General features: G+C 41.7%; 1 protein-coding gene, 2 long non-coding RNA genes and 1 other non-coding gene across 6 annotated transcripts; 1 reads left to right on the top strand and 3 right to left on the bottom strand.

Moving 5' to 3' along the window:
- Positions 1 to 12820: 12820 nt before the first annotated feature.
- On the bottom strand, positions 12821 to 12913 carry trnai-uau (transfer RNA isoleucine (anticodon UAU)). The gene is given in 2 exon segments: positions 12821 to 12856; positions 12876 to 12913. It is a non-coding gene; the product is annotated as a tRNA-Ile (tRNA).
- A 4644-nt stretch (positions 12914 to 17557) lies between these two features.
- haao (3-hydroxyanthranilate 3,4-dioxygenase) lies at positions 17558 to 45349 on the top strand. 3 transcript variants are annotated; one of them, XM_052013029.1, is made up of 10 exons: positions 17558 to 17743; positions 18257 to 18335; positions 24492 to 24575; positions 28478 to 28584; positions 29784 to 29873; positions 32960 to 33003; positions 33277 to 33425; positions 33574 to 33639; positions 37318 to 37400; positions 44888 to 45349. In XM_052013029.1, the coding sequence occupies exons 1-10, from the start codon at positions 17664 to 17666 to the stop codon at positions 44967 to 44969; spliced, it is 864 nt and encodes a 287-aa protein (XP_051868989.1). In that variant the 5' UTR covers positions 17558 to 17663; the 3' UTR covers positions 44970 to 45349. The 3 variants fall into 3 exon arrangements, with proteins under 3 accessions (XP_051868989.1, XP_051868990.1, XP_051868991.1); XM_052013030.1 differs by lacking the exon at positions 17558 to 17743 and adding an exon at positions 18015 to 18149; XM_052013031.1 differs by lacking the exons at positions 17558 to 17743; positions 18257 to 18335 and adding an exon at positions 22662 to 22771.
- On the bottom strand, positions 41198 to 56885 carry LOC127568831 (uncharacterized). The gene is made up of 3 exons (XR_007956078.1): positions 56645 to 56885; positions 53231 to 53575; positions 41198 to 41665 (listed from the first exon to the last, which is right to left on the bottom strand). It is a non-coding gene; the product is annotated as an uncharacterized LOC127568831 (long non-coding RNA).
- An 845-nt stretch (positions 56886 to 57730) lies between these two features.
- On the bottom strand, positions 57731 to 63500 carry LOC127568830 (uncharacterized). The gene is made up of 3 exons (XR_007956077.1): positions 63323 to 63500; positions 62009 to 62129; positions 57731 to 60152 (listed from the first exon to the last, which is right to left on the bottom strand). It is a non-coding gene; the product is annotated as an uncharacterized LOC127568830 (long non-coding RNA).
- Between the last annotated feature and the right edge of the window lie 8589 nt (positions 63501 to 72089).

The raw sequence follows: 72089 nt of genomic DNA, 5'->3' as shown, positions 1-72089 counted from the left end.
GGGCCTCTGTAATTTATGCAAGTCACTGGAGTCCTGGGACTGGAATAAACTCCGGCTCTCTCCAGGTCCAAAGGCCCAGGTGCAAGGGTCCTGGTAAATACCTAATGTCTCAGGTACTCACATGCCTAGATGAAGCTTGTGGTCCCAAAGTTCCCAGATCAAGCTATTGCATGATATTTTCAGCGAGAAGCAATACTGAGCTGAATGTATGAAGTAACAGCACCCTCTGGTGCTCGGTCCCTGCATTTCAATCTAAATCCAATTATATAATGCTCCTCGTGCACACATCAACACCAGGGCTGGATCCAAGCAGGGAAGGAGGAGACTTAGAGATAGAACACAAAACAATACAGCACAGGAACAGGACCATCAGCCCACAATGTCTGTGCCAACCACCATAGAAATCATCCTATCTGGATGTATCACGGCTTGGTATGGCAACTGCTCTGCCCAAGACCGCAAGAAGCTGCAGAGAGTTGTGGACACAGCCCAGTGCATCACAGACACCAGCCTCCCCTCCTTGGACTCTGTCTTTACCTCTCATTGTCTTGGTGAAGCAGCCAGCATAGTCAAAGGCCCCACCCACCCAGGACATTCCCTTTTCTCTCCTCTTCCAGCGGGTAGAAGATACAGGGGCCTGAGGGCACGTAGCACCAGACTTAAGGGCAGCTTCTACCCCACTGTGATAAGACTATTGAACAGTTCCCTTATACAATGAGATGGACTATGACCTCACGATCTACCTTGTTGTGACCTTGCACCTTATTGCACCGCATTTTCTCTGTAGCTGTGGCACTTTCTCTGTAGCTGTGACACTTTACTCTGTACTGTTATTGTTTTTACCTGTACTACATCAATGCACTCTGTACTAACTCAATGTAACTGCACTGTGTAATGAATTGACCTGTACAATCAGTATGTAAGACAAGCTTTTCACTGTACCTTGGTACAAGTGACAATAATAAACCAATACCAATACCAATGACGCCAAGATGGGGTCCCTATGCTTTCATGGCATGTAGATGGCTGGAGAAGTGGCCTTAGTGAGGGAGAAAATGTCACAGTTGATGGAAGTTCTCAGCCTGATCCATACTGTCACTGGCCTCATTCAACATAGGACACTGCCTTGAGTGTATCTTGTTCTTTGAGCATGCGCAAGGAAAAAAAACAGCACTGCCACTTCACAAGCCAATTTTAAGTAGATAGTGAAAAAGACCAATTCCGCCCCAAAGGTCACGTATAGCCTTTGTTGTGCTTCTATAGATGGTCAGTACTAGGTGCACGCAACATTCAGAAAGCATAGAAAGTTCAACCAAGATTCTATCACTTGCATTCTCCAGATGAGTAGCATTACTTTCTAACTGCACTTACTGCAAAGAGCCTTGTGTTTTTATTTTTCCCTTCCTGTTTGTCAGTATCCTCCATTAGTGGAGAGCATTGATGACAGCTCTGCATTCTTTTGGCAGGCTGAACATCTTGAAATTTTCATTATGTTGCAAAGAGACCGATTGTTTTCTTAGATTACAATTAGCCCCGACTTAATTTCATGCTGGAATCCTGGCATCGTTACACTGACTTTGCCCATACCACATAAGTAGTGGCCAATTCACTGCAAGTCCTTCCTGCACTAGCGGCATCGATAAACAGCACTCTCCTCCCCACAACATCCATTGTGCTCTCTATGAGAACATAATTTTTAATATTCCAAAGATCTTGGCAAATTGGCTCAAGTTGCCCACTTGGACCATCCTGCAGAATATAAATCTTCCTAACAGCTGGGCCCAGCAAATGTGTCAACTCAGTGTGGGATTGTCCTTTCCTACATACGATGCAGGCATTATAGCCCAGCCGCACAAACTCTGCACTTAATAGCGAGTAAAGAATCTCCTGAAGAATGGCCACGTTGGCTGAAGTTAGGTGAGGCAACAAAATAGTATTATAGCTGCCTTACTTGCAAGCAGCCTAGTGCAAGAGCCCCTTATGAAGCAGTCAGCGCTGCTGATTCTGATCATTCAGTGCCATCTGCTGGATGCCATTACAAAGTGCAGGTCTTCTCAGTCAATTGGGACCTGTCTCAGAGAAAAACGATCATCAATACCAGGCAATAGGCTGGTGCCTCTAAAGACAAAGAAATATGAGCCAGCCAGCTGCAAGTTCAGGTTCTGAGTGGGATGTGCGGCCAAACAGGCCTCACATACAGGACACCTTGCTCCGTGTTCTCTGCAAAGGGAATCAGGTGAGTTCAGGAATAGACCCAAGGCAGGGGGTCTCTGGGGAAAAATGGCAGGAGGCAGTGTGAACAAAAGAGTTAGATGGCTTTGAGTCAAAAGATGGATAGAGGGATTAGTCAAAGGCTAGATGTCAGGGAATATTGGGTTTTGGGGGGTGGGGGTAGCTTGGCGAGTAGGTTTTGTATTCAGGACATTGGGAATTATAAGCAGAATGCATTAATAATTGTCAGTGGGTGATATTGGTAGTCAAATGGGACCTCGGCTGATGTGGAGTAATATTGTCACCCAGGATGGGCTTAGTTGTCGGGGAGTAGTGTTGGCACTTGGGAGCACCATTGATAATCAGGGTGGCAATCAGTGTCCATCCAGCAGGAAATACTGAATACCAGGAGGGGAAGTTTGGTGATTAGGCCTGTGGTCAATGGTTGTTGTATTGTGGTTGGTGGTCAAGGAAGGTGCCTGCTATTGGTGACTTGGAGATGAATGGGTCTAGTGGTTTGTCAGTGGGAAAGTCGGTGATCTAAGATGGAGTCAGCACATCTGTCCATGATGATCAATTCAGATGGTGGTTTTGAACCTATGGAGAAGGGGTGGGGTTGGGGGTGAGCTGTGGGAATACAGGGGAGTAGCAGCCCAATAGGGGGCCCAGTAAACCCCTGAGGAGTAGCTGATACATGCTCCCAGAGCCAGCCTATGTCCAACTAGGGAGGTCCCTTTCAGTCCCACTAAAACAGGATGCAGAATTTCTGTGCAAGCCAACTTCTGCAGGCATTGCTGGTGGTGTGGGTTACAAATGCATATTTGTGTCTGTAATCTTCTTTCTATAGTGCTTTGGATACATGGAGAAACCAGAAGAAAAATCACAGGCCTTTTGCAACTCCTCGTCGGTTCCTGATTTGCCTTTATATTTTACTTCACATTGAGATTGAATTGTGAGCACTTATCACCATGGTGATATATTATGCAAACTCAAGGTGAGTTTTTTTTAAGAGGTAACACAAACCGATGTGAATTTAAAAAGACATCACCGAAACTATCACTGTGCATGTCCAGGGCCTTGTTTTTGTTAGTGTATCCCAGAACAAAATTTGGACCCAGAATTAAATTAGTGGGTTTTGTTCAACTTGCGTAAAGTACTCAATTTTAATTGTGCTTCACTTTTTGTTGAAACTAGATTGCGTAACTTCCTAAAACATGGAAAAACATGATACAATCTAATCTCGAGGCATAGAAATTTTTACGTATGTAGTGAGTAACATTTTCTTCCAAGATAAGACAGATTGCATTTGTTGGTTTGTTCTGTGTTTGGTCAAGCAGGGCTGAAGGAAGGAGCTACAGGTGGTCTCAACATGCTTAAATTTGGAACAGAGGAAAATCTTCCAGCGTTGCTACTCCTGATTACAGCCCAATAATCCCTGCTGCCAGTGCATTTGTCACTTAGAGGCAGCGCTGAGATAAAGTGCTCGAACTCCAGGATCTACAGGTGGTTTTAATAAAGTAATGCTTCCTTCAATGTATTTATGAAATGTGCTCAAGCAGGTCAGCAAAATTTCATGAGACTTTCTGTCAATTCATGATAATTGTCTTCAGTGCCACTATAAACCTGCGATGGATTTTCTTTTCCACAAGGACACTTTTTTTTCATTTTTAACACTTGCTTTGTTTTAAATTTTGAGGTGAGAAGTAGCAGGTGAGAAGTGTGTTGGGAGAGAGGTCAAAATTGGGCACTGCCATGTTTCAGGGTATGGAGAATACAGAAGGGAAGGTGAACTCCAAGGTAAGGACAGGGATCTGAGACATTGGGCTACAGGAGGTTGCAGAGAGAGAGTAACTCAGGATACTCACTATCCTGGACCCCTAACTAAAGGCTGACCATGAAGAGTCTCAACCCGAAACGTCGACTGTCCATTTCCCTCCATAGATGCTGCCTGATCCATTGAGTTCCTCCAGCACTTTTAGTGTTGCTCCAGATTCCAGCTTCTGCGGTCTGTCTCTATGGTATATAACAAACAGTTGACCCAATTGCCCATTTTATGCAATTACCAGAAGTTATATCTACTGTCAAAAGAAGAACTCAGTGTTCATGCCGTGTATAAAGCAGCTGATTCTCATTCCCTAAGGTTTATGAACTAAGGGGAACAATTTGCAAATATATCATGCTTATAAAGTATTACACACATCCTAAGATAGTATTTTTGAAAATATATTATGATAATCTGAAAAACTGGCATCATATTTTTGCATCAGTGACAGCTTTTGATATGCAGCACAATTGAGAGTGATGAAAATCATCAGGACTACTCTCCCCGTTACAGTCACTTTACCATGCAAGGAACCTTTATGTAAAGTGAGTCTAACATTCAGATTAAGATCAGACTTCCTGAATGTCTCAGATCATGCAGGGCATCTCTTTTTTGTGAGCCATAGCTGAATGCTTTTACATCCTGTGTGCATGCATATAACTGTAAATATAGTTTAAATTCCTTGTCAATCTAGTTAAAAATAATTAAGGATTTTTTTTTAGTGCAGGTGCTGGTTTGAGAGCAATAACTACTTAAGAGGCTTTTGCAACACAGTTGAGTCACAAGGTACTGAATTCACAAGATGGTGGACATTGACAGATATGAAAATGCTACTCGGCTCCATATGCAAGAGATTCAGAATCAAGTTTATTATCACTGACTTATACGTCATGAAATTTGTTTTTTTGCGGCAGTAGTAAACTGCAAAAACATCAAATTACTATAAATTACAAAATAAATGAATAGTGCAAAAAAAGGAATAATTAAGTAGTATTCATGGACTGTTCAGAAATCTGATGGCGGAGGGAAGGAAGCTGTTCCTAAATCATTGCATGTGGGTCTTCAGGCTCCTGTACCTTCTCCCTGATGGTATTAATGAGTAGAGGCATGTCCCAGATGCTGTGGGTCCTTAGTGATAGATGCCACCTTCCTGAGGCACCACCTCTTGAAGATGTCCTCGATGGTGGGGAGGGTTGTGTCCGTGATGGAGCTGGCTGAGTCTACAACCCTCTGCAGCCTCTTGCGGTCCTGTGCATTGGAGCCTCCATACCAGGCAGTGATGCAACCAGTCAGGATGCTCTCCATTGCACATTTATAGAAATTTGCAAGAGTCTTTGGTGACATACCGTATCTCCTCAAACTTCTAATGAAGTAGAACCACTGGCATGCCTTCTTCGTGATCGCATCAATGAGTTGGGCCCAGGATAGATCCCCTGAGTTGTTGACACCCAGGAACTTGAAGCTGCTCACCCTTTCCACCGCTGACCTCTCAATGAGGACTGGTATGTTTTCCCAACTTCTCCTTCCTGAAGTCCACAATCAATTCCCTGGTCTTGCCGACGTTGAGTGTGAGTTTGTTGTAGTGATACCACTCACCCAGTCGAGCTATCTCACTCCTATACACCTCCTCATCGCCATCTGAGATTCTACCGACAACAGTGGTGTCATCAGTGAATGCTTGCACTACGAACTGAAGCAGCTTTAAGAAGCTTGCTTAGATGTTTCATTGGGTGGGCTCAGTTACAATCTACCCCACTATGCTTCAGGCATTTAAATTGAAGAGGAGAATAAATAATGTCTTGTGCATTAACCTTCCTCTAGGCAGGCTGAAGTGAGTTATAAGTTAAATCAAATCAAGTTTATTATCACATGCACAAGTACAGTGAGGTACAGATCCAATGAAAAACTTGCTTGCAGCAGCATCACAGACATGTAGATTCAGACAACACCCAAAACATAAATTACACAAGATAGTGAAGAAATAAAGGACTGTGCAAAACAAGACAATAGTGGAAAAAAAAGGCACCATCAGAGACAAGTCCACAGTCATGTAAGAGGTGGACCGCATTGTTCTGTTGCTGAGCTAGGATTAGGAAAGTAGTTGTTCCTGAACCTGGCGGTGTGGGACTTCAGGCTTCTGTACCTCCTGCCCAACGGTAGCAGCAAGAAGGCGGCATGACCTGAATGGTTGGGATCCTTGTAGTGCCTCCTGTAGATGCTTTCAATTGGGCGGGGGGAGACAGGGATGCCTGTGATGGATTAGGTTGTGTCCACAACTCTCTGCAGCCTCCTGCATTCCTGTGCACTGGAATTGCCTTACCAAGCCACGATGCACCCACTCAGGATTAATTGGGAGATGTTCACCTGCCAATGAGTCTACCTGGGAGCAGAAAATGGAGAGAATAGCCAAGCACAGTAGAGCAGTCTCACCCTGTCCAATAAATAGTGCTGCCCATGATAAATTACTCCTAATTTTATTCCAATTACTTCAGTGGAGAATTGTAGAATGATTGGCTGTTATATTATCTCTCATTTTACATTGATGAGAAGTATATTAACTGCTGATTTGCCATTCCATGATTTATACTAATGATGGAAATGAGAATGGCAGAATGTTGTTTAATGAAATCTGCTTTGACATCTGCTGATGTACCCAAATGCTAGAATGTAGATTACCCTGAGTATAAGTCATGCAATTGGAAGAGTAAGTTGATTTATAGTAACAGAGCTGCAGAGTTCACCTGGCCAGGTCCTTCTGTGCCTTGACCTCTGATTCATGGTCATGACAGTCACAAAAGTTCAAACAACATCAAAAAGTGGGATCCAGACCTGAATCCACCAGAACTTGCCTGAATGGTTATCAAGATAAACCGTTATGGGGAAAAACTTTATTGTTGGGTCAGATGAAGTTTGAGAGTATCATTATACCAGAATGTTGTAGCAGAAGACCAGGCCACTTGGCCCAACAGAGCCACACCATTAATGACGCTCTGTGCAGGACTTCTTCCACTTTACTTCATTTCTTCTGTCAGCATATCCTCCATTCCTTTTCCCTTCATGTACCCACCTGGTTCCTCTTAAATATAATCTGGCTACTTATTTCAACCACTCCACACTTCTCATCTCCTCATGTGCAAAGTAAAGCCCCTTTTAATGTCCATTTTAGTTAGAGAAGACATTTCCATTGGTTAACAGTGTAATTAAATATGTAATTAGTCATGATTAATATATTTAATTAAGCTAATTATTATGATTAATGTGTTTTAATTGTTTAACAGCTCTGATGATTATCATATTTATTATCAGTCCTGAGCAGAATGGACAGAAATGAGTGGACACTCTGGAGGTTAGAGTGCTAAAGTTAAGGAAAACGTCAGTACTGAATTTGATCAAGATGATGAAAGGTAAATATGTTACTGCACTAAGATAAGAATAGGGAGAACATTGTTTTTTCCATTTGTATGTAATGGGTGTGAAAGCTGGCTTTATGAAAGAGTAGTATCTCTTGATCAAAATGAAAACAAGAGAAACCCAACAACTGTGAGACTAGCAATGAGATGGATAACGAGTGTGGGAGTTTGTAGTCAGATTTTGTATTTCTAAAGTGAGGCTGCTAAGTCTACAACTTAAATAAAGGCATGGCTAAACTAAAGTACAAATCCCTCAATGCTGAATAAAAAGTAGCACAAGAAAGCAGGGTTCAAGGCAAGATGGGATAATGCTCAGTAAATATGACAGAATGCAAAAGGCTTTTAGTAATTACTTGCAATCCAATAACACTTTAGAAGTTACAGGTGAAAATTCTAAAGAACAAAATGCTATAATCCATGAGTATAAGAAAACTATCCTATTAGTAGAAGTGACTTCAGTTTCTTACACAATACCAACTTGTTGGCACCATATAGTGTATTTGGTGTCCTGTTTGACAAAGTGGTCAAAAAAAATTAAAGATGCACTTCAATTCAACACCATCTAAGATATTTCTAAATGACAACATTGGTACATGTAATTAGATGCCAAAGGAAGAAATTGGCAATTAGACTGTGAATTTGAGAGGACTAGCAAGGCACTGCAACAATGGAACCATCCTGGACTGAGGTTTGAGGGACAGCATAGTGTTCAGGTTAGCTAATTAGCACCAACAGGCTCTAAAACAGCCCAGATCTTTCTTTTCAAAAAGTGAGTATGATTACCATTGTGATGGAAAAGATACTGAATAAATGTAAACAAAATTTCAGTCATTCAAGATGCAGATATGATATGGCAGACAGAGATGTTCAACATTACAGGAGTAGTAATAAGACATGCAAATTCATGAAGCGTTCCATATTTTTTAGGGCAGGCACGGTAGTGTAATGGTTAGCGTAACACTAACATAGCACCAGCAACCCAGGTTCAATTCCCACCACTGTATGTAAGAAGTTTGTATGTTCTCCCCGTGTCTGCATGGGTTTCCTCCCACACTCCAAAGATGTACGGGTTAGGAAGTTGTGGGCATGCTATGTTAGCACCAGAAGCGTGGCGACACTTGCGGGCTGACCCAGAACACTCTACGCAAAAAGATGCATTTCACTGTGTGTTTCGATGTACATGTGACTAATAAAGATCTTATGGCATCCAATGGCATCCACTGCGGCTTCTTCATTGGAATCCACTCATGTGGTGGCCAAGGAAAATTAGCAAGTCATATGGATTTGAAAAGTGGGAAATGCAGAGGTCACATGATTACAAAATGTGAAAGATCCTGCCTAAGAAATCACATAGTCTCAGTATATCCATTCCATACAACCTGTTGCTTCAATTGCAAAAGAATAAAATGCCTTTCACTACTTTGTGAAAGCAGGCAGATCTTTTCTTTACAATCATTTTTTCAGGATATGGAGGTGAGGGGGGGCAGTGGAGGCAGAGGGCAAGAACCACCTATAGGCCAGTGTCTTTTGCCTTTTCCTAACTGCCCTTGAGAAGTTGATAGTGAGCCTCCTTTATGAACTGCATCAGTCCAACAATATAGCACATAGAGAGTTAGAGTCCATGTATGCTTTGTCAACAGGGAAGTAAATATGCAGAGCTAACACAAAGGGGACTCTTGAATCCATTAGAGGTATTCAAAATATTGGAAAATTAACCTGATAAATGGTATTTATGCCACAGATGGTGTTGCAGAAGATTACAGTGAATTTCAAATTATCATTAAGGTAAAAGGTAAGAGTTTTGTGATGAATATCTGATATTGCAGCAAATAGCCAAGTGATGGGGCAAGACATCCACAGGCACAACACAGAAAAACAGAAAATAAGGACTGGAGTGGGCCATTTGGCCCTTCAGGCCTGTTCGCTGTCCAATATGACCACCACATCAGTAGCCTCTTCTCATCTTCCCCCCATATTCTTTGATCCATTTAACATCAATACATATACGATGCTAGCCATGTCATTTACCAGGAGCGATACCTTGCTCATGGGGATCACAAGCATCCAAAAACTGATACTGCAGCAGATAGCATTAATCTCTGGCATCTGTTCATGTGTACTGACCACACCTAGACGCCGCCAGCATCAAGCAGAGACTGGATCAGACCACTTGTATCAGATCACATGTTTTGTTTAAGCACCACATCCAGTGTGAAAGAAGACAAGGGCAAACAGATGGGTCTCTTTTCCCTCCAGGATCACATGCTCCACCCCAGATTCAGTGCAGATGTAAGGGAACAGCCACCTATACAAAGGTGCAATGCATTGGAAGGTGTATGTGAGGTTCAAAATAAATGCCATGAGCATGAAACTACTTAAAGAAGGGCTGTGGCTGCTATTGTAGAGTCATTCAGTTTGGAAACACTGAGAAATGCTGTGAGGGAGACAAAACAAACAAACTGAAACTGAAAAATAAATAGCACTGAGCACTCTCAGACACTGGAAACCATAGAATTTGAGGAGCCAGTCAATAATGTCATACAACTTAAAGCAATGATTTCTAAAAGGACACAGTTTCACAAAGCTTATTGGGAAGCTGAACAAAGAAAAAAAATCAAAGATTTAAAAAAAGCATTGAACCTTCTTCTGCACAAATTGAGTCTGACAGAGAGACTGGTGATACATATTTTCAAACTTATGGTTAATTGATGAAAACACTCAGTTTATTGATAGTAGAATACCAGGGCATGCAGCCATGATGACCATCACATCAAAGTGACCTAAAGGCAGGAATACAAAAGCATAGTAAATGCCTTGAAACAAGAGCGGAGTTCGTGTGAGGAAGTCCACATAGACCACAAGGTGATTAGTAACTTTACTATATCTAACATATGGGACAATTTGTCTATTTGTTGATTGAAGCCATGGCTGTCTTGATAGGCCCACCAGGAGCCAGGCGGTTGTCGGACTATACAAAAACTTACAAGTACATTTTTTATTTGGCTGGTTCTTCTTCAAAATATCCACATGGAACCTGTTTGTTTAGGAGACATCAGAGCAAGGGCAAAAATCCACCTGGGGTTTAGTTCATTCTGCCAGGATGAAACAAACACTGCCAGAGCCTGGGGTTGCAGTCTGCAGTAGAGTTAATTGTTCAGTTAACTATTGACCAGTTAGCCTGACATCAGTAGTAGAGCAAATGGTTGAATCTGTTATTAAGAAAGTGGTGACAATGCTTTCAGAAGATAGAGCAGTCAGCATGGAGTTATGAAAGCAAAATCATGTTTGACACATTTGTTCAAGTTTTTTAAGGTTGTAACAAGCAGTCAAGGGAACCCCAGGTCATGTGATGTTTTTGGATTTTCAGATGTCACACAAGAGATCATAAAAGAAAATTAGACCACATGGTATTAGCATAATACCTTACAGCATAGAAGGAGGCCACTTTTGCCCATCAAGTCTATGCTGGCTTGTAGACAATCCCATTTCTCATTAATTTTCCCTGTAGCCTATTCTCCCTACATTCCCATCAACTCCCCATAGATTTTACTAGGGGCTATTTACAGTGGCCAATTAATGTACCAACCCACACGTCTTTGGGATGTGGGAGGAAATCCGAGTGCTCCAAGGAAACCCACACAGTCACAGGGAAAATATGTAAACTCCACACACCAGAGATCAGAAATGAACCTTGGTAAATTCTTGTAACCATGCTTGTGAATTTTATCTAAAATACTTGTATACATTAACATACACATTAACATAAATGCTTCCACATTTTTGTACATGTTGATCATTTCTTTCTTTTAAAAGGTGGAAGGAATGTAGTGTATTTATACTGGGTGGCAGTTCATGCAATTGTTGGATATAACTGTTCCTTTAAGGTTGGTGGTGTTGCTTTATTGTACAGACAGCAGACCACCACTGGTTGATTCATAATAAATCCTGATTTATCAAGGTACCAGGAGCAAATTTTTAGCTTGCTGGTGGCTTACCTAATGAAGGCACGGTAGTGTTGTGGTTGGCGTAACACTATTACAGCTCCAGCGACCCGGGTTCAATGGAGTCTGTACGTTCTCCCTGTGTGCCTGCGTGGGTTTCCTCCAGGTGCTTTGGTTTCCTCCCACATTCCAAAGACGTACAGGTTAGGAGCTGTGGGCATGCTATGTTGGCGCCAGAAGAGTGGCGACGCTTGCGGGCTGCCCCCATTAAAAGCATTTCACTGTGTGTTCCGATGTACATGTGACAAATAAATAAATAATAACTGGTGTCTTTGGTTGCATTGCTCCTTAGCCTCAATGATTTGGTTCTTCATGGTTGTTATCAGCCATATTTTGAGAGAGTTTCCCTTGTCTCCAAGTGGTTGAGGTGTAAAGAGATCACAGAGGGTCCCTAGCTAGGACAAAGTTGCACAGCTGGCAGAGCTGCTGCCTCACAGTTCCAACGACCCAGGTTCAGTCCTGACATTTGTGGAGTTTTCTGTGGCTGTGTGGGTTTCCTCCGGGTGCTCTGATTTTCTCCTACATCCCAAAGACATGTGGGGTGGTACGTTAATCAACCACTGTAAATTGCATCTGGTGTGCAGGTGGCAGAATCTGGGGGCATTGGATGCCCCCACCATCTGACCTGCTGTGTTCCTCCAGCATTTTATGTGTTGCATTTGATGGGAATGTGGGGAAGATAAAATGAGATAGGGTAGGATTAGTGTTAAAATAGCTGCTTGACAGTTAGTATGCACTTAGTGGGCTGAAGGGCCTGTTTCTGTGCTGTATCTCTCTATGACTCCAAAGGTATCATGACAGCATGTCTGGGAATCCTATATGCATCCACATAAGCATTGTTTTCTGAGTGCACATTAGTATTGATATGTTATTTGAGAAAAATATTCTTATTGTTTTGCCTATAGATCTTACAGTCCCAAATGCATTATTTTGCCTTTTAGGATCGTAACTGTACAAAAATAATGCAGGGTTTGTATTATTTAGTATGGTGTCAAAGTTCCAGCTAGAAAAAAACACTTTATTCACATTTAAGCATATTTTGTACTTCTAATTGCTAAGTGCTTTAGGAATAATTTTATCTCATTTGTAAAGGCCTTTTGAGGGTTTAATTTTCAGAAAATTTACAATGGCATTTCATAAATGTACAGGTAAGTTACCATAAAATAATGCTTTTTTTAAAAAAAAACTGGGAACAGGCTGCAATGGCTTATTTATCAGAAGTTTAAAATACTGCGTTGCTCATAAAATGATTTTCCTCAAAACGGAGAAGATATTGGGGGTGGGGAAGGTGGAGGGGTGGGGGGGGATAGTATTTACAGTCAGGGGAATTTGCAGATGACCCCCGCCCCCCCCCTCGGGGGTGCCCGTAAAACATGTGCTCCAGGTGAGGCTCGAACTCACAACCTCGGCATTGCTCACTCTGTACTGCTGTATAAGTACCGCGCGCTAACCGATTGCGCCACTGGAGCTCTGACATCAACGGCTGACAAACCTCCCATATCCCGGCAGCCACTCATAGCAATCGCTTTCTGCTGCTGTTCCCACCCAGCCGCCCATTGCAGCACCGCGCTCGGTCCCAGCCGCAGCAGCCCGGCCGTCAGCCGCGTCCCCGCACTGGCCCCGGGAGCACAATTCCGCTCCGGCCCGCTTGACAGTTCTAGGCCTCCGTGTGTGTGTGTGTGTGTGTGGAAGGAAGCCCTTCAGACCGGTTCAGCAATTACAGCATGGAGGCGGGGAACAAGGGGGCGAGAGAGAGTCAGCACTGGAGATTAGAAAGAACGGCCGTCTGCACTACAGAAATAAGGCGTCAGTCTGCTGTGCAGAAATAGAGAGTGCGAGTGACAGTCCGCACTGGTGAAATACAGGGAGTGACAGTCTGCCTTCGAAAAAGAGTGACAGTCAGCATTGGAGAAATAGAGAGTGACAGTCTGCAGTGAAGTAGAGAGAGCAACAGTCTGTAATGGAGAAACACAAGAGAGTAACAGTCTGCGCTAGAAAAGAGTGACAGTCTGCAGCAGAGAAACAGAGTGACTTTGAGATGCTGGAAAATGAGTCCTGTGACACAAGTTCCCTGGCATGTCATCCTCTTTCCATATGCGTGAATACGTGACCGAAGTGTCTCTTTGTCATAGAGTTAAACAGCATGGAAACAGGCCCTTCAGCCCAGCTTGTCCTTGCCAAGATATCTATCTAAACTTTGCCTTCGTTTGGCCCATATCCCTCTAAACCTTTTCTATCCAAGTACCCCGTCCAAATGTCTTTTAAACATTCCAGTTGTACCTGCCTCTGCCACTTCCTCTGACAGCTTGTTCTATATACCCACCACACTCTGTGTGAAAAACTAGCCCCTCAGATCCTCCTTTAATATTTTCCCTCTCCCCAGAATTTTGCACTTCACCTCCAAAGAATCCCCCCTTAGAATAGAACCTATCTACAGGACATCTGGAACAATGTTCAACTTATGCCTCCTCCACTTCAAATCCAAGTCTCCCCTGACTTCAGTCACTGAGCTGAAGTACTCAGCACTTGTATATGTGCATATTCGGAGGCTGAGCTCCAAGTCATAGTTGACTCATTAACTTAAATATTCTCAGCATGTGCAAACCTAAGGACCTACACCACCTTCCAACAATAAAGGTCTACTTAGAGACTATAAAAATGTGAACTGAGTCCCATGACGCAGGACCAACCTTTCAATGATGACAGACATCGGTAATTAAGTTTACCATTTCCATCAGTGCTGCAGCTCAGATGTTGGACATTTGAGGAAAAAAGTGTTTGAAGATCAGGACTTCAGGTCTAGCACAAAGTTCATGGTCTACCAGACAGGAGTAATCCTTGCCCTCTTGTACACTTAGAAGTTGGTGATACCTTATGTTCAGGCATTGAAGAGATAACACCAATACTGCCTCTGCAAAATCCTCCAAATCCACTGGTAAGATCATTAAACAAACGTCAGTGTCCATCCCCACCAATAAGGCCCTAGTTACTCTCGGTCAGTTTTTTGGGGCCAAGTCATTTGAGTGTACAGCACCAGATTCCTGTAATAGACACACTACTTTGAGCTCTGTAACAGAAAGAGAGTAACAGTTGAATAGAGGAAAAGATTCAAAGACCTCTTTGAACAAATGTTACATCCCCACTGGCCTGTGACAATTCATCAAAATGGAGGAGGAGCATTCAAGCTGGCATTGAGAACCTCAAGTCATTTTGTCAGGAGAAAACAGAATCCAGTGTAAACAGTGTAAAGAGCACACCAGCTCACCATTAACCCGAAGTTCCCATTTGCCCACTCCTTTAGTCACCTCCTGGATTAGGTTCAACATTAACTTCGACAGTCACTCAGAGTCCAGAGAATTGGAGTGGAAGCAAGCCAGGCTCAATCTTGCCTGAGAGAGAAGGAATACAGAGACAGATACGGCATTTACAAACTCACTTTAGTTCATAAAACCTTGTGCAGGAAAAAAACCTGCTGTATCTTTTGGCCCAGAACAATCTCAAACCTGATGCAGGCTTTCGACCCAAAATATTGACAATTCCTCCCCCACTCCCCCACACACACAGATGCTGCTCAGCCCGCTGAGTTCCTCCAGCAGATTGTTGTTCCAATTTCAAACCAATTGTCTGAGACAGGTTACTTAGGTGGTGCACCCAAGAATTTATCAATACCACAAAATGTTAGACATTGTATGTTTTGGATGGAAGTTGTTTCCATTTCTTGAGTAGCAGTGAGATGCAACACTTGGAGTCAAGCAATAACAAAGCCATCCAGAGACAACATGATGAGAGCTGTGGTATCCAAGCTAGAACAGTGCAGATGGGTAATAACATCTCCTCCTCACTGACAATCAACATAGGTACACCTCAAGGTCCTCTGCTCTCACTACGCTTATGACTGTGTGGCTAGACACAGCTCAAAAGCCATCTATAGATTCGCCGATGACACCACTCTTGTTGGCAGAACATCAGATGGTGATGAGGAGGCGTACAGGAGGAGATAGATTGGCTGGTTGAGTGGTGTTACAACAACAACCTCGCACTCAACTGCAGCAAGACCAAGGAATTGATTGTGGACTTCAGGAGGGGGAAGTCGGGAGAACACACACCAGTTTTCATTGAGGGGTCAGTGGTGGAAAGGGTGAGCAGCTTCAAGTTCCTGGGCATCAACATCTCGAAGTATCTATCTTGGGCCCAACACAATGATGCAATCACAAAAAAGACACGCCAGTGGCTCTACTTCATTAGGAGTTTGAGGAGACTTGGTATGTCACCAAAGACTCTTGCAAATTTCTATGGATGTATGGTGGAGAGCATTCTGACTGGTTGCATCACCGCCTGGTATGGAGGCTCCAATGCACAGGAGCGAAAGGCAGCATCCATCATTAAGGGCCCTCACCATCTGGGACATGCCCTGTTCACGTTACTACCATCGGGGAGGAGGTACAGGAGCCTGAAGTCCCACACTCAATGATTTAGGAACAGCTTCTTCCCCTCTGCCATCAGATTTTTTAAAAAAATTTTTTAAAAATTTTATTTACAGCGTGGTAACAGGCCCTTCCGACCCAACGAGTCCGCGCCGCCCATTTTAAACCCAAATTGACCTACCCATACGTCTTTTAGACTGTGGGAGGAAACCGGAGCACCCGGAGGAAACCCACGCAGACACGGGAGAGTGTACAAACTCCTTACAGACAGCGATGGGAATCGAACCCTGATCGCTGGCGTTGTAATAGCGTCACGCTAACTGCTACACTACCATGCCGCCTGATTTCTGAACTGTCCATGAACCCGTGAACATTACCTTGCTGTTCCTCTTTTGCACTATTTATTTATTTTTGTAACTTATAGTAATTTTTACATCTTTATGCCTTGCACTGTACTGCTGCTGCAAAACAGAAAATTTCATGACATATGTCAGTGATAATAAACCTGATTCTGATTCTGGAAAACATGGGGTACAGCTGGAGATCCATTGAAAGACTTGCCAAAACTAGACAGGGTTGGAAGAGCTTTGTGGCTGCCCTAAACACCAGAGGAATAATGTTTACCAAGTAAGTAGTAACTGCACTACCTTATCAGCCATCTTTACTTCACTGAGTAACTCAACCAGGTTATTAAGATTCAATTTTCTATTCACAGTTTATATTAGTCTTTCCTTATTCATCTTAATTTTGTTGTTGATGACGATTTTCCTATCAGTGATGTTAGGTTGTTTATTTTTGTACTTAATGGATTTATTATTCTCCATTTTTGAACAGTGTTATAAAATTTTAAAATGCGCTATTCATTAGCATCTTTAACATATCCAAGGATAATTGGTAAAAATGTCAAAATTTCTGCTGTCTGTATCTTTGCTTCCCTCATTAGCCTAGGATGCATCTGTAGTGGCTTGTTAATTTTCAGTCATGCCCATTTATTTAACACCTTACCATCTCTACCTGAACAAAATTATTCCCCAGCCCTGTTAAACTCAGTTAAAAATAAATACATTGCTTAATATTGCCTAAACCTACGTCCCACGCCACCGTTCTTCTCCATTCAACTGAGTGGACTTAGTATTTTTAAACCAGATCCAATTTGGTATTGGTTTAGCTGGCCGATTTCCAGCCTAACTGTTCGGGAATTGCATACAATTGAATGGCAGCAGAACTATGATTAATAATTAATTCAAGCCTTCCTCGCCAATAATGTTAGAACAGCTATACACACAGGCCTTTTTAAAAAAAAATCAACATCGAAGTTTTCAAGAAATTCACATTAAAAGGAACCAATATGGACGATGCCCTAAAGATGCAAAGTACTATTCAGATCCTTTCCGGGTAAAATTATGCCTGATCATTGCAGGGCTTTTTCTGTTTGGTGTCATCTTTCTGAACCTCTTCTCCTCCAATACAACGTAAAGAACTCCAGTGAAATGAAAGGACTACATTTTTATGTAGGCCGTTACTTAACGCTTTGAAAAGGAGGTGTGGAGGGAGAACTGGGTGTTTCACTGCAGGGCACGCATTGATTGGTACTTCCAAACATATTCTTGCAACGAAAGCGGAACAATCTCCTCCCACCAACAATACCCAATCGCAGTTTGCTCTGAGTTACTCAACTCAGCGGCGTCATTGAAATAGGTCTGAAATGGTCAGAGTGCTGTGCACTTGTTAACTCTTAACGCTTAATATTCTGATCATTTAGAAGGTGGTTTTTAAAGTAGTCTAGGGCAAGGACATGGCACTGTTCTATAATGTGGACAGGTGGATTGAAGAGAATAGATCAAGTTTTAATCCTCCTGTGTGCAACAAACTCATGTAAGCTTTGCAGTTAAATCTTCCGAGAGCACCGGCGAAAGTCCATCTGAAAAATGCAGTGGAGATCGTCCAAATACTGTCCCATAGGTTTTGAGCGGTTGCTATGAGAACCATGCATCTCGACATCGATTCTAACAATCCAGCACGACTAATTTCGTCTGGAAGGGATTCCCATCTACACTGCAGTTCCAGGCCACTAGCGGTCTTACTTTTTATTAAGTTGATTTTTTTTCCTGAGCCAATGCACTTAGTTCCAGAATTGTTCTAGCAGTATCGAAGGCAATGGCATTTGCCTTCTGCTAGAACATATAATTTACAATTATAGTCTTCTTGTTCTTATCCTTATCTTTGCTATACAATCCTCTATGTATTACAGGCAGGATTGTCCTCTGTTGCAGACTAAAATGTAAAGATTCTGAACTATAAGATTTTGAAATGTTATTAGCTGTGAATCATCTCTTCAAAATTGTTCAGCTTTTGGTTAATACTTTATTCCAAAATAATACTTTACAGGCACGGTGGCCAGCTAAAGGTCATGTTTGTTGGAGGACCCAATGAAAGGAAAGATTATCATATTGAAGAAGGAGAAGAGGTAAACTGTAATTACTTGGTGGTGTGTGTGCTTTCAGAAATATATTTACATGCAAATGGACCATTTGGCCCAATGGATTCTGCTTGTGGTTATGCTCCATACAACTCTCCTCCTATTGCATTTACCCCAGCAAAGCCATTCTGTGTATCATGCTCTGCCTCCTTCCTTTGAGTACTTGTCTATTTTAATTTGAAAGCATCTAAACTACTTACCTTAATCCCTGTGGTAAGGAGTTCAATTCCAGGTAAAAAAAAGATCTGTGCCTGGGATTTAATTTAATGCGTTACTTAGGGTGTCCAAAACAGCATTGTGTATCACCATAACACTTTCTTTAAAAACTTCTGGAAACATTACAACCTTCGATTGTAGAGTCTTTCAGTGCAACACTGCTCAATTTATCAACTGCAAGATTCCTGCAGCTACTGGCATTTGGCCCAGCGGCTGCAATTTTAGCAGCCAGTCCAAAAGAAAGAGAGAATACACACTACCCTCTTAGAGTACTGGAGGATGGTGAGCCTTAAAGATTGTATGCTGAGGGTATGTGTTGGTAGGAGAGTACTCTGGTTGGGCACTGGTGAAAGAGGGTCTTGGACAGGCTTGAGAAGGAATCTGCAGGTGCATGGCCTTTCCATAAGGGCCACAGAGACCTTCTAGGACTACTGCTAGCTGTCCTGGAGGAGATTCCAGAGAGGTCTCCGGTGTAATACTACAGGTCTGTACTAAGGGAAATCTCTGAAGTTGTGGCAGTTCCCGTGCCTGGTCTGCTTACTTCTGTAGGCTGAGTAAAAAGTAGGTCAAGTCTTCTCTCACTTGAGGATGACGTTTGAGTGACCTTCCTTAAACAGTAGTGAGCAACAAACTGAGATGGGGCAGAAATTAGTAACAGCAGCCTGGAATAACCTGGAGGCCTTGAACCTGAGAGTGACCATCGCCTTGAACTACATGGGGGAAGCAATCGAGAACCACTGACCTTGTATTCGTGGCCACAGGATATCGTGATCGCGTTAAGGACAAAAGATGTAATTTGTGGGTTGGGATTAGAGGGAAACAGGATTAAGTTATTCTTTGAATAAATCAGAAATGTCATTCTTTTTCAGGCAAATGAGGTTGAAAATTGTGCTGGTCAAATTTTAGATATTACATTTTTGTTCATGTCATCTTGGGGAGCTTCATCACAGAAAAATGCTTCTAAATTGGTTTAGTATTGGCACATGTACCGAGATATATTGAAAAACTTGTCTTTCATACCATTCATACAGATCAAATCATTACAACAGTGCATTTGAGGTAGTACAAGGTAGAACAATAACAGAATGCAGAATAAAGTGTAACAGTTACAAGTGCAGTGCAGGTAGACAATAAGGTTCAAGGTGATAATAAAGTAAATTATGAGGTCAAGAGTCCATCTTATCTGCTAGGAAACCATTCAATCATCTTATAACAGTGGGATAGAAGCTGTCCTTGAGCCACTAGACATATTGAACCCTAGAAATGGTTGCAACATCATGGCACCATTTTTTATTATGGTTATGCAAGCAAATTATGAGGCTATATTTTCTAGTTTTCCTAACGGCCCCTAGTATTGGATTCCACAAAAAGTATGCTTTGCTTGTTTCTTGGGTGCAATACATTCATAATTTTTAAAATCTAATGAGGTCCCCTATAAATTAATTCAACCATCCAAACATGTGGCCCACTCTTTGCTGCAATATCTCTAGAGCAATTGATTTGCCCAACCAAATTCTTGCCTTTACCTTTGATGCCTTAGTCCCCATTAAAGTTAGTACAATGTGTCACCATGGTCATTCACTCACTTCTACTTGCATTTATCAAGGATTCGCATTTATTTTTCTAATTCTTTTTTTTACATAGTTGTAAGTATCTTTTGCTATTTTTATGCTGAGCATTCCCATTTCCTAAAATCTAGCAATCTTCAAATTTGCCTTTCATCTTAGCAACATTATAGACTTCTTTTAATCTGATACTATCCTTAACTTCTTCAGTGGATCATTTTTCCACACATTCCTCAATGGAGGAGTTTGATTGTGTTTTTTTTTGTTGCTCGAAAATGTTTACAGGCTCTTTTAATCTAATTTACAGTCTCCTCTTGTTGAGCTTCCTCTCATATCTGTGTAACTGGCTTTATTTAGGTTCAGTGCTCCAGTTTCTCATTGAACAATTCTTCTCTCAAACTCTATATAATATTCTATAATGTTGTGATCACTTTTTTTTTCTCCAGTCAATGGCTTGTCATGAGATTACTAATTAATCCTGTAACTTTACATTACAGGCTTTCTATGTGTGAGTTTGTTTCCATGACTAATTATTCCAGGAGTACGTCCTAAATACACTCTGTGATCTCCTCCAGATCACTTTTGCGAATGTTGTTTACTGTACTTGTAGGAAAATTAAAGTTCCCTGTGATTATTAATCTGGCTTTGCTAAGATTTATAATTATTTCTTAATTAATTCTCTCTCAAGGAGCTTTGTTGCTGCTGGAGTGGAAGAGGTGCTGCAAAACACTCCTACCACTTGGTTATTTTTTTGTAAATCTTTAATAATTCTATTTTCTGTATTTCTGAGGTAGATTATTCCTCACTGTTACCTATGTATGTCAGGACAGTGCCATCTCGCTGTCCTCTTTTTCACTTTACCCTTTTTAAACATCTTGCCCTGCAGTATTTAATTTCTGTGCTTGGTCACCATGTAGCCACACCTCTGTGACGCCTATTAGGTCAAAGCAAATTACCTATTATTTGTTCCATTATCTTGAATGCCTTTTGCATTCCAGGGGGGTTAATATTTTATCATCCCTCCTGAATTTGTTCACTGATGTACTATTTCCATCAAACTCTCAAGTCTTGAATAAAACCAAAAAATGCTGGAAACATTTAGCATTTACGGAACAGATCTTCGACCTGAAACATTGGTTTGGCTTCTCATTCCACAGGTGCTGGCTGACCTACTGAGTGTTTCCGGTAATTTCTGTTTTATATCAGACTTCCAGCATCTGCACGTTTGTTTTTGGATTTGCATCTCTTACCTTGAAATTGGAGTTCACCTCTTATTTGGTGCACTAAATGAGTGCTCCATTTGGTCCTAATGGTCAGGGGGTGGGGGTGGGGGTGGGGGGGAGGAGGGAAGGGAAGGTGTCCTCCAAAATATATTTAAAATATATTGTTATATTGGGATACATGTACATTTTTCTTCAAAATGGTTAGGGTGGTTTCATCCATATTGCTGTATTAAAACACAAACGGTCAGTTTCCTGCTACATCTTTGCTGCTAGGTTTTTTGGGAAGCAGTTTTGGCCTTGAAGAGTTTGCTTCAGGGTGAGGGAACCCATGGAGGTCAGAGATAATTGGGGGGGGGGGGGGGGGGAAAAGGGGTCTAATGCAATTTCAGTGTTGCTGCTCCCCACCCCCTTTCCCTAAATATTCTCTCTGTCCTGGTACTGCCCTCCACCCCTCCTGAAGCAATATTCAACATAGTCCAATACTGTGAGTGGCTCAATCCACTGTGAGACATAGGATCAATACAGTGAAGAATGCAGCAAGTATCTCTGTCGTGCACTGCTGTAGTAAGCACTGTGAGACCCAGCAGTAATGTGTAAAATATAACAAGCATTTAAAAACATAAGGGTGCAGATTTTTTTTTAGAAGCAGAAGAGACTGCAAATGCTCTAATCCAGAGCAAAAATAACAAACTGCTGGAGGAACTCAGCGGGTCAAGCAGCAACTGTGGAGGCAAAGGGATGGCTGATGTTTCGGTTCAAGACCCTGCATCAGTACTGAGTACAGAGGGAAGATAGTCAGTATAAAGAGGTGGGAGTGGTAAGGTAGAGGCTGGTCAGTGATGGGTAGAACCAGGTGAGGTGGGGAATGATGGGCAGATGGGGGAGCGGGATCTTTTTAATCTGTTTATTTCTTGGGATACGGACAATGCGAGGAGGTAATGGTGAGTCATTGCCTTGAACTGTTGCATTTCCTCTGTTTAAGGTAATTGTACACTGCTGAGATAGGGCATTCCAGGAATTGGAACCAGCAACAGTGAAGAAAAGGCAATGTATTTGTAAGTCAGGACTGTGTGTCTCTAGGAGGGGAGTCTGCAGGTGGTGCTCTTCCTGTGCATCTTAAGCCCTTGGTGTTGTGTTTGGGAAGTGCTATCAATGTCATCTAGATGAGTAACTACAGTGGACTTTGTACATGGTGTACACTGCAGCCACCATGTAGCAGAATGAATGTGCAAACAGTTACAAATTGATGTCTCAGTTCAGACCCTTTTCATTTGTCTTCTTGTCGATACCCTGGAGTTTGTGTTCTGTTTTACAGGGAATTGTAAATGAAGCTTATATGTTGCACACTATTAGTCCAGAGACACAAGAGACCTGCAGATGCTGGAACCTGGAGCAAAAATTAAACTGCTGGAAGAATTTGGTGGGTTCTGAGCCTGATGCAGGGTTTCAATCCAAAACGTCGACTATCCCTTTACCTCCACAGATGCTGCTCGACCGACTGAGTTCATCCAGCAGCTTATTTTGTGTTAGATTATTAGTCCTGTTTCAGTTGGTAAGGCAGAGAAATGCATCACTTATCTTGAGGACTTGATGTGTGTAAATGATACCTCAATCATCAGTTACACTCAGGTGAATTATGTCAAGACCAATTTCCTGATGGATGTGATTCAACAGGAAATGGTTACAATCATGTTTAAAACAAAAACTACAGTTGTCATTTTAAGCATTTTTAGTTCATCTGAGCTTGTTGGTAGAATGTAGTGTGAAGCTGACCCTGGTTCTCCACTTGTGGAAAGCTCACAAGTTCACATTTGTCACCAGAAGTCATGAGAAAGGGTGACGCTCAATGTCATCTTGCTTGTTCTTGGGGGGGTGAATCTTGTAACTTGAGCTTGGATCAACTTTTACATAAATTAAGGGTTAAACTACAACCTTCCTGTTCTGTACAAAGGGCAATGTACTTGTGGACATGGGTATCGTGGTTACTGATCAACATCAAATTGTGAAAGCAAATCCAGTCACTGGAGGGAAATGAGTTCAGCCTATCTTCTATCTGTACAAAAATATTCTTGACATCCATTTATAAAATAATTTCATGATTTTTTCCAGTTTGAAAGTCCATTCCAACATGTTGGTTACTGTCTGAATGGGGGACGAAGTACACCCTGATATCAGTCTTAAAAATAACTTTTTGATGAAAGATTATCAACCTGAAACTTTAATTTTCTCTCTACAGATTTTGCCTCCCTACCAAGTGTTTGAGGTCCTGTTTTTATTTCAGATTTCCACTATCTGCTATTTTCCCTTGATTTTCATTCATGTGTAAGGCTGTTGGTAGATTTGTTTGAACCCCCTTCTTTTGTCCTTTTAATTTAAAATTGTTAATTTACATTTTCACTTCTAAAAGCATCTAGTGAATTTCTGTAAAGATTCAAATGTTGCAAAAGACAATTTCAGAAACCTATGTTTTACAACATAAATCTCTTGACACAATGAGGTTAACAGCTTTTTCCCAAACTGTATCCAATGCTTGAATATCTCCCATGTGTCTTGTTGACCACATTTGAACACAGTGTTTAAGGTGTGTTTTGCAGAATGTTGTACAATTTTTACACAACTTCTGCTTACTGTATATGCCTTGACTTGTAGTTCAATGTTCTGTTGGCCACATGGCTCACTGGAGGAGCTTGATAAGGTTTGTATCTTCTGGAGTTCTTTCATTTTTTTTCCAATAGTACCCATAGAGGAAAAGTGTCATCCATTACTTTGTATTGATCCGTACATTTTTTCATCTGCTGTTGATTTGTACAACTTGTTCTCTCATTTCTGAGCTTCCATTGACATCCTCTGCAAACTTAATAAGTTTCTGGGGCATGACTAGTAATCTGAAATAAAAAGACATGGCTCAACTCTGAGCCTTAAGTTAACTCTCCTGATACTTTTTGCTCAATCAACATGAATTCCTCTTAGAAGCACTTTTTTTTCCCCGCTAGTTTTACCTTGCCTACTTGCCTACTTTTATCTTGAATCTCTACATTGTTGAGATAAGCTGGTGGCATTTCAAAAAACTAAAATTCTTTTCTTTTGCAAGTCCTTGCCTTACTGATCCAGTGTGTTTTCTTTTCATTTGCTTTCTCTAGTTGTTTTACCAGCAGAAAGGTGACATGTGCCTGAAGATCCTAGAAAAAGGAAAGCATAAAGATGTACACATTCGAGAAGGAGAGGTTAGTGGAGCTTTCAAGATGTCAGATTGAACAAAGTTTTAAGGGTATTTATTGAGAAATTCCAGCAGATTTTTAAAAAATTGGCATTTCCAGTAACAGCTGTATCTTATGTCAGTTCCAGCTTTGTGAACAGAGGGGGGAAAAGAACTCACTTCTATTTGCATTTGCAAACAGATCAGCTTTAATTAACAAATTGTGCCATCCTTTCTCAGCTAGCACCACCACTGTTTGTGTATTGATCCATACATTTTTTCATCTGCTGTTGATTTGCACATTTGTTCTCTCCAACTTCTTCCCTTTTTTTTTGCAGCTTAAAATATTCCTGTTTCCTAACTTCTGATTGTTCTGATTTTTAAAAGATTGTTCTGATTTTTAAAAAGTCAACAACCTGAATGTTAACTCTGTTCCTCCCTCCAGTAGGGATGATGCACCCCCTGGCTGGGGTGTCTGGAACTGGAGATTAGTCTGAAAATATTGCATTAAGCATCTGGGACCACTGTGATGGATGCTTTTTTTTCATTTGGGTGGTAGTGAATCTTCTTCATTCTCTATTCCTGACCGTTCTAGGGACTTAGTTGCTGAGTACATTTGAGATGGGGATCAATAGATTATTTTTATATATCTATACATTAATTCAAGGGATGTGGGCTTTGCAGGCTGAGCCAGCATTTAATTGCCCATCTCTAGTTGCCCTTGAGAAGGTGGTGGTGAGCTGCCTTAGAACCATAGAACAATATAGCACAATACAGGCCCTTCGGCCCACCATGTTGTGCCGACCTTCAAACCACACCTAAGACTATCTAACCCCTTCCTCCCACATATCCCTCTATCTTAAATTCCTCCATATGCTTGTCGAACAATCTCTTGAACTTGACCAATGTATCAGCCTCCACCACCACCCCAGGCAGCGCATTCCAAGCACCAACCACTCTCTGGGTGAAAAACCTCCCTCTGACATCTCCCTTGAATTTACCACCCATTACCTTAAAGCCATGCCCTCTTGTATTAAGCATTGGTGCCCTGGGAAAGAGGCGCTGGCTGTCCAATCTATATATTCCTCTTAATATTTTCTATACCTCTATCACATCTCCCCTCATCTTCCTTCTCTCCAATGAATACAGCCCTAGCTCCTTTAGTCTCTCCTCATAAACCATACACTCTAATCCAGGCAGCATCCTGGTAAATCTCCTCTGCACCCTTTCCAATTCCTCCACATCCTTCCTATAATGAGGTGACCAGAACTGGACACAGTACTGTAAGTGTGGTCTAACCAGAGTTTTGTAAAGCTGCATCATTACTTCGCGGCTCTTAAACTCGATCCCATGACTTATGAAAGCTAACATCCCGTAAGCTTTCTTAACTACCCTATCCACCTGTGAGGCAACTTTCAGTGATCTATGGATATGAACCCCCAGATCCCTCTGCTCCTCCACACTGCCCAGAGTCCTGCCATTTACCTTGTACTCTGCCTTGGAATTTGTCCTTCCAAAGTGTACCACCTCACACTTCTCCGGATTGAACTCCATCTGCCACTTGTCAGCCCAGCTCTGCATCCTATCAATATCCCTCTGTAAGCTTCAACAGCCCTCCACACTATCCACAACACCACCAATCTTTGTGTCATCTGCAAACCTGCTAACCCAGCCTTCCACCCCCTCATCTAAGTCATTAATAAATATCACAAAAAGTAGAGGTCCCAGAACTGATCCCTGTGGGACACCACTAGTCACAGCCCTCCAATCCGAATGCACTCCCTCCACCACAATCCTCTGCTTTCTACAGGCAAGCCAATTCTGAATCAACATGGCCAAACCTCCCTGGATTCCTTGGCCTCTGACCTTTTGAAGAAGCCTACCATACGGAACCTTGTCAAACGCCTTACTAAAATCCATGTAGACCACATCTACTGCACTACCCTCATCAATCTTCCTGGTCACCTCCTCAAAAAACCCTATCGGGCTTGTGAGGCAAGATCTTCCCTTCACAAAGCCATGCTGGCTGTCCCTAATCAGTCCATGATTCTCTAAATGCTCATAGATCCTATCTCTTAGAATCCTTTCTAACAGCTTACCCACCACAGACATAAGGCTCACTGGTCTGTAATTCCCTGGACTTTCCCTACTACCTTTCTTGAATAAGGGGAACATTTGCCACCCTCCAATCCTCCGGTACCATCCCTGTGGACAACGAGGACTCAGGGATCCTAGCCAACGGTTCAGCAATCTCCTCCTGAAGCAGCCTGGGGAATATTCCATCAGGCCCCGGGGACTTACCTGTCCTAATATTTTCTAACAGCTCCAACACATCCTCTCTCTTGATATCTACATACTCTAGAACATTACCCTCACCAACACTGTCCTCAGCGTCATCAAGACCCCTCTCTTTGGTGAATACTGAAGAGAAGTATTCATTGAGAACCTCACCCACTCCACAGCTTCCAGGCACATCTTCCCCTGTTTCAGTCTTGAGGTGTGGGTATACCTACACTACCGTTAAGGAGACAGTTCCAAGATTTATCCCAGCAATGGTGAAGGAATGGCAATATATTTCTCAGTCAGGATGGCAACTTCCAGGTGGTGGTGTTACCATGCTTTTACCGCCCTTGTCCTTCTAGCTGGTAGAGGTCATGGGTTTGGAAGGTCCTGTCTAAGGAGTCTTGGTGAGTTGCTGCAGTGTATCCTATAGATAGTACAGACTGCTGCTACCACGTGTCAGTGGCGGAGTGAGTGAATGGGGTGAATATGAAGTGGGCTGCTATGACCTACATGGTGTCAAGCTTCTTGAGTGTCATCGAAGCTCCGCTCATCCAGGCAAGTAGAGAGTATTCCATCACACTGCTGACCTGAGCCTTGTGGATGATGGGCAGGCTTTGGGAAGTTTGGAAGGGAGTTTCCCACCACAGGATTCCTAGCCTCTGACCTGCTCTTGTAGCCACATTGTGTATATGACTACTCCAGTTCGGTTTATTTTGGGATATTAAAGAAAATTGAGGAATATGGGGTTAGCATAAGAAAATGATGCTGAGGCGAAAGATCATTCATGATCTTATTGAATGGTACCACGGGAACAGATGGCCTGCTCTTTTATTTCTTGTGTTTTTGTGCAGGTAGCTATGTCCATACTTAACGACAGACATTGACTGTTCCAGGTGCAGCTTATGACCTACAGTTTTCTCTCTAAGTAAAATGAGGAGCAAATCCTACATAAAATTGACAAAAAGACCTGTATTAAAAGTTCCTTATTGGAAATGTTGGTGTTATGTGAGCCATATTTTCCACATTTTTCTGTAAGCATCAGTGACAAAGGCCTGAAGGTATATACAGCACTCAGGGATAGATTGGATTGTAGAATCCAGATGTTATTTTGATATAACTCTGCTAATGATGACAGAAATCTTGAATTCAATTTCATTGAAACTGTTACTGGGTGTAATAATTAATATAGGTAATGGAGCTAAAGACAAATTGAGGAGTCTGGACAGTGAAGGAAGTTGCAGCACACTAGACATTATATGCATGGTTTAGATTCTTTATTTTAAGTTTCTGGCCACAATCAGTTATAAACCTAATTTATTGTCAAACGAAGGACCCTCATCGATAAATGACATTTTGTAATTTGCTTTGCAGAAAATGTTGTTCTTTACATATCCAATTAAAGTTATCATGCATCAGCAGCTTAGATGTATTACACAGTGCAAGGCAGAAGTTCAGAGGGAGATGGATGAGAAAAGATGTACAGGAACTTTATCAATCTAGTGAAATGCCTCAATGTTTCCATCACCAAGGGAGGCTAGGAGATTAAATGGAAAAAATATTTTGATTAATTGAGCTCTTGTATTCGAAGTGTCGAATGAATTTTCTTCATTCTTTATTCCCTATCCCTCCTCCCCATATCCAATTCAGATGTTCTTGTTGCCAGCACGAATTCCCCATTCTCCGCAGCGTCAGGCTAACACCGTTGGGCTGGTTTTTGAAAGGACTAGACTGGAATCAGAACTGGATGCACTCAGGTAAAGTAGGAACTACAAGATTCAAAATGTTTGGCTTCTCAACTTTTTGTTCTATCTGAGGTAATGGTGAATGCAAAGATTCATTTAAATAATGAACTATGCCTTTTACAAAAATCCACCAATTTTCTGAAGACGTTTTTTTTAATATACTGGTAACATCATTTTATTTCCACTTATTTAAAATTATTTCTAATTCTTAAACAGCTGTGTTGAGATTTGAGCACTGCTCCATGTTATTACTCCAGGCCACTGGATTAGCAATAATAAAACAGTTACATATCCATAAATCTTCCTGTTCCTCACAGCTTGGGAGAACCTCTTTTGTACCAGACATCAACAGCACTACCACAGTCAGCAGCCATGAGTTAAAGTTCAGAGAGAGATGGACAAGGGGGATCTCCTGATTTCAATAATCATTTGAAAGACCTCAATGGAAAGACTGAAACAGGCCAGGAGGAGGGAAGGAGAACATCAACCAAAAAAGCTGCAAGTGAAAAGAAATGTGAAAGAACCTTCTTTCCAAAGGAGGCGAGTGGGCGAGTGGGGAGAAACGTACGTTTGATTTATAGGGCTTTCACAAATAATTCCAGACCTGAGAGGAAAACGGAGATTTGCCCCTGCATCTTCAATTCTATTCTGCAGCTGACTAGTTGGATATGATTTAGGTGGAGGGTGTATCTGGTCTAACCTCCTGCTAAGGAAGAGTTGAATTACTGCAACGTAATTCCAGTTTTTCCTATGAAATCGGGTTGAAAGAAAAAATATTGGGCAACCTTCCAAAGGATGCTAGGTAAGGATTTCAACCATGCACTAAGTTTGGTGAAACTTTAAAAAGAACAATGTGCTAGGTTTATAAAGAGTAACAAAAAACAATGAGGAACCTTCTGCCTTTGTTGTCTGGCAATGAAAGAAATGGTTCTGTTAGTTAACAATCCCAAGAGTTCACAACACAGATAAGTTTATCAGTTGCTGCTGAGCAGCATTTACCGGCATAGCAGCATTGATGAACTTCTATAAGGAGTTTGACAGCTTTGAGGAAGCCCCTGGATAATTTTATGGTCATAGTTCATCCCCTATTTTAGTTGTTAACTATCATCTGCCTTGATTTGAATGGACTTGGGGCATTAGCCATGATGCAGAGTCTTTTTTTCAGAAAAGTACAAATGAAGCATGATTAATAATCCTGTTTCTTTTGACAGATATTATGTAGGGAATTCTACTGATGTGCTGTTTGAGAAATGGTTCTACTGTATGGATCTGGGCACCCAGCTGGCACCAGTAATAAAGGAGTAAGAGTTGTATGATTTTTATTTTTCGGATCTAGGAGAATAATGTAACATGCTGGTATTAAAGAAGAAGCTTTTGCAGAGTTAACATGTAACCATTTCCCTTTTGTTTAAAACCTGAAGTTTCAATTAATAGGTTTCTAATTAAAAAATGTGAATACTGATTTATCTCAACTTTACAGATTAATCGGTGGCTAAATTCTGGCATAGTCACTGCACTATATTAGTTTTTTGCAAAGACCACTGAATTAGAATCCAGGTATTTTACTCATGTAGACTCTTCCCACTGAACTTTCTAGATTTTGTTTGTTTTCCTGTCAACAGCAGCATTTTGGCTCCATCACATTTGTTGTTGTTGCCCATGTACAATTGGCTATTGTCATGGATGTCATTGCCTATTGTCATCCAAAACCATGGATGAACAGAGATGCAGAGAAATTTCTTTAGCCAGAGAGTGGTCAATCTGTGGAATTTGTTGCCACGGGCAGCTGTGGAGGCAAAGTCATTGGGTGTATTTAAGGCAAAGATTGATAGGTATCTGAGTAGCCAGGGCATCAAAGGTTATGATGAGAAGGCAGCAGAGTGGGGCTAATTGGGAGAATGGATCAGCTCATGATAGAATGGCGGAGCAGACTCGATGGGTCGAATGGCCGACTTCTGGTCCTTTTGTCTTATGAACCGGGAGATCCACTCCTTACTGAAGTCTAGGACTGCAGTGTTCAAATCAGGTGACTGTGACCTTGAAAATCGAGGTATGACCTCCATAAAGCTATCAGGGATGACAAGGGACAATACCATTCCAAAATTGAGTCCAAGACTAGCTGTCAGTTATGGTAGGGCTTGTGTGCTATAAGGGCTACAAAGCAAAATCGGGCAGCATCGCCAATCGTGCATCCCTTCCTGATAAATTTAACGCATTCCATGCACGTTTTGAACAGAGGGGGATTGGAATGACACCACTCACCCCGACAGCCTCTAATGCACCTGAACCCACAGTCACCATTGTGGACGTAAGATCAGGCTTCCGGAGAGTGAACGCATGGAAAACATCTGGCCAGATGGTGTTCCTGGCCATGTCCTTAGATCCTGTGCAGATCAGCTGGTGAGAGTATTTACAGATGGTTTTTAACCTCTCCCTACTTCAATCTGAGGTTCCCACCTGTTTTAAGAAGACCACTATCATCCCAGTACCTAAGAAAAACAGGGTAATGTGCCTTAATGACCACCACCCAGTGGCTCTGACATCCACCATCATGAAGTGCTTCGAGAGGCTGGTCACGGCATGCATTAACTCCAGCCTCCCAGACAACCTCGACCCACTGCAATTTGCCTACTGCTGAAACAGGTCTATGGCAAACACCATCATCTCTGAAGCAGCTGGACAGTACAGTCACCTATGTTAGACTATTGTTTATTGACTACAGCTTCGCCTTCAATACATAATTTCAAGCAAACTCATTACCAAACTCTGAGACCTGGGACTCAATACATCCCTTTGCAACTGAAACCTTTACTTCCTGACCAACGGACCACAATCAGTAAGGATAGGTAGCAACACCTACGGCACAATTATCCTCAACATTGGTACCCCTAGTCTGCTCCCTATACATTCACAACTGTCTGGTTAGATTCTGTTCTAACTCCATGTACAAGTTTGCAGATGATACCACCGTAGTGGACCATATCTCAAATAATAAGTCGGAGTACAGGAAGGAGATAGAGAACCCAGTGACATGGTAGCATGACAGCAACCTTTCTCTCAATGTCAGCAAAACAAAAGAGCTGGTCATTGACTTCAGGAAAGGGGGCATATGCTCCTGTTTACATCAGTGGTGCTGAGGTCGAGAGGGTTGAGAGCTTCAAGCATCTAGGAGTGAACATCACCAGTTCCCTGTCCTGGTCCAACCACGTTGATGCCACGGCCAAGAGAGTTCACCAGTGCCTCTACTTCCTCAGGAGGCTAAAGAAATTTGGCATGTCCCCTTTGACCCTCACCAATTTTTATCGATGTACCATGGAAAGCATCCCATCCAAATGCATCAGCGCTTGGTATGGCAGCTGCTCTGCCCATGACCTCAAGAAACTGCAGAGAGTTGTGGACACAGCTCAGCACATCACAGAAACCAGCTTCCCTTTCATGGACTCTGCTTACACTTCTTGCTGCCTCAGTAAAACAGCCAACATGATCAAAGATCCCACCCACCCCGGACGTTCTCTCTTCTCCCCTCTCCCATCGGGCAGAAGATACAAAAACCTGAAAACATACCACCAGGCTCAAGGACAGCTTCTATCCTTCTGTTGTAAGACTACCGAACGGTTTCCTGGTGCGATAACATGGACTCTTGACCTCACAATCTACCTTATGACCTTGCATCTTATTGTCTACCTGCACTGCACTTTCTCTGTAGCTGTAGCACTTTAATCTGCCCTCTGTTATTGTTTACCTTGTACTACCTCAATGCACTATGTAATGAATTGATCTGTCTGAAAGGTAGGCAAGACAAGTTTTTCACTGTGCCAGTACATGTGACAATAATAAACCAAATTGTCTTTTAAATTTGAGCAAATTTTACCTGAGATAATGCATTTCATAGTTTAGGCAGGATTAGGCAAGTAGCCCCAATGTGTACCAAGCTGGTATTTATTTTGCCAAATATTATTCATCAGATTTGCAAATACAATACTGTAAATCCATGTGGCCATTCACAGTATGAGAAAGATCATTCCATTTTCTTACACAATTTGTCCTATCATCATGACATCAATTTTTTTGTTGCCTACATTCCAAGAATGAAAAGCCCAAGAAGATTTTAGACAGGTTCCTGTTTCTGTGTCAAGTGGTGGGAGGGCCTTTCCCTATAATCTTTGTGGTGTCTACTCCAAGCTTCAGTGTGTCCTAGGTATGTTGTCCTGGTGCTTGAATGTACCAGCACCATTGGACTCATTAGGTAATATTCTCCACGTACACCTTCTCCCACCTTTGTTCGCTCTATGCTATTCCACAGAATAAAGCTAAAAGTTCCAGGTCGTAATAACTAGCAAAGTCGTCATTACAACAACACAGCTGAAAGATAATCTTTCCATTTCAGATTTTTTGACTCTGAAGAATATAAAACCGGAAAACCAAATCCAGGTTCGGAAAACATAATTCAAATCTAAACTGCTATTGACTGTATTTTTATTAAATTGAATTTGGTTAATAATTATGCTTGCCATATTGTCATTAAAGGAAGACAAATGTCTATACACACTTTGCCTATTTAGTGTTGCTGAGTGCTCCTCGCTAACACTGTGGCCTCAAGTTTCCTGTACTCCGATACATTGTTTTGGAATGATGGTTAACTGTTATGTGTGACAATACAATGAATAGCATCTATCCTGCTTTTATGTTTCATTTAATTCACAGACAAATTACGGAAAGAACTTCCATTTTGCATAAACACTGTCAGTACTGTTATGGAGCCCTTTTTGTTAAAAGACTGGCTCCGCAGCCACAGTCAAGATATTAAAATGAAGCAGGTTGTGGACATGTTCGGTGACTACTTTGAAACTCAGGTGAAAGAATTTAATTGAACTTGTTTCTAATTAACATTTTGTATTTTTTACTTGGTGAAGGGTACATGCCTTTGTAACTTAAAGTAGTATCATATGAATAACGAAAACCTGTTGCTTTACCAAGTGTCTTTTTGTGTTGTTCTGACAGACAGCAGTATTTGGGTCTGGACAAAGTGAAGACAAGGGAAATGCAGACTCTTGGCTATGGCAGTTGGTGAGCAATTGCTGTTATTTTATCTCTAATATTTTGCCAACATATGCAAACTTAATCAGATTTAACTTTCTACATAATATGTCTTTTAGTAGGATTTATGGCAAATAAATTAACATGCAGGTACTGTACCAAAATAAAGTATCCCTGTGCGGATATCGACGGTATAAACAGTTTGCAAATTGCTGGTAGCAGGTGGCCCAGACACAATAAAATTGCCATTGTGTAGACCTTGGCTCTGTAAAGTTAAGGCCAAGTTCTCTCTCTGCTCTTCAACACTACTGAGACAGAGGGATAGAAAAATTAATTGAGTAAGCCTGAGGTACATTCTTGCCTGATTTCCTGTGCCCACAATCTGTTGTCATTTTGAAGGCTCCCTACACCTGTCATGTCAAACCCTCGGTGATGCCTGGGAATGCCTAGAGAAACATCTGGTACCATGCAAGTCTTCCCTCCCCACATACATTTTGTTTTGCCTTCTCCCCCTTTCAAATGGAGTCTGAAGGACAGCCCACGTTGGGTGGAAAACTGAAGGTTAAAGCTGAATGGTCTTGCATGTGTTTTTGATTTTTATCAATCATCATTTTTCCATACTTTAAAATTTCTCTTTGTGGAATAGATTTTAAGAGGGTTAGCTTTTGTTCACTCATTTCATTAAGCTTCTTTTAAAACATATTGCAAATAAAACAATCCATGTCACCTGAAGAGATGCTGTGAATGATCCCTGCCACTCTTTGCCTGGGTAGAAGGTCTCGACAGATGGTCAACGTTCATTTCCCCTTTATCATTAGATGTCCCAGAAGTTCCATGAGTTATTCCTCTCATCTGCTGAGTGTAGTGAAATGAAATTCAAGTGTTGCCTTATTTCATAATAACGGTCATAAGTGAAATGTGTGTAAAGACTATGAACAGTGAAGAAACAGGGGATCCAAACAGACCATGAGAATGGAGTGGTGAAGTGGTGAGTTTGGAGAATTTATATGGAAGGAAAATTCCACAGGAGGTTGGTGGAATCAGGAGATGGTGGGATGGAGAAAGAAAGTGAGGTGAAAATTGAAACCATCTGAGGGTGAGGGATGATTTAATGCAGAAATGGAAATAGACTTGCAAGTGAGAATTGATGCTTGGTGGACAGCAAGTATTTTAAGGACTGGTAGAATGACAAAATAAATTCTTGGAAAAGAAAGCACTAGAGGAACAACATTCAAGAATGGAATAGATGTTTTGCAAGTTCTTGAAACTGTTGGCTTTTACAAGAAAACCAGGTTTTGTACATGCACGCAGGCAGAACCTACCTTGTGCTCCACTGATCTGGAAATACCTGTGCTCTGCTGCTTGGTTCAAGCCCAGGATTTGTAGCCTTTTAAGCAGGAAGGATGTTAAAGGCTTTGAAGAAGCTACGGAAGAAATTTACTGAAGTGGCTTCAGGTGCAAGGGACTTTCATTATGTGCTTAAACTTGTGAAACTGGGGTTGTACCTGACATAGGTGCTTGTGAGGAAATCCGATAGCCACAGAGAAACTGTTTCCAGTGGCAGACGATTAACAACCAGGGACTTCGAATGGAATAGTTGCCAAAAAGACCAATAGTGACCTGAGGAAAGTTCTTTTTCTACAGCAATGCATTGCCAGAGCCAGTGGTAGAAGCAAATTCAACTGTAAAATTCAGAAAGGAGCTGGTTAAGGATCTAAAAGGAAATAATTTGCAGGGCTGTTGGGAATGGCTAGCAGTGAGCTGGATTACTCTTGCATGGGACCAGTGTGGAGTTGGAAAGTGGCCATTTTGTAACCATTGTGTTTGTGAGAGTATCAGGCATGAATGATAGATTTCACTTCATTAGTGGACAGTTAACATAATAGAAATACAAACCACTGCGGGCTACAAGATCAGGACACTATATTAATTGCTATTAACAAAATAGAATTCAACAGGTTTTGTTTTAACGTGTTGACCTCGTGCACTAATGCCTTCACCTTTCCTTCCTCTTCCTTGACCCCCTGCCCCCAGAGTGCTCTGCCATCTCCCCCACATGCATGCATGCATGCATGTTAAGGTTCTCCAATAACACTTTACCAAATGCCACCCACTCCCACCACCAGATGGTACCCCAGGTGGTTATAACTCATAAATACTATGCAACCGAATTCTTTATCAAGCACCATTGCCACACTGCGCACCTCTCATCCCATCCCACCATCAGTGACTGGATGACCAAATCCACTGTCCACTGATGGACACTTCTTGCAACCATCCCGATCATTTTCCCTGAGACTAAAGGCCTGCAGTGTCCAGACTACAAGTAACAGTGTTCACTTCAGCTTGGGCCCACGTGAACTGCTTGTGGAGAAGAGGACAAGGAATGGGCTGGATAAGTCTTGTCTGTCAGTTTTTAAAAGTAATTATTACCTTAACTATTTTGGTCTGCATCCTCTTTCAGATGTTCCCTCTTTACTCCAACCCTCTTCCTCTCTGTTTGAAACATGCTTGTTTTCTCTTCTCTGAAGAGGGCTTCTTGACCTGAAGTATCAACTCTGTTGGGTGCTGTTTGCCCCGCTGAATGCTCCCTGCATTTTCTGTTCTGGTTTCTGATCTCCAGCATCTACAATTGTCTGCTCTAGTGACCGACACACCATTGTGTATGCTATAAACTCCCCTCAGACAGTAGGATGTGACACTTGCTGGAGCCACATTGCTCTGTGGTATTCCCCTTGTTGTTCCTCCTTCCCTTGCAGGCAGCTGTCTGATGACTGAGGCAACTGGGAAGATACTGATGAATGTATAAGTCAGGCTTCCTCCTCCTCTCCCACTCCCACAATGGCCTGTGTTACACTGTGGTGCCTATAGACTGCACTGACAGCACAAGTTTCTAGCTCTTGTTATGACAGTCTGCTGCTGAGGGCTATGAACATGTATCTACTGTACTGGGCAGCAACAGTCCCCAGGGAATAAATTCTTTAAAACTTGATTTTCTTTTTATTATTATTGGCCTAAACATTAAGGAAAAAGCTTGGTATATTTAAACCCAAGAAAGATGTTTTCTTAAAATTGAAATCCCCCAAAACAAGGAACAACTTGTACACCACTTTATGGTTAATATATGCTTCTTTATAATTATTTGTGAAGGAAAATAATATTTTTGAAAAAGTAACTTTCCCTTTTTGTGTCTAAATCTGTGCTACACAAACTCTATTGAAATGGTGTTTTGGATTTTGCAACAGATTAGATCCGGCCCAGGATCTATATGGTGATTTTCCTCAGGAGGGGGAGTCTTAGCAAGACTGGGCCCAGTCACTAGATTTGGCAGCTACGGAACCCAAGCCTGGGATTCCTCTGGTTGTAAACAACAGTCGGCTGTAAAACTGAGCTGTAATTCTCTATTTGGCCATCTGAGGGCTCTCTTTTGCTGTCCTGCAGTCTTGTGAACTTTCAGAGAGACTGGGCAGTTCCAGGAGAGAGAATTTGCTAAAGCAAGATGGCATGATTTCAGTCAATTCCAAATCACTTTTGTTTTCTGGACACAATTTATTTAGCAGAGATTGCATTATGAGTAAACAACCTATTGCATTTATAAATGGTGGCTGACAAAGCTCTCGATGGTTGCTGTCTAAATTTTACATGGATCACCACTGTCCATAATCTTGACCACTGCTCAAATTTTGTTTTCAATGCATTCTCTTTCAGGAGGGCACATCGCTGGTGGTAATGGATGGCAAAACTACCAACCTAACAGCAGGAGATAGCCTTCTCATACCATTGAAGACTAAGTAAGTATATTGCAGCATGGAAGGAGACCCTTTGCCCATTGAGTCTTCACTGGCTCTGTGTACAAGCAATTCATTGAATCTTCCCATCCTCACTCTTTCCCCAGAAGCCCTGCAAGTTCTTTCCTTTCTAGTTCCTTTTGAATGCTACAATTGAATCTGCCTCTACTAGTAACTTTAGCTGTACATTCCAAACCCTAACCATTTGCTCTTTACTTAAATTAAAAAAAAATCTTTATTTCATTTGTTTTCTCTTCACCTTTATTCCATCTCCCCTAGTTCTTGAACCTTCTGCCATTGGGATTAATTTATTTACTCTTCCTATAACCTGCATGAATTTTAAATGCCTCTCAGATTTCCTTTCACCCTCCTCTGTCCCAAGCCGAATAACCCCAGCTTCCACAATATATCCCCATCACCCAAGTCCCTAAAACCATTTTAGCAAACCTCTTCTGCACATTATCCTGAACTGTACAGGTTTCCTAAAGCATGGCAGCCAGAAGGGGAAACAGTGCTCCAGTTGTGGCTGAACCAAAGCTTCCTTGTGACCTTCCTATTGTTACACATTATGCTTCTATTTATAAGAGTCATAGAGTTATTTAGCATAGAAACAGGCCCTTGGGCCCAAATTGTCCATGCTGACTAAGATGTCGGAGCTAGTCCCATTTCCCTGCTTTTGCCCCATATCCCTCTAAACCTTTTCTGGCCATGTAACCATCCAAATGTCTTTTAAACATTGTAATTATACCTGCCTCTACAGCTTCCTCTGGCAGCTTGTTTCCAGATACTTGCAACCTTCTGTGTTGGGGGGGGGGGAGGGAAAGTTGCCCCTTAGGTCAATTTTAAATCTTTCCCCTCTTGCCTTAAATCTGTGTCTTCTAGTTTTAAACTCCCACCATCCACCTTATCTGTGCCCTTCATGATCTTGTATACCTCTATAATGTCATCCCTTGGCCCCCTACACTCCAGGGGAAAAAGCCCCAGTCTAACTAGTCTCTCCTTGTAATGCAAACCCTCTAGTCCCAGTAGCATCTTCGTGAATCTTTTCTGCACTTTTTCCAGCTTAATGACATCCTTCCTATAGCTGGGTGACCAGAACTGCACACAATACTCCAAGTGTGGTTTCACCAATGACTTGTACAGTTGCAGCATGACGTCCCAGCTCCTCTGCTTGATGCTTGACCAATGAAGCATATGAACAGGATCATGTACACATTTTTTAATCAGATCTTTGACTTGTCTTACTGCTTGCAATGAACTCTGCCCGTATCCCACCAGATGATTTATTTGTTCTTGTACTCTTCTAGTTTATATTGCCTCTTCTTATTCTTCCTACAAAATAACATTTCATCTGCCACCTCTCTGCCCATTTCCACCGACCCATCTCTATCCACTTGAAGTCTATTGCGATTCTCCTCACAGTTCACTACACCTTCCAGGTTTTGTTATCTGTAAGTTTGGAAGTTGTGCCCTGTATATCCAAATAATGAATATGTTACAAAAAGCAGTGCTCCTAGTACTGAGCAACCCTTCACTACCACCTCCTGACTCCTGCCACCAAGCCAAACTTGTATCCAGTTGACAAGCTCACCTGTGGTCTGACTTTCTGGACCAACCTCCCATCAGAGACCTTGCTAAATTCCATTTAAACAACATCTACCACCCTGCACTCGTCAATCCTCTTGGCTACCTCTTCAAAAAAAAAACAAAAACCTCAGATTTGTGAGATACAATTTCCAATGCACAAAGCTATGCTGACTGTCTCTGAGACCTTGTCTTTCCAAATGCAGGTAGATCCTATCCCTCAGAATCTCCTTCAGTAATTTTCCCACCACTGATGTTAGGCTCTCTGCCCTGTAGTTCCCTAGCTTGTCCTTGCAGCCCTTCACACTTAAAGGCACAACATTAGCCACCCTCCAGTCTTCTGGAACCTCACTTGTAGCTAATGATGATACAAGTATCTCTGCCAGGGTGCCAGCAGTTTCTTCCCTAGCATTCCACAATATCCTAGGATGCACTTGGTTAGGCCCCAGGGATTTAGCCACCTTTATGCACTTTAAGACTTCCAGCAGCTCTTTCGTAATGTGGAGATGTTTCAAGACATCATTATCCTGTCTCCTGAATTCACTAGCTTCTAAGATCTTCTCCAAGATAAATACAGATAAGAAATAAGACCTTGCCCATCTCCCATGGCTCCACACATAGACAAGCATGTTGATCTTAAGGGGACCTATTCCCTCCTAGTTACCCTTTTACTTTTAATGTATTTATAGAATCTCATAGCTTTAGCAGATAATGCAAAGGAGAATACTATCTCGTGTCCTCTTTTTGCCCTCCTGATTTCCCTCTTTAAGTGTACTCTTACATTCCTTATCTATAAGTCCTCGAGGGATTCACTTTGGGAGGTCAAATGCAAGAGGAAAGTATATAGTAAATGGCAGTATCCTTAGGATCATTGATGTACCGGGGGATCTTGGGGTGCAAGTCCAAAGCTCCCTGAAAGTGGCAACACGTGTAGATAGGCTGGTAAAGAGGTCATATGGCATACTTGCCTTCATAGGTCAGGGCATTGAGTATAAAGGTAGGGAAGTCATGTTGCAGCTGTTTATAACTTTGGGTCGGCCACATTTGGAACATTGTGTGCAATTCTGGTCACCGCATTACAGGAACCCTGTGGAGGTTGTTGCCTGGATTGGAGTACATTAGCTATTCCGAGACGTTGTGTGAACTTGGATTATTTTCTCTTGAGCATCAGAGGCTGCAGGTCAACCTGATAGAACTATATAACATTATGAGAGGCATAGACAGGGTAGACAGTCTTTCTTCCCCCAGAGTGAAAATGTCAAATACTGGGGGCATAGCTTTAAGGTGAGAGGGGGAAAGTTTAAAGGAGATTTGAGGTAAGTTTATTTTACACCAAGAGTGGTTGATGCCTAAAACATGCTGGCAGGTGACCTGGTGGAAGCATATATGATAGTAACGTTTAAGAGGCACATGAACAGGCAGGACATGAAGGGATACAAACCATGTGAAGACACATGTGCGGTTTAAATTAGCATCATGGTTGGCACAGACATCGTGGGCTGAAGGGCCTGTTGCTGTGCTGTACTATTCTATGACACTTAGTCTGGTTCTTTTTCCAGAACCAAGACCCACAAGGCTGCTTTCCCTGATGGGCTGCAAATGCACTGATTTCAGAAACTCATCACCCTCTTTGCCCTTGATCTTCTGTCTCAGTTTATATTTGAATAGTTGACTTCTCCCTTAAGCACTTTTGCACATCTCTACAACCTCCTGCATGCTTGCTCCTCAATATCTTGCCTGCTAGTGCAATCACACCTCCTATTGCTTCTTAATTCTGTGCAGGCTTTGATCATTCCTGGGACTTTCTTTCTTCAATACTGCAGTGTTCTCTTAAATCAATACTGTAAACTCTTAACTTTCCTTCCTATAGCTAGGTATCCAGAACTGTGCACAATGCTCCAAGTGCGGCCTCACCAATGACTTGCACAATTGTAACATGACATCCCCACTCCTGTACTCAATGGCCTGACTGATGAAGGCAAGCATGCCAAATGCCTTCACCACCCAGTCTAGCTGTATCACCACTTTCAGAGAACTATGTACCTGTACCCCTTAGGCTCTGTTCTACGGCACTCTTCAGGGCCCTGCCATTTACTGTGTAAATCCTGCTCTGTTTTAAATGATCAAAGTGCCACACCTCTCACTTGTCCCAGTTAATGCAGCAATATTAGTGCCACAGAATTACCTCAGGAATAAGTAGAAATTCTCAGTTCGACTACTGGTTTACTGTCTCTTTTATTTAGAATTAAACGGGTAATAGTCACACTGCAGTAAACAGTAGCAATATTTATGACAAGTTTTGTGAGTTACCTGCCTTTTAATAAACAGGATCATATTGGAACATAGCCTCCATGTTCTGAGAGAGCTCATTAGGATTTTTTTTAATATTAGTGCTGATTTGCAACAGCTGTGAAGCAGTACTGTTCGTATCCATATGAAAGTAGACCACCTACCCACCATCAGTAGTTCCACCTCTTCTTGTGAATGAGGCTACGGTCAGCAAGGGATGTTGTTCAGATGTGAGCCCAGACCGCAAAGGTCAACAGAACATTCAACACAAAGGGACAGGCAATATGACAGAGTTCAATTATTCTCCTCCAATGGTAGAGCATGGGCGCACAATGGTCTAGAGTTACTTGTGCAATTCCCACACAGGAGCTGGGAATTTGTAATCAATTATTGATCTGAAATTTAAAAGAAAGCTAACATCAGTAATGGTGACCATGAAAACCTAAAAACTGATGTCCTTTTAAGGAAAGAAATTGGCCATTCTTAACCAGTTTAACCATGATTCAATGCACAGCAAGGTGGGCAACTCTCAATAGCTATCTAAAATGGTTATACAAGCCACTTAGTTAGGAGCAGACCCAGATAAACAACAGTTGCTGCTGGAAGACTGTCAGCTTTGAAAGTTGCCTCTTGGTCTGCCCAAAACTTGTTCATTTTCCAGTGCAGGGAACTGTCCACAACTGATCGGCACATTCCAAACTCCAGGACCGCATGCTGAGGGAAGTGGTAATGCTTGCAGCTGTTCAAAGGCTCTCTGGGGAAGGGCCACAGTTTAAACCTCTCCTTGTTCTGGGACCAGTGTAAAAAAAAACCCTCCTGGAAATCTTTGAAAAATCCTGCAGTTTTAAAATAGTCATGGAAAGGGACAGAACTTTCAGGTTCTAAACTGGGGCAAGGCCAATTTTGACAGTATGAGACAGGAGGTTGATTGGAGTAGGTTGTTTGCGGGCAAAGGGACCACAGGCAAGCGAGAGGCTTTTAAGGGTGAGGCGGTGAGAGCTCAAGGTCTGTATGTTCCTGTTACAGTGAAGGACAAGGCTCGTAGGAGTAGGGAACCCTAGATGATAAAGGATATTGAGGCCCTGGCCAGGAAAAGCAAGCATGGGTCAGGTACAGGATCAAGTGAATCCCTGGAGGAGTATAAGGAATGCAGAAGTGTACTTAAGAATGAAATCAGGAGAGCAAAATGGGGGCATGAGATAACCTTGGCAGAGAAGATTAAGGAAAATCCAAAGAGATTTTATAAGTATATTAAGGGAAAAAGACTAATGAGAGAGAACATCGCCCCTCAAGGACCAAAGGGGACACTTTTGTGTGGAGCCACAGGAGATGGGCAAGGTCCTTGGTGAATATTTCTCCTCTGATTTTACTGTTGAGAAAGACGTGAAGACTCAGAAAAGTAAATGGGGAGGTCTTGGGGATAGTCTGCATTACGGTAGAGGAGGTGCTGGATATCTTGAAAGGTTTGAAGGTAGACAGAGCTCCAGGGCCTGACCAGGTATATCCAAGAACACTAGGAGGTTAGAGAAGAAATTGCAGGAGCCCTGCTGAGATATTTGCATCATCGTTAGCTGAGGGTGAGGTGCTGGTAGACTGGGGGGTAGTGAATGTTGTGCCTTTATTTAAGAAGGGCAGCAAAGTAAAACCTGGGAACCATAGGCCAGTAAGTCTAACATCTGTGGAGAGGATTCTGAGGGTTAAGATATGTGTACATCTGGAAAGACAGATTGATTATGGGTCGTCAGCATGGCTTTGTGCATAGGAAATCATGCTTTACGCATAGCAAATCATGCTTTACAAACCTGATTGAGTTTTTTTTGATGAAGTGACCAAGAAAGTTGATGAAGGCAAGGTGGTTGACATTTATTTGTATGGACTTCACTAAGGCCTTTAAGGTTCCATGTGGTAGGCTGCTCTGGAAGGTTAGATCACATTGAATCCAGGGAGAGCTGGTAATTGGATACACAATTGGCTTAATGGTAGAAAGCAGTGGGTGATAGTTGTTTCCCAGACTGGAGGCCTGTGACTAGTGGTGTGTCCTGGGTCAGTGCTGGGCCCATTGTTGTTTGTCATCTCTATCAACAATTTAGATCAGAATGTACAAGGCACCGTTAGTAAGTTTGCAGGTGACACCAAAATAGGTGGCAGAGTGGACAATGAAGAAGGTTATCAAAAATTATAGGGGGATCTTGATCAGCTGAGTAAGTGGGCTGAGGCACAGCAAATGGAGTTTAATTTGGATTAAGTATGAGGTGTTGCATTTTAGAAAATCAAATCCAGGTAGGACTTTCACAGTGAATGGCAGGGCCCTGGGGAGTGTTGTAGAACAAAGGGACCTTGGAGTACAAATACATGGTTCACTGAAAGTGGTCACAAGTAGACAAGGTGCTGAAGAAGGCTTTTGGCACACTGGCCTTCATCAGTCAGGGCATTGACTATAAAAGTTTGGGAGGTCATGGTGCAGTTATACAGGACCTTGGTGAAGCCGCACTTGGAGTATTGTGTTCAGTTTTGGTTGCCCTCCTAAAGGAAAGATGTTATTAAACTGGAAAGATAGCAGAAAAGATTTACAAGGGTGCTGCTAGAATTTGAGGGACTGAGTTATAAGGAAAGGTTGGGCAGGCTAGGACTTTATTCCTTGGAGCATAGGAGACTGAGAAGTGATCTTATAGAGGTGTATTGAATCAGGAGGGGTATATATGGGGTGAGAAGGGAAAGATTTAAGAGGAACTTGAGGGGCAGTGGTTTTTTTTTACACAAAGGGTGATATCTATGTAGAATAAGCTGCCAAAGGAAGTGGTTGAGGCAGGTACAATAACAACTTATAAAAGAGAGTTGGACAGGTACATGTATTAGAAAGGTTCAGAAGGTTATCGGCCAAATGCTGGCAAATGGGACTAGCTTGAATGGGGCATCTTGGTTGGCATGGACCAGTTGGGCCGAAGGGCCTGTTTCCGTGCTCTGTGACTCTATGACTATGAGATGCTGGAAACCTGAAATAAAGAAACAGAACATGCTGGAAAGAGGAACAAAGTTAACACTTTGGGTTTGTCTCAACCCGAGAGGTTTTCAACCCAAAACATTAAGACTTTTTCCACAGATGCTGCCTGACTGTTAACTGTTTTACTGTAAACCATTCCCACCCCACCTATCAATGGTAAAAGAAGAATTGATACTACAATGTAGATCTTGTACATTGATCTGTCTTCTGCTGCAGATGGTGATCTATGAACATTTTGTATTATAGATTTGCAAATATTATGAAGTACATTTTTGGAATAAAAATTATGCACAGGTGACAAATTCTAATGTTGCTGGCAATACCTGCACCCCATTGAAAGAATTTAAACACAAACAACTTCTTTCTAGTTGGGTGTCAATGCATGATGAATTAGATGGAGAAAACTCACCTGATTTGTCTTCTCTCCCCCCTTTGCTAGTTCCAGGTTAATTATATCCCCCCGACGTACCTGAACGCAGTTAACTCACATGGAGCAGAAGGATGCAAGTTTCCATCCCTGCTCCCTGAGTCCCAGAAATGAAACCTTAATACACATGCATTCTCTTTTCCCAGCGGCATCAAGTTCAAGCTTGCTACCTTTTTGTTTATATATCAGGTACACTTGGAAAAGGGCTGAAGGAACTATCGCACTTCGTGTCATTCAGGACCCAGCAAGGAAGAGATCCTATGATAAATGAGACACCTTAAAGCGCAGAATGATCTTCATCTGTTTTACTTGAAATAATTTGAAATTAATTTTCAATATTGAAAACACAAATTTTGAATAGATAAATCCATTAATATCCAAGGGTTTGAAATCCCAAAAGGGACTGAAAACAATTAGATTATTCTGTGGATCACGTTGTGAACAGAATTATAAGAATGTTTCAGATATATTAGATCTTAATCAATTTGCAACCAAATACCTTAATTCCAATGATTTCCTGGAAGTCATTGCTTTGCTGTAATAATAGTGGTATTTAATTTTATTATTGTCAATTGCATCATATGCCAACTATGTAAATACAAATCTCACAATTGTAAAATAAAAATGTCAAAGTCTGAAAAGCAAAACAAACCATAGCTGTGGAAAATCTGAAAACAAAACAGAAAATGTTTAAGGAATTCTCAAAAGATTAGGCAGGATCTGTAAAGAAAGAAACAGTTTGTATTTTAACTTGATGATCTTTCATCAGGTCCCAGCAAGGAAAAGATCCTGTGATCAATAAGACCTTAAGGGACAGATGGTCCATTAAATCAGTTAATTATTCTCACATACTGAGGTACAGTGGAAAACTTTGTTTTGCATGCCATCCATACAGATCATTTCATTTCATCACATCAGTACAAGGGAAAACAATAACAGAATGCAGAATAAAGTATTACAGTTCCAGAGAAAGTGCAGGCAGAGAATAAGGTGCAAAGGTCATAAGGAGGTAGATTGTGAGGTGAAGAGACCATCTTATCGTATTAGGGGACCATTCAATGGTCTTGTAACAGAAGCTGTCTTTGAGCCTGGTGGCACATGGGGGGATGGGGGTTGAAGAGAAAATGTCTGGGGTGGGTGGGGTCTTTGATTATGTTGCCTACTGAAGCAGCGAGATTAGTTCTGATGAAAGGTCATTGACTTAAACTGTTAACTTTGTTTCTCTCTACACAAATCTTGCCTGATCTACTGAGTATTTCCAGTTATTTCAGTTGTTTTAAAGCCTATCCTTTAATGAACCATTTGATTTTATATTTAAAATAACAATTTCATTAAAACTTGGGGAGACTCCTGCTGCAACGTGTAGACCAAGAATTGGGAATAAGAACATAAGAAATAGAAGCTGGAGTCGGTCATTCAGCCCATCATGTCTGCTGTACTATTCAATGTGATCATGGCTGATTTTTTTTTATCTTGCTTTACTGTACCAACCCCAGATTCCTTGATTCCCTTCATAGCTAAATGTCCATCACCCTGTGTCTCTGTTGTGTGAAATGGTTCTTTTCGGCCTTAAGGATCAAGGACTCTGGACACGAGCTTTGGATATCAAAACTAGTTTAATCACAAAGGCAAATGTGGGAACAGAATGAATGGGAACAGACACACACTCACATACACGCAGGAGACCATGAACGTGAGGGGGAAATCACAACTAGGATAAGATACACTCACATACACACAGATACACACAGGCATACAATAACCATAGAACCATACAGCACAAAACAGGCCCTTCGGCCCACCATAACAATGTACAACTTCAGGATATAGTACTTCAGTGCTTGACCCACACTAGCATTGGCTCTAAGACTGCCCGGAATCTGAGTGAAATGCTTCCAAACCACATGGTGATGCACTCTTACCAGTGATCTCTGCAGTGTTGTCTCATTACTCCTGAGGTCGTCAAAAGAGGAAGGGCTAGGGGATTGAAGTCCTTTTTATGGTACTAGGAGGCTGGGTGGAGCCTCACTGTTATGATTTAAACAAGTCAATGGTCAGGCAAGTTCAGAGACAAAAGGTACTCTCACACCCAATGGTCAAACAAGTTCAGAGACAAAAGGTACTCTCACACCTGAAGGTTGGGTGGAGCCGCACCTTGATTGACAGTGGTATAACTTCCGATCCAAGGAGCAATGCTGTCCTCCGGTCAGCGGGGGTCAGTGTCGTTACTGTCACGTCACAGCCATGTGGCTTTCTCACAACAGTCTCATATACAGTATATTCAGTGATTGCAACTCCACAGTCCACTTGGGTAGACAATTCCAAATTTGCATTACTATCAAATGAAGAAACATCTCTGTCTTAAGTGGCTGAACTCTTTTTATAAGAACTAGAACCAGAGGAGACACCAAGTCCACATCTAATTTGTCTAACCCCATACAAATGCAGTACATTTCCATGAGATCACCTCCCATTCTTCGAAACGCAAGAGTACCGACACCAACATTCCTCATGTGACAAACCCTCTACTCCAGAGATCAGATGAGTGAAACTTCTCTGCATTCCTTTAATCACAAATATGTCTTTTGTCAGAGAGAAAGTACCTGTACACAACATTCCAGATGCAGTCACACCAGGGCCCAAATAATTGGAACAAGATGCCGCTACTCTTGATGTACCATTTGCTTTCCTGCTATATTAACTTTTAGTGATTTGCATACAAGGTTACACAAGTCCCTTTGAACACCAACACCTTTTAAAAGAAATACTCTCTGTTTTTCCATATATTCCATCTGCCACGTCGCCAGCCATTCACCCCACAAGTCAAGTTATACCTTTATTGTCATTCACCCATATACTATAAAAACACATGGAGGAACAAAATGTCGTTTCCCCCCCAGACTCACACAACAGAGGACATACATGGAACAGAGGACACATAATAAACGCAGACAAAAAAAATTTTGAAAGTACAAATAGTGCAAAAAACAGTATATACGGAATACAAAATTAGTGCAAAACCGAGTTGGACGAAGAAAATACAGAACTCAGTGTGTTGCACTAAATGTACAAACATGTTCAGCAGCAGCCAAAGTTCTTATAGCAGGAGGAACGTCCTCCACCACTACCCAACCATCTGAGCTATTTAATGGGATCCTCGATTACTTGTGGGATGGTTGGAGGTTGTGTAAAGTTGGGAGAACTGTGCTGCAGCATGTTCCACAATATACTTAGGAACTTTGAGGTGAAATGTGCCTGGTTAGTCTCAAAAATGGAGGGTTTGGTTGTGGTCTCACTGAGAATCTGATACGTCAGGGAGCAGGAGGAAATGACCTGTAGACCAGGCTTCCTTGTGAGAGGGGACTGCAGCTATCCAAACTGATGGTCACATAATCTAACACTTGTTCCAGATATTTATAGAGTCCTGCCTGAAGCACTCTGCCTGCTGCTTCTGTACAACACTTCCCCAGTGACTGCAGCCAAGCTGCTCACTTGCAGTGAAGGAGGGAGCAGATGACCATGAAGAACACACTCAATTACCTCTGGGTCTAATATCAGTGGTAGGGAACTTATTGAAAAAGTTCTGAGGATCAGGATTAATCTACACCTGGAACGGCAAGGATTAATCAAAGATAGTCAGCAGCGGCTTTGTATCCTGCCTGACCGATGTAATGGAATTTTTCAAAGAGATAACAAAATATGTTATTGAGGGCAGTGAGGTTGACATAGCCTGAATAGACTTCAATAGGGTCTTTGATAAGGTCCCATGTGGGAGACAAGGTTTGAGCCCATAGGATCCATGCAAGTTGCTAAATTGGTTCCAAAAATGGCTTGTTAGGAGAAGGCAGAGGTTAATGACGAAAGTGAAAATCAAAAAACTGCAGATGCTGGAAATCTGAAATAAAACCAGAAAATAGTAGAGGCGTTTTGTGACGAGAAGCCTGAGCCCAGTGGTGAACCACAGGAACTGGCACTGGGACTCTTACAGATCCTCATATACATTAACGATTTGGATATGAATGTGGGAGGTATAATTAGTCATCACCAGATGACACAAAAATTAATGGTGTTGATAGTGTGGATAATCTTAGGTTACAGGAAGATATTGATCAAATGATAAAATGGGCAGAGCAAAGGCAGATGGAATTTAATCCGATAGGTTTGATGATGATGCACTTTACCGAGGATTAGTTAGGGTAGGACATACATAATGAATGGTAGGATCTTAGGGAGTACTGAGGTACAAGTCTAAGCATCCCTAAGGTGCCAACACAGATAAGGTGGTGAAGGTGTATGGGATACTTGCCTTCATTGGCCAGGCTGAAGATATATGAGCAGGGAGATTATCGTATAGCTTTATACACATTGGATAGTTCACAGCTGGAGTACCATGTGCAGTTCTGGTTATAATTGCACTGGAGAGAGTGCAGAGGAGATTTTGGCTTTTTTTTGTTCTAATTTTGTTCTTTCTTGTATAACTTTACATAATTTATGTTTAACATATGTTTTTCTTGTGAATGTTGTGTATCTAGTGCTGTGTGCCTGTGATGCTGCTGCAGGGAAGTTTTTCATTGCACCTGTGCATATATGTACTTGTGCATATGACAATAAATTTGACTTTGACTTTGAGATTCAACAGGATGTTGCCTGGGATGGAATGTTTCACGTACGAGGAGAGACGAGATAGGCTGAGCTTGTTCTCCTTGGAGTGGAGGAGCCTGACTGACTGAAGTATTCAAAATAATGAGCGGCATAGACAGGGTATATAGTAAGAAAACTTTCCCCATAACCAAGGTGTGAAAAAGTAGAGTACATAGGTTTAAATTAAGGAGGAAGAGGTTTAGAGGGGACCTAAGGGAAAAAAAATCATCCAGAGGCTGGTTGGAATCTGGAATGCACTGCCTGAGTATTCTCACAATGTTTAAGAAGTATCTACTCAAGCACTCGAATTGACAAGGTATAGAAGGCTATGAAGCAGGTGCTGGTAAATGGGATTGATGGAGATGGGTATTAGATAGTTGGCATGGAAATGGTGAAGCAAAGGTTTCTGTGCAGAGATAGTTTCAAAATATGTGCATTAACAAAATCTGGAAGTAGGTTGAACACTGAGGAAAATATTGACAGGCTTAGAACATAAAACAGTACAGCACAGAACAGGCCCTTCAGCCCACAATATTGTGCCGACATAGCTAATCCGTCCTACTTATAGAATGCCCATATCCCTCTCTTTTCTTCTCATTTATGTGCCCATCCAAGCCCCTCTTAAAAGCCCCTAAAGAATTTGCCTCCACCACCCTATCAGGCAACACATTCCACCACTCTCTGAGTAAAAAACGTACCCCTCACGTCTGTTCTGAACTCACCCCCTCTCACCTTAAATGCATGCCCTCTGGTATTGGATCGCTCAATAATGGGAAAAAGATACTGCTTGCCCACCCTATCTATGCCCCTGCTTAAAGAGGATTTGGTTGATGGAATTGGCAGGCTTGTGGCAGATGAAATTTAATATGGGAAGGCGCAAGGTGGTACATTAGAACAGAACAGTACAGCTCAAGAACAGGCCCTTCAGCCCATAATATCTGTGCTGACAATGATGATAAATTTAAACTGCACAGCTGCCTGCACATGGTCTATATCCTTCAGTTCCCTGCCCGTTCATGTTCCCGTCTAAATGCTTCTACCGCCTTCCCCAATAGTACATTCCAGGTACCTACAACTCCCTGTGTAAAAAAACTTGCTTCATAAAACTCCTTTAAACTACCCCCCCACCCCCCCCCACCACCTTAAAGCTATGCCCTCTAGTATTTGACATTACCACCCTGGGAAAAAGACTATCTACCCTCTCATAATTTTACATACTCCCATCAGGTCACTCCTCAGCCTCTGATGCTCCAGAGAAAACAATCCAATCTCTGCTTATGGCTAATACTCTCTAATCCAGGCAACATCCTAGTGAACCTCTTCTCCAAAACCTCCACATCCTTCCTGTAATGCAGCAACCAGAACTACACACAATACTCCAAATGTGGACTAACTAAAGTTTTATACCAATCCAATATGACTTCCCGACTGTTACACTCAACACCCTGACTGCTGAAGGCAAGCATGCCATCAATACTGCCCTCAGCCGCATCTCCTCCATTTCCTGCACGTCTGCCCTCACCCCATCCCATCTACCCCCCGACGTAACAGAGACAGGGATCCCCTTGGCCTCACCTACCACCCCACGAGACTCCGCATCCGATACATCACTCTCTGCAACTTCCACCATCTCCAGCAGGATCCCACCAATAGGCACATCTTACCCTCCCCCCCGGTTTCTGTAGGGATCGCGGTCTCCGCAACTCCCTTGTCCACTCATTTCCATCCCCCCAACCCCCGCACAGATGACCCTCCCAGCACTTATCCCTGCAACCGCACTAAGTGTTACACCTGCCCATACACCTGCTCCCTCACCACCACTCAGGGCCCTTCCAGGTGAGGCAGCACTTCACCTGTGAATCCGAGGGTGTCATTTATTGCTCCCGGTGCGGCCTCCTCTGCATCGGTGAGACCCGACGCAGATTGGCTGACCACTTCGTCGAGCACCTTCATTCCATCCGCCACAAGAGAAAGGATCTCCCACCGGCCATCCACTTCAATTCCTCATCCCATTCCCATACCGACATGTCCATCCATGGCATCCTCTACTGCCATGTTGAGGCCAGATGTAGATTGGAGGAGCAACACCTCATATTCCGCCTTGGTAGTCTCCAACCTGATGGCTTCAACATCGATTTCTCTAACTTCTGGTAACCCCTCCACTCTCCTCCCCCCTTTGTTTTCTTTGTCTTCCCTCATTCCGATGGCCCCCTCTTCTTTCCCCTTTCCCCGCCCTCATGACGTGCCCATCCCTTCCCCCACTCTCATGATCTGCCCATCTATTCCCCTGCTCCTTCCTTTTATTCCCTGGTCCTCTGCCCTCTCCTACCAGATTCCTTCTTCTTCAGCCCTTTGCCTCTCCTACCTATCACCTCACAGCGTATTACATCTCCCGCCTCTCCCACCCTCCTACCTTCCCCCTCTCACCTGAACTCACCTATCACCTGCCTTCACATACTCCTCCCCCTCCCCTGACCTTCTTATTCCGGCTTCTGCCCTCTCCCTTTCCAGTTCTCATGAAGGGTCTTGACCCGAAATGTCGACTGTTTATTTCTCTCCATAGATGCTGCCTGACCTGCTGAGTTCCTCCAGCATTTTGTGTGTTTATCCACTAGTGTTACCGCTTTCAGGGAGCTATGGCCTTCACCCCAAGATCCCTCTGTACATCAGTGCTCCTAAGGTTTCTGCCATTTACTGTATACTTTCCTCTTTGTCCTCCAAGAATGCAACACCTCACACTTGTCCGGATTAAACTCCATCTGCCATTTATTTCCCTACATATCCAACTGATCTATATTCTTTGACAACTTTCCTCACTGTTCACAACTCTTGCCAATTTTTGTGTTGTCTGCAAACTTACTAAGCAGCCCACCTACATTTTCATCCAGAATGGTAGGAACAATAAGGAGAGGCAGAAACTGAGTGTACATGTGAATAAATCTTTGAAGATGGGGCAGTTTGACAAACTGACTTAAAAAAGAACCCAATATACTGAGCTTCATACACTGAGGCATAGAGTACAAAAGTGAGGAAGTTCTGATTAACCTCTTCCACTTGGTGGTGTTCCCCAGGGGTCACCACTGCCTCCCCTGATATAAGCTAGTGACTTGGTTTGGGTATTCTGACATAACTGGAGAGCTACGTCCAATCCCAGTCATCACATGTTAGGAAGAATGTGGAGCCGCTCGGGGCAAGCCATCCGGAAAGACTGGAGAAGTCGGGATTTTCCCCCTTAAAGTATGGAGAGTTGAGAGTAGATGTGAATGAAGTATCCAACATAATGAGGGAATTAAACAGATTCATTCGGATGAAGCTGTTCCTATTGATAGTAATGAACAAGAGGATGCAGCTTTGAGGTGAGGTGGGGAAAACTTTTTATATGCAGCAAGTGGTTAACATCTGGAATGCATTGCCTGACAGACTACTGGTGAAAGATTCAGTTTTGCCTTTCACAAGAAAATTCAATCAGTAGTTGGGGGGAGCGGGTAGTGGGGATGGTGATGGAGGGAGAAATATGATGGGACCACGTGGAAGGAGCAGGCAAGAGGAGCTGGCTACATTACTCTTCCAGGGAGCAAGCACTGACATAAAGGGCCGAATGCCCCCCCCCCCCCCCCATTACCATTCTATGATCCTTTGGATTGCTGGCGTAGACACTGCCTTATCTAGGGCTAAGATATTAGCTAGTACACATTCAAATGATATTGAAGTGCCTGTGCTACAATGGAAGCCAAACTGCATGGTGATTGGGTCCAGCAGAGTTAACATAAAGCTGTCCACCATATCCATGGCTCCAGGCTCCCCGAAACCATATCCAGTACTGGAATTGGAACCCACCATACCCCACAACATTTCACAAGCGTCTCACCATACATGCCCGTCAGCCTTCACCTGTAGGTTGCCTCACTGGAAGTCCTCATCTGAACTGGAGCATCAGTGTAGCTTCCCACTGCAGGGTGGCACTTGAGCTATCCTTAACCCACGGCTGTACTGCATTCCTGATGCCCACGTCCGCACTCTGCATCTCCAGTCTCTCGCCATCTTCAGAGAGCCTGACAACAGCTGCACTGGTGGCAGTGATGACGCGAAGGTGTGATTTCTTCAAAGCCATATTGCTGAATCCCTGGTCCCAGCCTGATGGCCATCTGTAAGCAGAAAAGCACTCCCTCCTCCAGACTGCTGGCCTCCTTGGTACCTGCTCCCAGTCCACTGGCCTTGACAGTTGTTGTTGGCTACCTGTGTTAAAGTTGCAGAAGAGATAACATTGTTCTTTATTTTAAAAATGAAACCAGAGAAGAAAACCTTCAAAAGGATATTCTGAGATAAATCCTTACCAAAAAACAAAATGAAATATTGCTATCATATGTTTTTAAGAAACAGCAAAGCACTTTAGCACATAAACAAACAGCAACATCACACCAGAGTGAATACGATATTTACAGACTTTACATTACACAGATAGGACAATCCTATGCACTGGAATATCCCCCAAGCATTGGGGGGGGATATTCCAGTGCCCTTTAAGGTACTCAAACATGGGAAAATTGTTTAAAAATGTCTGCCTCTCTGCCCCCTGATTGTTTCGTGGAACTGAGGACATTTCCAGATTTGGGCAGACTTTGTGCAGAGTCTTCATTACATTTTCATTTTGCAGTGGATGATTGAATAAACAGATTAATTTTGACTTCCTGTCTTGAACAACTCTGTAGAGGCAGTGTTAGCAATCCAATAATTGCCCTTCCGAACTCCAGCAACAACAGATTCATGTACAGCAATTTCAGTCACAGCTCTGTGAAGAACTGGCACATAAGGGCATGCATTTAAGGTGAGAGGGGGTAGGATCAGAACAGACGTCAGGGGTATGTTTTTTTACTCAGAGGTGGTGGATACCTGGAATGCATTGCCTGATAGGGTGGTGGAGGCAAATTCATTGGGGACTTTTAAGAAGGGCTTGGATGGGCACTTGAATGAGAGGAAAATAGAGGGATATGGGCATTCTGTAGGTAAAAGGGATTAGCTATGTCGGCACAACATTGTGGGCCGAAGGGCCTGTTCTATGCTGTACCGTTCTATGTTCTATAATCAAAGGAAAGTGGTAAACTTCGTTTAGTTATTCATGAGATGCGGATATCCTTGGAAACACCAGCACTTAATGGTTATGCTCAAGAGTGAGACGGGGAGTTATCCTAGGGCTTTGGAATATTGCTCCTATTCAGACTTTAGTGTTAGTATATGCTGAGAGTTAGATGAATATTTGACAAAGAAAACAAAATTTCAGAGCCAAAGAAAAAAAGAGCAGGGGAGACCTTTCAGTGATCTGACACAGGGGCAATAGGCAGAATAGTCTTCTATGCCATATGCTCCAACATCTGGTTTGTGTACACCTGGGCATATGGAGATGCAAACCTGAGGAGGAACTTGCCTTTTAAAAAAATAAAGAGGATAAGGAGAGCAAGAAGATCAATTTGCTCTGCAGCTTCATTAATGCTGCCCGGACTGTCCACAAGGAAAAGATAGTTGAGCCACTCTAAAAGATACTGCTTAGCTTTGGAGAAGGCTGGAAACTCCAGTGTGCTGTCAAATCTGGTCTAAAAAGTGCTCATGACTTCCTCTAAACTTCCCAGATACAGTTTAACTGCAAGGATTGAACTAGCATGGTATGATGCTGTCACACAGCATCACCATTGATAGCAGCCTTTAACCTCCTAGGCCCAAAGCAATGCAATTCCCTCTGCAACCCCTATACCTCCATCTCAAGGGAGTGCTGGAAAGTGTCACCACCACGGTAGAGGATCAGCCATGATCTTGATGAATGGCAACACAGGCTTGAAGGACTACTTCTGTTGCTATTTCTTTATGTTCTCTTTCTTTAAGATGTTGATTGAAGCCTACCTTCTGCACAAAGTGTTTGGGCCCTTTTGTGGCATGGTATCAAACCCTGCAAAGCACCTGAGAATGTTAATTGTATTTAAGAAAAGTTGATGAGGATTTTCATTGGGTTGGAAAAATGGCTCTAAGTTCAATTTTCAATATAAAACATTTTTCTGTTGTTGAGAATGATACATGAAATTTGAAACAGACTGTGAGAACAGCAAGAGGAGCAAATAAAATAATTTAAACAAAGAAAGAAAGATCTAAGAATAAAAACATCTAAAAGTGAAATGGGATGAAGAGAATAAGGAACATCTGTGCAGGAGTTTGTTTTTCATTTTTAATTCAAGTCTATAATAATATCGGTCTGAACTTTGCAACCTTCTTCCAGTTTCTTCCAAAATATTGGAGTCAACATTTCATATCCGTGAGATTTCCTATAGACCCACATTTCTTAACTTGATCCACTGCCACTCCCTTTTGCCTTGCACCATCATAACATTGACTATTAATCTCTTATGTGTTGCGCCCTTTCACACCTTGCCTTTTGTTCTTTCCTTCTTCATCAACACCCTTTTGCTAGCTGAGTTTGCCAAAACTGTTAACTCTCCAACTTTTTTCCATTTTTAATGAAAGGTCACAGCTGAAATATTAATTCTGTTTCTCTCTTCCTAATATCATGTGATGTATGGTGACTCTAGCAGTTTATTTATTTGTTTTAATTTTGCAGCATATTATTTTCATTTTCAGGGATTTCTTGGACCTGCTAGAGTTGTTAGGTAAATAAAATAAAATATTCATAGAATATTACAGCACAGTACAGACCCACGATGTTGTGCCGACATTTTATCCTGCTCTAAGATCTATCTAACCCTTCCCTCTCACACAGCCCTCCATTTCTCTTTCATTCATGTGTCTATCTAAGAGTCTCTTAAATGTCCCTAATGTATCTGCCCCCACAATCTCTGCCGGCAGTGCAATCCACGCACCCACCATTCTCTGTGTAAAAAAACTTATCCCTGACATCCCCCTTATACCTTCCTCCAATCACTTTAAAATTATGCCCCCTCGTGTTAGCCATTGTCACTCTGGGAAAAAGTCTCTGACTGTCCACTCGATCTATGCCTCTTATCATCTTGTACACCTCTATCAAGTCACCTCTCATCTTTCTCCAAAGAGAAAAGCCCAACTCACTCAACCTATCCTCATAAGACATGCCCTCCAATCCAGGTAGCATCCTGGTAAACCTATACCGGGTCTAACCAGAGTTCTATAGAGCTTCAACTATTCCAACAATTAGGAATAATTTTCTAACATTGTGAGAAATACGAATAGATTTGAATGAATGATGTAGACACAGAATTACGTTAATGATTAAAATATCTGGTAGGCTTCCCATTATGTTTACTTATATACCTCTTTTTCAGGCAGTACCTTAGGATCAAGGATGACTTGCTTCCACTCCTGTTCGGTGGGCAAGGTGGCTGACAAGGTTAGTGCTGAACCTACAGCTTGTCACAGGTAGGGCAGGAGATGGATAGCTGGGAGGTGGTTCTCTCCTTCTGCCATATACATTGGGCTTCTCTGAACTACCAGTGCATGACCCAAAGGTTCTCAATGCTCCTCCTCCATTTTGGGTGGTCACAGGCCAGGAATTCGTACAAATCGATATGAATGTGGCATTTTTTTTGAGAAGGCCTTGAGGACATCCTCATATCTTTTCCTGCTTTCACATGGTCTTCACTTTGTGTGACAGAGCTTGAAAGAGTGTCTATTTTAGGATCTAGTGTTGATAGGTGAACATTGTAGCCTGTCCATCATGGCTAACTGAGTGTAATTTGAGCTCAATAGTTGGGATGTTAGACCAAGAGAGAACGCTGACGTTGTTTCATTTTTGTGTGAATTTGGAGGATTTTGCAGTGGAAGTATTGATGGGATCTTTCCAATCCTTTGAGGTGCTTGCCAAGGGTAGTGCATGTCTCAAGAGCATAAAGAAGGGCAGGTGACACGCTGCCCAGTAGACGATGAGCTATGTGTGAGTTGAGGTCTTGATCCTCAAACACTCTTTCCTACAGACATCCAAAGGTTCTGTCGGCACACTGAACTCGATGCCGAATTACATCATCTACGTCCACCTTCACTAACAAGTGGCTCGTAAGGCATGAGAAGCGGCCAGTGCGTTCCAGGATTGCATCATAGATTTTTATTGCCAGACAGTGGTGTTGTACAGCAGGGGACAGGTTGGTAGAGGACCCTTTGCAAAAATTAGATGACTTGGAACTTGCCCTCCACATATGTACACATGTGCAATCACCATCTGCACACTGCAGCTTGATGAATGAATTTGGGTTGACCATAGTTCTAGAGTGGAGGTGATATAGATTGAAGTAATTACCCCATAACTGAAATAAGTCCCCCATTCTGTTTGATTTATGTTTTCGTAATTCTGCTGTGTTTTATTTGCATTTAATTCAAAAGTTACCATGGTGATGTTGTTTCTATTTGCTATGTTTTATTGACCTATGCAAGCCCAGAGTGCTCATGCATAATCTGTAAATAGAGTCCAATCATAAAATACAATTATCTTTTAAGATGTATTAACATATAACTATACATTTTCCGAAAGAAGCCAAAAGAACAGTAAGTATATTTTCTGTATTCATGATTTCTGTTGTAAAATTAACTAGTACAGTGTCCTCCCATTCCAGGTTCCTGCCTTCAAGTTCAGTTCTAAAAAATTCTTACTTCCCTCTTGTAAAGAATTTTGATTTGAGAAGTTTGAGAGGAATTAACCCAGATTCAAAACAGGAAACTAGCAATTTATCATCCAATAAGAAGTGACAGGTTGTTAATGAATAAAGGAGGAGTTAAGTTTAATTAGACATTCCAGGTTTTGTTTGCTACTCATTGGAGAATATAAGGTGACACAGATAGAACTTCTCTTTGGGTCAAGGTCTTCTCAAAGCACTCCTGTTTGATGAACAAGTTTATTCAATGTGGCAAGGTGCTATATAAATGGAAATATCATTCCTGATTGTCTGTGCATAGATAGCAATACCTGAAAGTGACATTTAAACTGGTTGAGGCCTGTGTAATAGTTGTATAGAAAGAATGCTTTTGTTTCTGATAATGCAGTGACATTTGCTTCAATAAATGAACATCCATTGATTGGTTCAGTAGGCAGAATGCAGTCATAATAATTTAGCTGTTTCCAAACAATTGGAAGAGTGACATAAGTGCTCTGTCTAAAAGCCATGATATTCTTCAGCAGTGCTAAAAGCCATCATGGACAACTCCAGGAACCATTAATAGCTCAGCACATCTGGACAATATATGGAATGTCCCACATCTCAAATACAAACATAGCTTCAGTGACAGTATTACAAAGGACGAATGCCTGGGAAGCAAGTATTAATAGAGTTTAAGGTTTTGTTTTGAACAGTTAAGATTAATTTCAATAAATCCAGACCTAAGCATCTATTTTGATTCACACCTATGGCGTGTCATGCAGTTTGACAATTTAAAAAATCAACCATTTATTTTATTTTAGTCACTTTTTCCCTTTCAGTAATTTTGACTAATGTTATTGATAAAAATAACAGGCATGCTTTGTTTACAAGGGACCTTGGAAAGTTAGAAAATTCAGATAATGTACAAAGGACCAGAACATCAGAGATAACCAAGAGTAGAGGAGAAGTAAAATCAGGACTCCACTTGATTACTTTGGAATCTGAAGGGTTTTTGAGATGCAAGAACATATTTGCTTTCAAGATTCTTTGGAAAAAAGTTAAATTGAGTACTGATAATATATTTCAGTTTACCCTAAACTCTAGGAAAAATGAAATGTGCTCAAAGAAGCAAAAGAAAGCAGTGAATGGTTTATGGTGGCAATCCTGTTGTCTGCAAAAGAAATTAGATGGATATTTGAGAGTGAATTTGGGGACCACGGAAAATGATCGCAAAGGACTTCCGGGTTCAAGTAGTGTAGGATAAAGGTATAAAGCAGAAGATAGATTTCTGACCTATACTGCATTAATTTATCTTATCCAAATGAGGAATGACCAGAAAATGTGAAATGAGGATGGGTTAAAAATCACCAAAATTGCTACTGCTCTTTGCAACTGATATTGTCCACTGATAACTGATCTGGACTTTAGGTTAAAACAGAATTAGACTCATTTGTGATACCTTCCAAAGGGTAGAAGAGAAAGCAGCAAGGTTTATACATGCATAGTTCTCATTTGCCTACTGGAATTGTAACAATAGATGACAATTTCAGGAACCAAGGTGAAAACTGAAACCAAACAAGAATAACGTAAAATAAATCCCAAAGAGGAAATCAATTGATGGATGTTATGCAAGAAAAGTTGATCAAACCAAATTCATTTACAAGGATTTTTTCAGTGTCACATGGTCTTTCCATCCATTCTGACTTGAAGCTGGGTCTCCCTGTCCTTCAAGACGTAACCGCAGAATGTTCTTAATCACCATTTGCTCTGCAACTATTGAAGCGAGGAACCATGGCATTGCATATTCAAGAGTAATTATTCCCATAAAGTTCCCCCGGAAAGAGGAATAATCCCAGGGGCAAGCATTAAACTGTTGCAGAATAAAGCCCGTTGTAAATTCCCAAACATATGTCCAGAGTGTATAAATAAAGCCCCTTATTAGAATGTTACACTTAGTCCGAAGGTGAAGGTACATCTTTTCCACAATGAGGATTGAAGTGCCATAGATAAAAAGGGACCACACACTGGTGACTCCCAGGAATTTCCAGTTTGCATTTTCTACAAAGTCCCATCCAGCTGTAAACATTACTTCACAAAAGTAACCATGTATGGCATATAAATACCATCTGGAAAATGTAGTGAGGGTCTCCATGTTGTTCAGTAGTTTCTAATTGCTGGAACTCTTCTTTTCTGGAACAGTTTTATCTGTCAGACTGCAAGAGAATATTAGTAATGTTAAAACCAACTTGAACAGGGAATGTTTGCTCTCCAAGAGCCAATGAAGCAAAATTACAAAGATACTGACAAACATTGATCAGAAACATTGCAGAGGCAAGGTGCCTTGGAACTGGAATCTGTAAATGGAGTTGGATGGGTATGAGAGACATTGGAGAGACTTTGAAGTTCATGGTAGGATGGGACAGATAAGTTTCCTCATCGACATCTATCCTGTGGATATGTGGAATGATGAAAGCAGTATCAATTGTTTTACAATTACCTCCATTGAATCTCCTCTTAATCCAGTAATTTTTGAATCAACCTCTCCATTTCTCTTTTGTGAATTTTGCTTGAGATATGGGAATGGTTCAATTTAAAGATGTAATTGATAAAATGTGTCCTTGGTTAATACATGGAAGTACAAAAAAGTACGATGAATTTAATTGTTTCTTCTTGTTTCATACTTAATTACATTCCTATGGGGTACATACACACTAGTGTGTTTATGGTCCATCTTTTATTATTGTCTCTGTCTGTAACACGCACATTCACTACTCAGATTCTGTCTCTGTGAGAATTCAGATACACTCGCAAATTGACATCTGTACCAAATGTGGAATAATTCCAACACTTTTCCTTGTGCTTTTGTAACTCCAAGACAAAACAACCCACTTGATTAACAATGCCATCATCCACTCTGAGGATTCGCTTCCTTCACCACAGGTGCACCGTAGTTGCAGTGTGTAGCAGCCACAAAATGCACTGTAGCTGCTACTTAAACTTATTCTGATAGCACCTTCCACACCTGCACTACCACCAAGAACATTAACGGGGCAGATTCATGGGGACTCCACCACCTGCAGACTCTTCTCCAAGTCCCACACCACTGCGATTTGGAAATATATCACCATTCCTCCAACATTGCTGCATTTGTGTCCTGGAACTCCCTACCTGACCACATGTAGCAGTACATTCATCCGTTGGACTGCAACAGGTCGAGAAGGTGGGTCTCCGTCATCTTCTCAAGTGCAATTAGGAATGGACATGACACAAAAGCCATATCCCATAAATGAATAAAAAACGTTAGCAATTCAAATCACACTGTCAAATCAGAGAACCTTATTAATTGGTAATTGGTTTATTATTGTCACATGAACCGAGGTACAGTGAAAGACTTTGTTTTGCCTGCCATTCATACAGATTATTCCAAAATGCAAGTACATTGAGGTAGTACAAAGAGTAAAACAACAACAAAATGCAGAACCTAGCGTTACGGATACAGTAAGCACTGAAGAAAGCCATTCCACTCACTTCATTGATGCATTTCTACTGTGAGATAGAGCTTTCCATTTAGGTGCATTATCCTTTTATATATTTATTTACTTCGCTCAAAAGGCTATTATGGACGCTGCTGCTGCTCCACTATTTCTAAAGCAAATCAGATTGTTACAATCCACCTGTAAATACTTTTTACTTCTCCCTATTTTCTTTAATTGGTTTTAAATTCACACCTTAGAGATACCCAAGTTATTGACTAATGGGAAATAGTTCCTCCTCACTTACTTCAGGAAAGCTTTTAGAATGTGGGCCTCTCGTTACACCTCTTTCTTCCTTCTAATAGAAGAATGCTTGGTGTTTGGAGGTGTGCTCGGGAATAAAATTAAAACCCAGTCCGACCACAGCCAATCCAAACCCAAACAGGTCCTAAGGAATTATAATTACTTTGATACCCAGCCTGAACCTGACGATGCACAGGGGGCAGGGAACTGTGCTCAAAACAAAATATTGAACCTTGCTTCACTTATTTATAATGCCCTGACCAGGCTCTATCCAATACAGCCTAAGGACTTACAAGTTTTCTTTGAAATTCAATCCAGTTGAAACCTCACATAGATGGGTCCTGGAGACGTAAAAGACTGCAGATGCTGGAAACTGGAGCAACACACAAAGCACTGGAGGAACTCAGGCAGCATCTGTGGAGGGAAATGGACAGTCGAGACCCTTCATCAATGGATCCCGTTGGGCTCAGGCTGGGTCGCCTGGTTCAATTAACTTTACTAGCCTTTAAGTTATAAACTTACGAAAGCATTAGTTCCAGAAGCTGTCACATCCTTGCTTCATTAAAGTGAAAAATCATAATGCTTTTTTTTTAATAAAAAGCCATCTTAAACTCATGCCTCCTCACTTTTAGCTAAAATCACTGTCCAAAATGAATACAATTTTTAGAATGTTATAATTGTCTCATCTACTTTAGATATTCTATTGAATAGTGTTTAATAAAAAGATCTTACTACAATCTATTGGAAGGTTTTCTCTTTACTCATTATCTGAGTTTCTCACACAGGTTATCACAAGCTTACAACATGCCTGCTCAATAGTAACAGAAATGTACAGGAGAGACAAGAGTCTGCAGATGCTGGAATCTGGAGCAGAAAGCAAACTTCTGGAGGAACTCAGTGGGTCAAGCAGAAGCTGTGGAGGCAAAGGGATGGTCGATGCTTCGGGTCAGTCCTGAGGCAGAGTCTTGACCCGAAACATCGACCATTTTGCTTTCACAGATGCTGCCTGACCTACTGAGTTCCTCCAGCAGTTTGTTTTCTGTAGACGTGTGCAGCATGGAAACAGGCTTTTCAACCTACTGAATCCACACTGACCATCAACCATCCATTTACACTAATCCCACTTTATTCTCCCCACATTCCCATCACCCCCCCCCCCCACCAGTCCCGATTCTACCATTCACCCACACACTCGAGGCAATTTACAGTGGCCAATTAACCTACCTACCTGCACGTCCTTGGGATGCGGGAGGAAACCGGAGCGCCTGGTGGAAACCCACAAGGTCACAGGGAGAATGTGCATTCTCCACGCACATCGCACCCAAGGTTTGAACCCAGGTGTCTGGTGCTGTGAGGCAGCAGACCTAGCAGCTGCACCACTGTGCCAACAATGAGAGCAAGTGTCAGGGCACATTATTACTAGTTCTCAGAGACATTCTCAACCTGACCTATTCTCCAGCATAACCAGCAAGGACAGATTGAATGGTCTAGTGGGTATCTCTCTGTCTCACATTTTGGTACAGCCCATTAAAATTCGCTGTAACGCACTCAGTCTTCCTCACATTACCAGCCTTTACTCTTCTCATCTCCAGTACGGGTGCACAAACCTCGTAACTCCATCACCACAGATCTTTCATAGTTCCATCCTTCAGCTCTGCACACAGACAACAGACGACCAATGCTTTTCTTTGATGCAGCTCCTCTGACTCCGACAGGATTCAGTTCCACCACATTTGTGCTCTTTTCATAACTCCACATTCAACGCTTTACCTGTAACATTGTCACCTTTTCTTTGTGAGGGACGTGTACCTCTGTAAATTATTAACAGGATGTTTATGAACATTGATATCCCTTCAGCAAACATCAGGTCCCATCGCAAGATTACACCAGGCCCTGTGTAAAGAGAAGAAAATCAAGCACATCCGGTCAAACAATGGAGCATAGACTGCTTATTGGATTTTCACTTTTTTAAGTTTCATTTTTTAATTGTGCCACTTTTTTTAAAAAGTTAATCAAAATAAATGCTCACAGGTTCTGAGAGGTTGCAAACAGGCATAAAATATATTGGATATCCCTTCAATTTTCACTGCTTCTTTCCTGGAAGTGCTGACTGATTCTGGGTTGTAATGCATGTCACTTGTCCTCCTTGGTATTCTGCGGGCATGAGCTCAAGCAATGAAGATCATAGAGACACAAGAGACTGCAGATGCTGGAATCTGGAGCAAAGAACAAACTGCTGGAGGAACTCAGGAGTTCAGGCAGCATCTGTGGAGGGAAATGGACAGTCAATGTTTTGCGTTGAGACCTTTCATCTGGATAGATGAGCATTAAGCTATCCAATTGATAAAAGCATCACAATAAGTCCGATCTTCCCCAAACTCAATATTTCATATCTTTTCAAAATAAATCTCTGGATGATGATTAAGAAGCTAACCAGCTGAGTCTCCGAACTCCCTCCTGATTCCTGGGAATTCTAGACAGTTGTTCCTGATGAAGTGAACTAATTCAGCACTGTTCAATGGCAGGAACCAAAGCTTTCTCTCAGAAACGTTCTGTAATAGCCCAAGCATTCAGTGTACTGATTGAACCATGTAGTGAGCTGAAACAAAACTATTTCACCAAATCCTAATGTTCATACTCTCACTGTTGTTCCAAAATAAAAAAACTGCTTTTAAAAGTTGAGAACTCCTAATTTCTTTTACACAATTTCCAAAGTAACCTGTTGATAAAGTGTATTTCTAATATTAACAGAGACATTTCTGCTAATATATTTGCTTCTAAAACTAACTTTCATAATTTAGCACATTTATCTTAGATTTATTTCAGTTTCACTTTGTTTTAGCATTGGATCATTGCTGTGCTGGACAAATTGGAAGAAAATTGCAAGCTATGAACCCATTTACAGGCGGTATTGTCACAGGCAGAAGGAAACAGTATCTAATTCCCTGTAAATTTTGCCACTAATTCCCAAGATACCAGTTGACAATAACCAGGCGTGCTCCAGGAAGATAAATTTGCAATGTCTTAGACATAGACCAGTACAGCACGGGAACAAGCGCTTCAGACCTCGATGTTGTACTGAACTAATTCAGCTAATGATACCTTTCTGCACATGGTCCATATCCCTCCATTCTCCGCATATTCATGTGCCTATCTAAGAGCCTTTTAAACACCTCTATTGTTATCTGCCTCCACCACCATCCCAGGCAGAGCATTCCAGGCACCCACAAATCTCTGTGTAAAAAAAACTTGCCCCGCACATCTCCTTTGAACCTTTCCCCTCTCACCTTAAATGCATGCCCTCCAGCATTAGACATTTTGACCCCAGGAAAAAGATACCAGATGTCTATCTAAGCCTCTCTTAATTTTATAAATCTCTATCAGGTCTTCTCTTAGCCTCGGCTGCTCCAGAGAAAACAATCTTAGTTTGTCCAACCTCTCCTTATAGCGTGTGCCTTTTAATCCAGGCAGCATCCTGGCAAATCTATCCTACACCCTCTCCAAGGCCTCTACGTCCTTCCTATAATGGGGTGACTAGAATTGAATGCAATACTCCAGATGCAGCCTAACCATATTTTTATAAAGCTGCAACATAATTTCCTGACTCTTGAACTCAGTGTCTCGACTCATGAAGGTAAGCTTGTCTCAATCACAGTTCAGTCTCAGAGCAATAAGTGGGGAATCTGATTTTCAAATATCATACTTTAAGTATTATCATTTTGTGCTCAATCCATAAGGTTGAGGATCGGAATGTAGATCCTCAAATTATAGTTGCATCAGAAATATTTCTGATAAATAATGTAAATAGCAAACAGTGCTTGCAAACCCTCTGAAAGTGTAACTCATTAAAAGGTTGTTAAGGGTCATATTCACAAATGATGTCACACGCAAAAGATAAGTATTTTCCAAATTTCAGTATTTTTCCTCATTCATTATGCATTAACTAATATTGACAGTCTGGAAATTTGTCTTGGTATCGGTACTGCTGGGATAGACAAAGAAACATTGTTTACCATTATTGAATATTTTTCCTATTCAGCAGTCAAAAGTGCACATATGTAAATAGCAAATAAAGGCAGGAGCAGCATTTCGCTGTGGGGCCCTCACCACAAAAGTGATTGGTATCTGTCATGAAGAATGGCCACTCGGTGTCTGCTATCCAGCAAACCAGAACATCCTGGTGGCACAGCCTCACAGTGCCAGAGACCTGGGTTCAATCCTGACCTCGGGTGCTGTCTGTGTAGAGTTTGCTGGTTATTCCTGTGGGTTTTCTATATCCCAAGGACATGCAAGCTGGTCAGTTAATTGGCCACAATAAATCACCCCTAGAGTAAGTGGTGGAACCTGGGGGGAAGTTGATGAGATTGCGGTGGGATAAAAAATGAGATTAATGTCAGTTAATGTAAATAGGTGTTGATGGTCAGTGCAGAGGCCCTGTTTGCATGCTCTATCGCTCTTTGACAACATGGGTCAACATACTTAAGAAAAGATGGCAAGCATTATAAAGGCAAACATTAGGTTAACACCAATGGTGAAACCTTTTGGAGGTAGCTCCATATTTGCAGTCACCAGTCACACACAAGAAGCTTCAAAGTACCCTTTACTGCTGACTTGCCAAAATCACAAAGGTACGTCTTGAATTACAAATTGAGAGATTCCTTAGCTCAGTCCTAATTTAAAGTTCATTGGTGTAAATGAATTTAGGAGTTTCTTTCACTAAATGAAACAAGGTGCAAGCTCTAGCCCACTTTAGAATAGCTATCAAATATGCCTTGTTTATTGCTTCTCATCCTATTTCAGTATTTTAATCAAATCAGCTATTTTTGTAATTACCAGAAGTAATGAGTGTTTTGCTTCCCCGTTTCATTACAAAAAAATTAAATCGCTAATCTTCAATGATAATATAACTATTATATTCCTAATTACTAACAGGCAATGTATGACTCATTAACTTCCTACACTATTAAATTTGATGAGCTTATATCCTGGATGCAATGAAATTGTTCTTTTCTATCCACATTGCCACAGCCAAGAAAGCTCACCAGCGCCATTACTTCCTCAGGAGGCTAAAGAAATTTGGCATGTCCCCTTTGACACTCAGCAACCTTTATTGGTGCACCATAGAAAGCATCCTATCTGGATGCATCACGGCTTGGTATGGCAACTGCTCTGCCCAGTACCACAAGAAACTGCAGAAAGTTGTGGACACAGCCCAGCATGTCACGGAAACCAGCTTCCCCACCATGGACTCTTGTCTATACCTCTCGCTGCCTTGGTGAAGCAGCCAACATAATCAAAGAGCCCATCCACCTGGGTCATTCTCTCTTCGGTCCTCTCCCATCAGGCAGAAGATACAGGAGCCTGAGGGCACATACCACCAGGCTCAAGGACAGCTTCTATCCCACTGTGATAAGACTGTTGAACGGTTCCCTTATACGTTGAGATGGACTCTTGAACTCACAATCTATCTTGTTTTGTCCTTGCACCTTATTGTTTACCTGCAATGCACTTCTCTGTAGCTGTGACACTTTACTCTGTACTCTGTTATTGCTTTTTTTACCTGTACTGCCTCAATGCACTCTGTATTAACTCAATGTATCTGCACTGTGTAATGAATTGACCTATACAAACAGTATTCAAGACAAATTTTTTTCATTGTACCTCAGTACAAGTGACAATAATAAACCAATACATCTTCTGCCGAATAGAATGCACTTTACTAATGAGGGTAATATGGTAAAAGAAGGATAGTGAATAAAATGGTTTTCGACAACATTATTGCCAGTTCTGCAGCATGTTGTATCCCAAGATGTTTTGCCACGAGTATATTGACCATTGTTTCCTGTATTGGTTAGACAACCAGTGAAAACAGACATTGTCCACAAAGGGAAAGGAAATACCATAGAGAATTCCAGGACACTGCAATTATGGGGCAACATCACTCCAAGCATTGGGATGAATTTGAACTTCTTCCAGTTGCTGACAAGGATGGTGATAAGACAGCTAAAGTGACTGCTTAACACTATCCCTGTTTGCATTTCTACCACTGTTTCTATTGTTTGTCACCTTTGCTAAGTTTCCATTCACCTCCTTCCATTGTAAATTTTTCTTGGATCTTCCTACCTCCCAGCTATTACTGAATGATTTATGAGGAAATTTTCAAACAATCTAGTCGAACCAGTTTGTTTGATCTTCTTAACCTAGCTCTTGAATGCTGTATTTGAACTGATTAAAAATCTCACTTACAATACTTCTGTAAATAATTCTTTCAAGGTTTATACTGTCCAATCTTTGAATGGGAACCTAAATACCAACTATACATGTCCGGAAATGGAGAAACAAGCCCAAGTTCCCATCAAACACCAAACACTGCATTCCATTGAGCTAAAGGAGTGCTAAGTGTAGCCTAACTTTCTGTGGCAACATTGTATGATACCACTCCAGTATGACCTGCCTCAACATCAGGCTAGACCACATGTTAGTCTCCACTTCCACATGGAAAAGATGGCTGCCCAAACAAAGTCAAGGACTGGTTTGGTCCAGAAACGGGCAATCTCAAGCTGAAGAGCACTGCCAGTGCTAAGGATGTCAACAGTAACTCTCGCATACTCTGTTGGGTACTACACGTGGAACCCTCAGCTGACGTTTGACTGCCCTGTTCTTCTGCCCATTAGTCTGTAGGAATTCCGGGTGATTATGAATATTTTCTCATCAACCAGGAACTCAGTACTCATCACTGATACTTAAAACCACATAATCTTTTCTGTTTGCAAATGATGAACTTTTACAAAATGACTTTAACCCTGAGGAAGTTTGGAAAATGGAATGGAGCTCACAAGAAGTCTTAAACAAATTATAGACCACACAGAGAAAGAGAGCCTTGATTTCCAAGACACTCATGGCAACTTCTAATTGGATATGCAAAAAAAAACAATGGGTGAAACTGATTCTTGATACATAAATGGAAAATTTAAAACTTTCCAGTGTGCAATTAACTAGATAGACCATACCACATTTAAAAACTCAATGCCCAAATTGCAAACACAATACATTCTGCTACTCCTGACACAATTGTCTGGTTTAACCATCTAAATGTAAAATTATAGCTGCTTTTGCATTTACATCAGCCACATGAATTTTAGAGATGGTGAAAGTCATATAGTTTCCAGTAGTGATTAAGGGGTTGCTAGATTACACTGTGCACAGGGGTAGACCTGAACATCCCAAATGGTGAAAAACATGGAGATAATCGATTGGCAGCACGATACCTTCCATTTGAGTTGTTGCAATGTTGAGGGGTAATTATTGCTGGGCAAAGTGTCTCTTTGTTTCAGCTGGTGGGCTCCTTTTAAATTGCAGACTTTGGTCCTTTGCTGCAAATAGAGCCCTGGATGTCAATACCGGAGGGATTTAATCAGGGTGTGCATCATGCAGTCAAAATGCAGTATTGTACTGTACCTCCCCCCTATTGTATTTGAATATTAAATATTGTCCAGATAGGAACGCTAGGCTGGAATGTAATATTAACGGTAAGGTTAAACAAGATAAGAGAAAATGATTCATGGTTAAACAAGATAAGAGAAAATGATTCATGGATGAGGATTGCACAAAGAGCAACAAGGTCAATGCTGGGATTTGTGGGTTCTAAGATCTGAAATGATATTGAGAAAAAATGATTGACATCTTTAGTATAAAAGACTGGCTGAAAGTAAAAGTTGGAATAGGATTGTGTGTTACAACGATGAGTATAAACAAGGACTAATCTACAAGCACAAATCTAAAAGAAAAGCATTGCTGATGCTTGAAACCTGAAACAAAAGTAGAAAATGCTGGAAATACTAAGTGGGTCAGGGAGAATCAGTGGAGAGAGAAACAGTCAACACTTCAGGTCAGTGTTGTACACATTTATGGTCTCCCTACTGAACAAAGGATATACTTGCAATAGAGGGAGTGCAGCAAAGGGTGAACGAATTGATTCTTGGGAATGGCAGGTTGTGGTGTGAGGAGAGATTAAACAGAAAGGGTATACGTACGGTGGTGGAGTTAATATGGAAGGTTCTCCACTGGCTGGCATGGACAAGATGGGCTGAATGGCCTGTTTCAATGCCGTATGAGACTATGATTCTACATGCTATAGGTAAGCCTAGTAATTTCCAGGGTAGGGACATGTTCGGCACAGCTTTGTAGGCTGAATGGCCTGAATTGTGCTGTAATTGTTCTATGTTCTATGTACTCTTGAGTCTCGAAGGATGAGAGGTCATCTCATTGAAATCTACAAAATAGGGATTGACAGGGTAAATACAAAGTCGATATTTCCCCAGGCTAAGCCAGCTAGAATCAAGAGCCACAGGGTCAAAAGCAAGGGTGGGTAATTCATGAAAAAGATGGGAAGTAGTTTCATTACTCAGAGGGTAGTGAATCTCTCCCTAATGGGTGCTATGGATGTTCAAGGCAGAGATTGATTAGTGAATCAAAGAATATGGGGCTGGTACAGGAACGAAGTGCAGAGGTGGAAGATCAGCCATGTGCTTATCAAAAGGTAGAGCCGGCAGGAGGGGCTGAATGGCCTGTTCCTTGTTTTATTCCTTTTCTTCTTTTGCTGATATCTGGCTTTATTTCCATTCAAACAATGAGTGCCGAAAACATTAACTTGGAAGGATGATTCAAGAAAAATCAGTTACCATTGACTCAATCTCTTTTTTGAGCTTGGTTATGCGACACATACAGTGGGAATTGATGCCCTCAGTTTAATAATTGTATCTTTGATCAGAATTTGTCTAATGCACTCTATTTTGGTAATAGCACCTTACAACTGATTTTATTAAGGAGTACAATTGATAATTCATGTTTTAACTCTGAATTATATTGCAAATGATTTGGCCAATGGCTTGTTCGATCATGCTCAGCTGACTGGCCATCAGCATTCTAACCTTTAATTTCCCCTTGATCAAAGTGAATCCTCCATCTATGGATGATCCTGGTCTCACAGGCTCCTTGAATATCTAAGTTGACAATTTCCTGAACTATTGAGGTGTCTCTAGCAACATTTTTTAAATCATTTTTTTTTGTCTAAAGCACTTAGTCCATCCACGATTTTCTTCCAAACCATCTCTCCATTGATGGTTTTCTTCCAAACCATCTCTCACACTCCTGTATGTGATGTATAAAAAGTATCACCCAATAAATCATCGTCCTTTTCACCGGCTTACAACCAGTCTCTTTCAATTGGTTTCTTCCATACCTTTAAATTATCAATACGATTAGTTTTCCTTTTGGTTATTATTTTTAAGTTTATTATTTTGAGTCTAAGTGTGTTAAAGGTAATATTTAAACAGGAAACTGATTTTAAGCCACTTTATATAAAAGCAAAATAAGACAGATGTTGGAAATCAGAAATTTAAAAAAAAGAACTGATAGAAATAGTCTGCTGTAGAGAGAGAATAATTGTTTAATGTTTCAGATCAATGACTTTGTTCTCTCTGTAGAAGCTGCCTGATGACTGAAGATTTCCAGCGTCCTCTGTGTTCATTCTATTCCTCCTTCTCCTAACATCCTCACTCACATGGTCCACCTCAGAAGTGTGGCAGTTATATCCATCAGTCTTTGCCACCTCCTACAGCTTTTTAAAGATGTCTCAAATAAGAACCGATAATGACAGCTGAATTATAGTAGACAAAGTATCAAGAGTATGCTGGTGGCTCTGAAACCAAAACCTAGCAAGAATAGGTATTTTAAAAGAAGGAACAAACCAGGAATATCTGTAATAAGTAAGCCCTTAAAACATTTTGTAACCATATAAGGAGTGTGCAGGTCAAAGTGATATGGTTTACAGTTCATGAAAAATCCCTCCCCAGATTTCAGCAATCCAAATATATTGACAATTCAGTTGCAACACATTTCAAACAAGAAAAATTGTAAGATAAGATATCTTTATTAGTCACATGTACATTGAAACACACAGTGAAATGCATCTTTTGCATAGAGTGTTCTGGGAGCAGCCTGCAAGTGTTGCCACGCTTCCAGCGCCAACATAGCATGCCCACAACTTCCTAACCCGTACGTCTTTGGAATGTGGGAGGAAATCGGAACACCCGGAGGAAACCCACGCAGACAGGGGGAGAACATACAAACTCCTTACAGACAGCAGCCAGAATTGAATCTGGGTTGCTGGCGATGTATTAGCGTTACGCTAACCGCTACACAACCATGATATTTGAAAGCATATTCATTTTAGTCTGATACCTGCTTTTTCACCTGTGACCTCAATCACTGATGTCAGTAAGTTGTTCAGTTATTGGGATCTTATGCCTGAAAATAATTCTGCTCATTTTCGTCATCCACAAGGATTCAAAGCTCCAGTTAAGATCAGTTAAT

Source organism: Pristis pectinata, chromosome 3 (assembly GCF_009764475.1).
Source record: "Pristis pectinata isolate sPriPec2 chromosome 3, sPriPec2.1.pri, whole genome shotgun sequence".
In the NCBI taxonomy this organism is placed as follows: Eukaryota; Metazoa; Chordata; class Chondrichthyes; order Rhinopristiformes; family Pristidae; genus Pristis; species Pristis pectinata.
The sequence above is the reverse complement of the archived record's forward strand: the minus strand, read 5'-3'. Positions and strand labels throughout refer to the sequence as shown.

Bases quoted from the DNA above. Each gene is read 5' to 3' on its own strand.
- haao (XM_052013029.1), top strand. From the start codon at position 17,664: ATGGCACTGTTCTATAATGTGGACAGGTGGATTGAAGAGAATAGATCA. The intron at 17,744-18,256 runs GTAAGCTTTGCA...AATACTTTACAG, and splicing joins CCTGTGTGCAACAAACTCAT to GCACGGTGGCCAGCTAAAGG. The intron at 33,004-33,276 runs GTTCGGAAAACA...TTTAATTCACAG, and splicing joins AACCGGAAAACCAAATCCAG to ACAAATTACGGAAAGAACTT.